The sequence below is a fragment of the Nicotiana tabacum genome, chromosome 4 (assembly GCF_000715075.1).
Source record: "Nicotiana tabacum cultivar K326 chromosome 4, ASM71507v2, whole genome shotgun sequence".
NCBI lineage: Eukaryota > Viridiplantae > Streptophyta > Magnoliopsida > Solanales > Solanaceae > Nicotiana > Nicotiana tabacum.
This window is the reverse complement of record NC_134083.1, coordinates 11,026,004-11,098,092: the sequence shown is the minus strand read 5'-3', so window position 1 is coordinate 11,098,092 and position 72,089 is coordinate 11,026,004. Positions and strand designations below refer to the sequence as shown.

General features: G+C 37.1%; 2 protein-coding genes across 3 annotated transcripts; both read left to right on the top strand.

The window, feature by feature from the left end:
* The first annotated feature begins 32,722 nt into the window (after positions 1 to 32,722).
* On the top strand, positions 32,723 to 34,086 carry LOC107762552 (early nodulin-like protein 5). Its single transcript, XM_016580919.2, has 2 exons — positions 32,723 to 33,036; positions 33,595 to 34,086. The coding sequence occupies exons 1-2, from the start codon at positions 32,856 to 32,858 to the stop codon at positions 33,942 to 33,944; spliced, it is 531 nt and encodes a 176-aa protein (XP_016436405.2). The 5' UTR covers positions 32,723 to 32,855; the 3' UTR covers positions 33,945 to 34,086.
* Positions 34,087 to 39,886: 5,800 nt separating this feature from the next.
* LOC142180184 (uncharacterized) lies at positions 39,887 to 56,492 on the top strand. 2 transcript variants are annotated; one of them, XM_075251126.1, is made up of 10 exons: positions 39,887 to 40,032; positions 40,456 to 40,521; positions 40,762 to 40,884; positions 41,286 to 41,363; positions 41,680 to 41,748; positions 43,430 to 43,579; positions 43,840 to 43,908; positions 44,060 to 44,182; positions 44,351 to 44,431; positions 56,221 to 56,492. In XM_075251126.1, exons 1-10 carry the CDS (start codon positions 39,987 to 39,989, stop codon positions 56,313 to 56,315), a joined length of 900 nt encoding a protein of 299 aa, XP_075107227.1. In that variant the 5' UTR covers positions 39,887 to 39,986; the 3' UTR covers positions 56,316 to 56,492. The 2 variants fall into 2 exon arrangements, with proteins under 2 accessions (XP_075107227.1, XP_075107228.1); XM_075251127.1 differs by lacking the exon at positions 41,680 to 41,748 and having other exon boundaries at positions 56,221 to 56,488.
* The last annotated feature ends 15,597 nt before the right edge of the window (positions 56,493 to 72,089 follow it).

The following is a 72,089-nucleotide window of genomic DNA, read 5'->3' as shown; positions in this document are numbered from 1 at the left end:
ACGGAAGTCCATTCCGGATCCGTCTTCACACAGTTACGACTACCGTCCAAACTCTAAGGCTTAAACTCACAACTAGGGACTAAGTGTCCCAAAACTCCCCGAATTCCATAATCAAACACTCCGGAAAATCCCAAAAGCAGAAACAAATATGGGGAAAGCAGATATTAGGGGATCGGGGCTCAAATTCTCAAAATGACCGGCCGAGTCATTACATCCTCCCCCTCTTAAAACAATCGTTCATCCTCGAACAAATATAAAGACATACTTGAAACTGAGAAAAGATGAGGGTTCTGGATGCGCATATCTTGCTCGGTCTCACAAGTCACCTCCTCGACCGGCTGACCCCTCCACAAGACCTTTACTGAAGCAATATTCTTTCACCTGAGCTTTCTGACATGCCTGTCCAAAATGGATATTGGCTCCTCAACATAAGATAGACATTTGTCCAACTGGACTGAGCTGAAATCCAATACATGAGTCGGATCACCGTGATACTTCCGGAGCATAGACACGTGGAATACCGGGTGAACTCCTGCTAGGCTGGGAGGCAAGGCAAGCTCATAAGCAACCTCCCCAACTCGCCGCAATATCTCAAAAGGACCAATGAACCTCGGGCTCATCTTGCCCTTCTTCCCAAACCTCATGACACCTTTCATATGCGATACCCAAAGCAAGACTCGCTCACCCACCATAAATGCCAAATCACGAACCTTACGGTATGCATAACTCTTCTGTCTGGACTGGGCTGTGCGAAGTCTCTCCTGAATCACCTTCACCTTATCCAGGGCATCCTGGACCAAATCTGTACCCAACAATTGGGCCTCGCCCGGCTCAAACCATCCCACAGGGGCCCGACACTGCCTACCATACAAAGCCTCATACGGTGCCATCTGAATGCTGGACTGATAACTGTTGTTGTAAGAGAACTCTGTAAGTGGCAAGTATTGATCCCATGACCCTCCGAACTCCATCACACAGGCACGGAGCATATCCTCAAGAATCTGAATCGTGCGCTCGCACTTCCCATCCATCTGAGGGTGAAAGGTTGTGCTCAGCTCTACCCTAGTACCCAACTCCTATTGTACGGCTCTCCAAAATCGAGATGTGAACTGTGTACCTCTGTCTGAAATGATGGATACTGGAATACCATGAAGGCGGAAAATCTCTCTGAAGAGTATGTAGTCAACACCGGAATGAAATGGGCTGACTTGGTCAGCCGATCCACGATCACCCAAATAGCATCGAACTTCCTCAAAGTCCGAGGAAGTCCAACCACAAAGTCCATGGTGATCCGCTCCCACTTCCACTCTGGGATCTCTAACCTCTGAAGTAATCCACCCGGTCTCTGATGCTCATATTTAACCTGCTGACAGTTGAGACACTTGGCCACAAACCCAACTATATCCTTTTTCATACTTCTCCACCAATAGTGCTGCCTCAAGTCCTGGTACATCTTCGCGGCACCCGGATGAATAGAGTACCGCGAGCTATGGGCCTCCTCAAGAATCAACTCCCGAAGCCCATCTACATTGGGCACACAGATCCAGCCCTACATCCCCATCACACCGCCATCACCAATAGTCACATCTCTAGCATCACCTCGCCGAACCCTGTCCTGAAGAACTAGAAGATGAGGATCATCATACTGGCACTTCTTGATACGGTCATAAAGAGAAGACTGAGCAACCACACAAGCTAATACCCGGCTAAGTTCTGAAATATCCAATCTCACGAACTAACTAGCTAAGGCCTGAACATCCAAGGCTAGGGGCCTCTCAGCTGCCGGAAGATATGCCAGGCTCCCCAAACTCTCTGCCCGGCGATTCAAGGCGTCGGCCACTACATTGTCCTTCCTCGGGTGGTATAATATAGTGATATCATAGTCTTTAAGTAGCTCCAACCACCTCCTCTGGCGCAAATTAAGGTCCTTCTTCCTGGACAAGTACTGCAAACTCCGGTGATCAGTGTAAATCTCACAGGGAACACCGTACAAATAATGGCACCAGATCTTCAAGGCGTGAACAATAGCTGCTAACTCGAGATCATGAACCGGATAATTCTTCTCATGCACCTTCAACTGTCTAGACGCATAGGCAATCACCCTACTGTCCTGCATCAATACCGCTCTGAGGCCAATCCTCGAGGCATCACAATAGACAGTGTAGGACCCCGAACCTGTAGGCAATACTAATACTAGGGTTGAAGTCAAAGCTGTCTTGAGCTTCTGAAAGCTCTGCTCACACTCCTCGGTCCACCTAAACGGAGCAACCTTCTGGGTCAACCTGGTCATAGGTGCTGCAATGGATGAAAATCCCTCCACAAAGCGATGGTAATATCCCGCCAAACCAAGGAAACTGCGGATCTCTATAGCTGATGATGGTCTAGGCCAACTCTGCACTGCCTCCATGTTCTTCGAATCTACCTTGATCCCATCACAAGACACTATGTGGCCCAAGAATGCCACTGAATCAAGCCAGAATTCACACTTAGAAAATTTTGCATATAACCTCTTCTCCCTCAAGGTCTGAAGCACGGTCCTCAGGTGCTGCTCATGATCATCCCGAGACCGGGAATATACCAGGATGTCGTTAATAAACACAATGATGAAGGAATCAAGATAAGACGGAATACACTGTGCATCAAATGCATAAAGGCTGCTGGTGCACTGGTCAGCCCAAATGACATGACAAGAAACCCATAGTGACCATATCTAATCCTGAAAGCAGTCTTCGAGATATCCGGCTCCCGAATCTTCAACTGATGATAGCCAGAACGCAAGTCAATCTTGGAAAATACCTTGGCACCATGTAACTGGTCAAATAAGTCATCAATACGAGGCAATGGGTACCTGTCCTTCACTGTAACCTTGTTCAACTGCCGATAATCAATACACATATGCATAGAACCATCCTTCTTTTTTACAAATAAGACTGGAGCACCCCAAGGTGACACACTGGGCCGAATGAAGCCCTTATCAAGCAACTCCTGCAATTGCTCCTTCAACTCCTTTAATTCAGGAGGAGCCATACGATATGGAGAAATAGAAATGGGCTGAGTGCCCGACAACAAATCAATGCCAAAATCAATATCTCTGTCGGGCGACATGCCCGGAAGATCAGCTGGAAACACATCTGGGAATTCCCTCACCACTGGAACTAACTCAACTGTAGGGGTATCAATACTGACATCTCTCACATAGGCCAAATACACATCACACCCCTTCTCAACCATTCGCTAAGCCTTAAGAAATGAAATGACCTTGCGGGGAGTATACTTTAAGGTACCTCTCCATTATAATCTCGGCAAACCTGGCATAGCCAGCGTCACGGTCTTAGCGTGATAATCAAGAATAGCATAATGGGGTGACAACCAGTCCATGCCGTAGATAACATCAAAATCTACCATACTGAGAAATAACAAATCGGCTCTGGTCTCAAAACCATCAAACACGACCGATATATGCGGTCCACAACGAGAGAATCTCCCACGGGAGTAGATACATAAATAAGGTAACTCAAAGAATCCCGAGATATCCGCAAATGTGGAGCAAAATAAGAAGACACATATGAGTACGTAAAGCCTTGGTCAAATAATACCGATGCATCCCTATGATAGACAGGGACGATACCTGTGATGACTGAATCTGAAGTAACGGCCTATGATCTGGCTGGAAGGGCATAGTACTTGGCCTGGCCTCCCCCTCTAGGGCGACCTTGACCTCCCCGACCTCCACCTCGAGATGGCCGAGCAGGTGGGGTAGCAGTTGGTGCTGGAAGAATGGCCAGAGGACCCGGTGGAGCACGTGGAGGCTGATAAGTCTGTGGAGGTGCACCCCTCCTGGCTCTGGGGAAATCTCTAACCAGGTGACGAGTGTCACCACACTTAAAACAACCTCTCGGAGGATGCGGCGACTGAGACTGACTCGGACCTGGCCTACTGGACTGGCCGGTAATAGCACCTTGAGTAGGAGGCATACTGGATACTGGCGGTGCATAATAGGGCTCCTGAGGTCCAGGAGGAGCTGGGACACCGCTGGCTGCTAGAAGAGCTAAATAAACAGGGCGACTCACAAAACCCCTAAATAATGACCAGTCTCTCGAGACCTCTTGGCCTCTCTCTCCTCTCTGTCCCGGGCGAACATGCCCTCCACTCTCTTGACAATGCTCACTGCATGCTGATAAGTGATGTCCATCTTCAACTCCCTGGCCATACTGGGCCAAATACTGGGGTGGAGTCCCTCAATGAAGCGACGAACCTTCTCTCTGACTGTAGCAACCAGAGCTGGTGCATGGTGAGCTAACCCACTGAAACAGACTGCATACTCCGACAAAATTCATAAAACCTTGACGCAACTGCTCAAACTCTGCGCGCCAAGCATCCCTGAGGCTCTAAGGAACATACTCACGTAAGAACATCTCTGAGAACTGAGTCTAAGTGAGTGAGGCTGCCGCGTCCGGACTACTCAGCTCATAGGCACGCCACCACTGATATACTGCTCCCCTCAGCTAGAAAGCGGTGAAAGAAACCCCACTCGTCTCCACAATGCCCATAGTGCGGAGAATACGATGACACTCCTTAAGAAAATCCAGAGCATCATCTGAAGCTAGTCCGCTAAAAGTAGGTGGGTGGTACGTCTTGTACCTCTCAAGTCTGAGCTGCTCTACCTCAGAAGCAGCTACCCTGATCTCATGTTGAACCGGAGCCACTGGGGGCATAGGAATATACTCTGGGGCCTAATCAACCTAAACCCTCTACTCAGGGGTGCGGGCTGCGGGAGTCTGTGCCCTTTCCCCGGCCTGAGATGTAGCGGGAGCTATCGAAAATAGTCCAGCCTGAGCCAGAGTGCTGAACATGCTCAAGAACTGAGCTAAAGTCTCCTAGAGGGCTGGAGTAGCAATAGGACTCTCCGACGCTGGCCCTCCAGCTGGAACTGCTGGGGGCTCCTCTAACGCAGCTCTCACAGGTGCTCGGGCTGCACCGAGTGGTCGTCCTCTACCCCGACCCTGGCCTCTGGCGGCTCTGGCAGGGGGCTCGGGTGCCTGATCATCGGTCCTCCCATTGCGGGTCCTCACCATCTGTGAGAAAGAATAGAATAGAATATTAGAATTTTTTTGGTGTCAATAACTCACACGACAAGGAAATCAAAGAAATATGATTGTTCTTAACAGATACATAGCCTCCCGAAGATAAGTACGGACGTCTCCGCACTGATTCGGGAGACTCTAATAAACCGGATTGCGACTAGCGACTCCTACGGACGTAGTGCTTTGATACCAACTTGTCACGGCCCAAATTATCCCTCCGTAAGGGGTCGTGATGGCACCTAGTCTTTACGACTAGGTAAGCCTAATATTGCGAAAAATATAAAAAAAATACAACATTTTTTAAAGATAAACAGCGTATTATAAATAGCCAAGAGTAGCACCACTCGGCATATGCAAAATAGTTTCCCAAGACCCGGAATATCACTAAGTCACAAGTTGCTATAATCTATGTAGCTCTATACAAAAGTTTGAAGATAATAAGGGAAGTCTCTAGACGAGGGAATAGAAGGGGACTCCGAAGATCTGTGAACGCAAGCAGAAGTACCTTGAAGTCTCCTAGAATTAGTAGCATGCACTAAACCAAAGGCTGATAGCTCGTACCTGGATCTGCACACGAAAACATGTGCAGGAAAGGGCATAAGTACACCAAAATGGTACCCAGTAAGTGCCAAGCCTAACCTCGGTCGAGTAGTGATGAGGTCGGGTCAAGGCCCTACCGAAGTAAAATAAAAATAAATTAAACAGTAAAAGATATAAGTAAAATTTACGGTAACACAGTTAAAGAAATTCTCGAAAATTTAACAGTTAAGGGAGCCCTCGGCCCAAAACAAAGTAAACACAGTGGAAAATCTCTCGGGATACCGTCCCGTAGTTTTAAATGAATATACAGTACAGGAGGATCTCCCGAAATACATCTGTAGTCCCAAAGTAAATATGCAGTGCTGGGGGATCTCCCGAAATACGTCCGTAGTCCCAAAGTAATTATGCAGTGCTGGGGGTTCTCCCAGAATACGTCCGTAGTCCCAAAGTAAATATGCAGTACAGGGGGATCTCCCGAAATACGCTCGTAGTCCCAAAGTAAATATGCAGTGCAAGATGAAATGACAGGTATGACATTGAGTTATATAGTTTATACTGGACACCTATAAGGAAAATAAGGACTTAGCTAAACATGACGCACAGAATGTCAATTAGGCAGTTAAAATACGTAAGCATGCTTTTCTAGTCTAAACTACACAATTAAACTATTAGTACAACTTAATAAGAGAAGTAATTTATGATTTAAAAAGTTTAAACAGGATTTTTGCAATAATATCCCGTGTACGTACTCGTCACCTCACGTACACGGTGCCCATACACCAAATAATATCAAGATATCCTAAAGGGGAAGTCCCCAACACAAGGTTAGGCAAGCTATTTACCTCGAACCGCTCAAATCAACTCGATATCACGTTCTTGCCACGAGTATCCGACTCCAAATGGCCCAAATCTATTCAAAACAGTACAATATCATCAATACGCGCTAATGGGATGAATCCCACAAGAAAAACTATAAACATTAGGCCAAAACCCGAAATTGGCTCAAACCCGGCTCCCGGGCCCACGTCTCAAAACCCGACAAAATTCACGAAACTAGAAACCTCATTCACTCACGAGTCTAACCATATCAAATTTACTAAAATCCGACACTAAATGGTCCTCCAATCCACAATTCAAACCTCCAAATCTCTAGCCTCCAACTTCCAATTTTTCACCTTAAATACACATTAACTAGGTGAAAAAATACATGGCAAGGCAAGATTATTGACTAAAAATAAGCACAAGGAACTTACCTCAAGAAATGCCTCGAAAATGCTCTCAAAAATCGCCCTAACTCGAGTTTGCAAAGCCAAAAATGATAAAAATCGCGAAGCCCTTCGGTTTTAATCACTGCCCAGATATTTCCGCACCTGCAGAACCTGGGCTCGTACCTACGGGTGCGCTTGTGCGGAAAACGTGCGCAACTGCACAACTCACTTGCCCCCTCTGCCATCACACCTGCGACGAAAGGACCGCACTTGCGCGCTCGTGCCTGCGGACATCCCTTCCGCTTTTACGCATCTTGAGCATTTGCGGGCATCGCAGATGCGGAACTTCCTCGCACCTGCGACCCCAGGCCAACTCTCGACTTCTCGCATCTGCGCTTCAATCTCCGCATGTGCGGCTCGCTCTCCTAATCCCAAAATCACTCAACGAAGCTAACGGAGTCGATGGAAGTCCATTCCGGATCCGTCTTCACATAATTCCGACTACCGTCCAAACTCTAAGGCTTAAACTCACAACTAGAGACTAAGTGTCCCAAAACTCCCCAAATTCTATAACCAAACACTTCGGCAAATCCTAAAAGCAGAAACAAATATGGGGAAAGCAGATATTAGGGGATCGGGGCTCAAATTCTCAAAACGACCGGTCGGGTCGTTACATGGAGGCCCGACCCGTTGATATAATCGCTATGATTTGGCTGAGGCCGATACACCAGATGGTGTCGTTACAGGTACGATCCCGATTTGTTATAAAAGAATATTTTTCCTTAATTTGATTCGGATCTGAATATTGAGGTGAGTCCTCCTATTATGCTCCGCTTATGGGTGAGCTTCATAATTTTGTGACCCTCTTATATGTTTATCCCTGTTGGGAGATTTGAAGATGTGAGCCCGTATCTGTCATTTTTATTTTTGGGCACCATTGAGGGCTATAAGTCCAAAAGTAATTTTTATTATTCATTACAGTGGGTTTGATGTGTTTCGAAATAATTGATTCCAATTTTATGAATTATATGCCCTACCAGTATGAGGGTTCATTATGCGTTATGAAAAATGTTTAAGAAATTTATTGAAAAGAAGAAAGAAAGGAAATTGAAATTTCAGTTGGCACAATTTGCAAAATACTTGTGATTCTGAGTTGAGAACGAGATCCTCGCATTTTTATATGATGTGAAATATTAAAATCGGGCTACAAGCCACAGTGGAAGTTATATAAGGACCAGGTCCTTGTGGTGAAATATTTATGAGTTTAAATTCTCCCTTTGTGAAGTTTAATTTGTACTATAGTACTAATGGGGAGTTATGCCTGATAGGCTTATGTGATAATTCTTTTACGTGTTTCTGCACCATAATTGTGATGTAATTATTGAGTTTTAACCTACGAGGTGAGTGCCCAGGTGGCGTTAAATGTGACTCGTTAAGTCGGGTAAATAGTTATGAGGTTTTCATGCCTCACATTTTACTGTCAGTGTTGTGAAAATTTGAAACGAGGTTTTGGTTAATATAAAGTTAATTGGCGATGTTGTAATCGATTATGAACAACTATTAAGACCAGAGATGTGGTGATGGGCATACATATGATGTGTTTCATGTACTGATATCATTATGATAATGTAGTGCTTGTAATGCTGAGATTAGTGTTATTGATATATACATTGTGGTGCTTTGTGGGGCTGTGAATGTGTTGTTAAGAGTTATTTTAGTGTTGCTCTGGCAGGTGGATAGGCCCAATTACAGGGGAGACTCTGCCGAATTTTCTGAAAAATTTGGGAGTTAGTAAAATTTGAGGGATTGAGACGTGTGAAAGAAGAGATAAGTTATGTTATGTGTTTGAGGGCGGACTCTACTACTCATTCAAGGGAGAATGATCCTAACTGGGGGGGGGGGGGAATGTAACAACCCAGAAAAATTTCGAAGTACTTCAACACTATCAAAAAAATTGATGTGTGCGTAGGCACGAGTTGCTATAGCCAGTTGGGACTAATACCGTGCGTTGATGTGAAAATTAGGCATTTTGAAAATGTTTGGAGTGTAAGAAATTGGTTTTAAAATTTATAAGTATGGATAAAAGAAATAATCTCAATTGAGATAGTGTTATCGGATCCATGTTAAATTTCGGAACGTAGAATCACTCACGAGTATGTTCGTAAGAATACACTCAGTAATTTAATGTCCTCAGAAAGATTCTTGGCACGTTCGAGGATGAACGTATGTTTAAGAGGTGGAGAATGTAACGACCCGACTTATCATTTTAAGAACTAATGCCCCATTATGTGACTTAAGGTCTCGAGCAGCTTCGTAATATGTATTATGACCCGCGGGTGTGGTCGAGTTTGATTTTCGGAAGATTCGGAAATAAATTGAAAGAACAATTCTTATTTAGAAGCTTAAATGGAAAGAGTTGAACGGAGAGTTGACTTTTGAGCAAACGACCCCGGATTGGAATTTGGATGATGTCAATAGCTTCGTATGGTAATTTCGGACTTAGGAGTATGTCCGGATTTGGATTTGAAAGTCCGTAGGGCAATTCGACACATTTTGGCGAAAGTTGGAAAATAGACGATTTTCGAAAAGTTCGATCGAAGGTTGAATTTTTGATAACGAGGTCGGAATCCGATTATGGAAATTGGAATAGGTCTGTTATGTCATTTATGACTTGTGTGCAAAATTTGAGGTCAATCGGACTTGATTCGATAAGTTTCGGCATCAAATGTAGAAGTTGGAAATTTCATAATACACTAAAGTTTCAAGTGAGTTCGCACAAGACCTAACTTCAAATGAGTATAAATCTCATTATACAAAGTTCTATATGGTGTATTACCTATAAAATGAAAGATCCTTGAGTCTAGTTTCTAATGCATCAAACCGTTTATCATTTGGACATTCCTACAAGAAGTTATGACCAAATTACCAAAGGCTAGAAATATTCGATTTTGCGACCAATTCTGCGATCGCAGAATAGTTATGCGATCGTGAAACTGCTTCTGCGACCGCAAACTGGTCACATAATGGACCAAACAGCCCAGTTCTTGGCACAAAATTTTGCGATCATTGTGCGGCCCGCATACCCATTCTGCGGTCTATTATGCAACTGCAGACCTGCTTTCGGAGGGTTAATCTTTCTATTTTCATAACCCGACCCCATTTTAATAAATAGCCTTTGGGGCTTATTTTGAGGTGTTTTCTGAGGGTTTTAGAGAGAGAGGCAAGAGCATTTTAGAGAGAGAAGGAGGGAACCTAGCATTCTAATCATCCAATCTTTAAAAATCAAGGAAGTTAATCACAAAATCTTCATCTAAGAGGTAAGATTCAACCCCTAGTCTTCAAATTTCGAGTTTGGATAAAAGATTGATGATTTGGAGTATGATTCTTGGGTGTAAGAGTATTATATATATGCTTGTACCAATAAAGTTTGTGGGAAGATTTTTGAGATCTAATAAGTAAAGATTGGATTGTGGAATAAAAGAAATCTTATAGAAGAACCTTGTAACCAAATTTGCACACCTAGTGTTTGATAAAATGCTCAAATGAGCTGAAACCATAAAAATCTTCCTGATTATGGTTCACTTTTGTTATGTTTCTAAATATATTGAAGTTGCTAGGATTTTCGGAACCTTGTAGTAATGTAAGGAAGGCTCAAGAAAGATTGGAGCCGTCCGGAGGTCAATTCACGTGAGAAAGCTATTTTGGAATATCGGCCTAAGTTCAAAAAGGTAAGTATCTTGTCTAACCTTGAGTGGGGGAATTATCCCTTAGGCATCGAGTCTTATGTGCCATTTGTGAAATGTGAAAAGCCATGTACATAAGGTGACGAGTATGTACTCGGGCTTATATGTGAAATATTTACTGAGTTAAAGTCTTGAGCATATTGTGTAGTAAATTGGATAATTGTTGGCATTTATTTAATCATCTATTTGCCATACCTCAATTCGCATTTATTGAATTTGTTTTTATATGACGATTTGATGTGAAGGTTACTTGTATATTTATGTGAATTCCGTGAGTTTGATGGTTTGATATTTTTTGGAATTTAATTTCATTATGGATTTTTTCTCTACAAATAATAAATTAAATGAGCTTAAGAAAAGGTGTTTATATAATTATTGAGAATTTGGATTAATGAAGGCGTTGCCCTATGCTGAGTAATTTCTATCTCTGTTGATTGTTTTTGAGGTCTTATATACATTGTGTGGAGCCTTCGGCTATTTGTTGTGAAATTAATTGATTTGTTATATCTTTGGAATTGGTTGTGGCCATTGGGCAAATTGTGTTATGAATTGATTTTGGTATGTTGTCGTGATAATATTCTGTATAAATTGTTGAGTTATTATTTTGAGAATATAAGGGTGGCATTTCACTGTTGATATTATGTGGGTATAAGGGTGGCATTTCACTGTTGTTATGTGTGTTGGGATATTGTCAGGGTGGAGCAATAAGGGTGGCTATAGGAGAGATAAGAGTGGCTATTTTCATGGATGATATATGATGATGTGGAGTGATGTATTGATGATTTTATTTGATGTTGTGATTTTCCTTGTATTTATTTTTAGACCTTGTGCAATTTATCTTGTTATTGGTAAGTTGATAATAGTCTGATTTATGTTGAAATTGGGAGCATGTGGCTATTGCTAGGTGGTTGTGATAAAGAAATGTGGGCACGAGGTGCCGTGAGTAAATAATGATGATATTGGCTCATGAATTATCCGTGCAGTTGAGATATGAAACGTGGGCACGAATTGCCGGGAAAAATATGATGGCTTTATTATTGGCACATGAACTGTCCGTGCAGATATGATCTAAAAAATGGGCACGAGGTGTAGGAAAAATATAATGATTTAATTATGGGCACGAAGTGCCGTGAAAATATAAAAGTGGGATGAGACCCGTATTTTTATGATTATGAAATGAGGTGTCACATGGTGACTTTTAATTGAAAGAATTATATTCAAAATATTTATTTGGAAGAATTTTTATTCAAAAAGTAGTATTTGAAGGAATTGTATGTGAACGATATTTATTTGAGAAATTTATATTTGAAAAGGTTTTATCGAAAGAATTATATTTGAAAGATATTTATTTGAGAAAATTATATTTGAAAGAGAGTTATATAGAAGAATTATATGTGAAAGATATTTATTTGAAGAACTTGATTTAGTTGAGTGTACTTGTATTTATTATTTGTTGAGCAATATTAATAGTGTTCTTGTTGCCATATCGGGCATATCACTGGTTGATTTGTGTTGCCCTTATTGTTATTTATTTCTTATTATTTTGTATACTATATTGCACAGGTTATTAGACTAGTGAGTGTCTTGACTGTACCTCATCTCTACTCCATTGAGGTTAGTCTTGATACTTACTGGGTACCGACTGTGGTGTACTCATACTATACTTCTGCATATTTTTGTGCAGAGCCAGGTATTGGGGATATTGGACATGAACAGAGTTAGAGTGGGATCGCAAGAATTCAAGGTAGAGCTGCTTGGTCGTCGCAGTTCCTTGGAGTCTTTCTCTTTTATTGTACTGTTATTTATTATTCAAACAATATTGAGTATTCGATCCTCGAGATCATTTCATGTATTCAGTTAGAGTTCGTGACTCAATATTACCAGTCTTGGGAGGTTGTTATATTTGTAATTATTTCCGCTGTTGGTAAAACAAAATGGCTTGAATTGTTATAAAATCAGCTTACCTAGTCTTACAGACTAAGTGCCATCACGACGCCTGTGGCGGGATTTTGAGTTGTGACATTTCGTTGTTCAAGAGTTAATTTGACTAACCTCTGATGTTTTAAATTTAAAACTTAGATATTCAAAAACTATACGAGAAATACTGTGAAGCTGCAATTTTTTCATGTCAATATGATAAAAAAATATTTAAAAATTTTGGTCAAAATTTATATAATTTGAATCTCGAAATACTAAAAGGTATTATATAAACTGAATCTGAAGGAGTAATTAATTCAAAGTCTTAATTACTTGTTCTCAATATTAAAAAAATAATTTTATTTTTTCCAGGGGTTTAGTACTTTTACAATAATATAAAAATATAATAATTTTTGAACTTCTTCCATACTCGAATAATATTTTCTTTTTATTATTTTTTGTATAATATTTAAAATCTACGTGTATCCTATCTTGATGAATAAAATATTATATTAAACATTATATTTGATATATAAACTAAAAGCTTAAACTCTTGAAATTGAAGAATATTGATTATGCTTCCTTTTTAGTTTCAGCAAAAATATATAGCCTTTAAAATTTTTAGAATTTTTCTGGAAAAAAAAACTTCAGTGTTTATTTTTGATTTAGTGGTTTTTCTTTTTTCGTTTACCTTTTTTTTTTGGAGTATTCATTTTTAACTTTGTTTGCTCTAAGTTTTTCTGTCTAGCATCATTCTCATCTTTGTCTATTCATATTATCTCATGGGTAAGATGATTGAAACAATAGCCATTTTTAATTATTGAAAAACAACTTGCATGATTGATATGTACCTCGAATCGTTGAGATTGCAGTCTCTACAATATTAGTTTCCTATTTTTGAGTTAGTTGTGTTGCTAAAATTAATCGTTATATTTCTTTAATGAAGACCAAAGAATCTTATCCCTAAAAGGAGTCCTTAGTGGTTAAAAAAGGAGTCTAAGTGTCAAAAGTTTTTTTGCTTAAACTTTTCCAAACATTTTTTTCTGTTAATAGATTTGTTATGTTACATCATTAATTAATGAAGGATTTGTGCAAGGTATTTAATATTAAGACTTTGTGTACATATCTCAAATAAGGAAGGATTTAATGTATTAATTTAGTTTATTTAAAACTCCTAAATATTAGGGAGAAAACTTAAAATGATAATTTTGTCTAATATAAAATTTATTTTTAAGTGGCAAAAAAGACGAACAACATTTCGTTAAGGGCCTTTGTGCTTTTAATATAGTATATAGATTATATCGTATTGATTTAATAAATTTCAATTGTCATCTTATTTGTCAATATGATATACACAATAATAAAATCTCTATTAAATCAAAGGGACTTATATAGTCATTGAATAACTTTTTTGTTCCATATTTTCTTTATTCTATTATCCAATGTTTAGTATTTTTGCATTATTAATAGAAATTTTTATTAACAAATTACTTTGTTTAAAATTTTTGTCTGCTCGCTTTCTTTTTGTAATATAAGAGAAGATATATATTTTATTAATGTTGAAATATTTTTTATTTTAAATTTTGTTCTGTTGTTGTCAATAATATTATCTGAATTATAATTAATAAAATCTCTATTAAATTAAAGGGACTTATATAGTTAATTAGTTATTTTTTGTTATGTATTTTTCCTTATTATATTATTTAATATTTAATATAATTGCATTGTTAGTAGAAATGTTTATTAGCATATTACTTTGTTTAATGTTTTTGTCTACTACCTTGTTTTTTGTAATATAACAGAAGATATATATTTTATTACTCTTGAAATATTTTTTTATTTTAAATTTTATTCTAATGTTCTCAATAATATTGTCTGAATTTTAATGAATAAAATATCTATTAAATTAAAGAGACTTGTATAGTCATTGAATAACTTTTTTATTCTATATTTTTCTTTATTATACTTATCCAAATATTTAGGTTTTTTATATTGTTAATAAAAATTTTTATTAGCATATTACTTTGTTTAATATTTTTTTCTACTACTTTCGTTTTGTAATATAATAGAAGATATATATTTTATTACTCTTGAAATATTTTTTATTTTAGATTTTATCCTATTGTTCTCAATAATATTATCTGAATTTTAATGAATAAAATATCTATTAGATTAAAAAGAGTTGTATAGTCATTGAGTAGCTTTTTCGTTCTGTATTTTCTTTATTATATTATCCAATATTTAGTATTATTGCATTGCATATAGAAACTTTTATTAGCATATTACTTCGTTTAATATTTTTTTCTACTACTTTTTTTTTATAATAAAATAGAAGATATATATTTTATTACTCTTGATTTTTTTTAAAAAAAATTTTATCCTATTTTTCTCAATAAAATTATCTGAATTTTAATGAATAAAATTTTGATTGAATTAAAGAGACTTATATAGGCATCGAATAACTTTTTTGTTTTGTATTTGTTTTATTATATTATCCAATATTTAGTATTATTGCATTGTTAATAGAAACTTTTATTAGCATATTACTTTATATAAATATTTGTATGCTACTTTATTTTTATAACATAATAGAAGATATATATTTATATATTTTATACTATTATTCTCAATAATATTTTCTGAATAAATAAACTTTATACTTTTGAAAAGAAAAACGAAAATTATTAAAAAAACAAAGAAATTTTGAATTGGTAGTTTTTTATTTTTTGTAATTTTAGTTTTTTATTTTAAAATAATTTAAAAACTCCAACTTTAAACTACTCACCAATTTGAACGGATAATATTTTTTAACTTTTGTTTTTTATTATAAAATATTTTATTTTATTATTTTAAAGATATTTAAATTCAAAAACAATGACTAATAACTAGTTATTAACTAAATAACTAATTATTAACTACTTATGCCATGTGGCTTTTTTCTAGGCTGCCACTTGGCTTAAGGAGAGGACTTTTTCGCTACTTTTAATAATATATAGATAATATATAGATTATTTACTAAGTTCGATTTTAATTATCACTTTAGCTCTTTTTAACGCTAATTAAGAAAATAACAAAATACAAGGTATAGTTTACTAAGTTACCCTTATTAAATGCCTTTTGAGAATTGATTAATATTACGGGTATAGTTTATAATAAATTAATAAATTTAGCCTTAAATTTCTGAAATGGTAATCATTTTTTAGATAATTTTTTTGAGATGAAGTGATTGTTAATTTGGAACCCGAGGGAGTATTACGTTTGGGTTCTTTATGGGGCAGTTCCGTCTTCTCATTTTCCCCTATGTTCGGTGAGAATTTATCATATGCCGCACATAACTCACAAGGTTATGTGAGACTCTTTTCTTTTGACAAATAACCTTTTGTGGGTTCTGCTCACATTCGCGAAACATCATCTCTATTTCTAATATTTTCCCTAATTCTTTTCAAATTCAACTAGTACTTGAAAAAAGAAAAAGTTGGGCTAGAATATTTATTCATCGTAACGTGCATTTTCTGCTAATATGACCGAAAGGTAAAATAAAAACGTTCTTGTTAATAATTGACTACATTTTCTTCCACCAATAATTGACTGCAACTGTAGCCAAACTTGGATTCGAAAAGTTCTGTCTGCCTAATTTTTTACCAACTAGTTTTAGGGTACGCGTTTTGCGCGTGTACCTGTCACGACCCAATTTCACTTTTAGTTCGTGATGGCGCCCAACATTACAGCTAGGCAACCCAACAATAAATTAAATATATAATAATTATTTTCAGAATGATTTTCTAAGTAATTTTATTCTTTTACTAGCAACATTAACGAGAATAGAAAAGATACCGATTAATGTAAATTCAAGAAAAAGATACCAATTTTCAAATTCTACTAATGTGTGTGCCAAGACCTAGTGTCACAGGTGTATGAGCATCTAGTAGATTATACAAAACTCCAAATACTGTCTGAAATAAAATAGACAAAATGTAAATACAAGAAAAGACACTGTTAGTTGCAGAACGGCTTAGAAAGGCAGCTCACCACTACGCATCTGGATACCGTGAGTGTAAGATGATAGGTCATCCACTAGTACTTGCCTCGGGTCCTGCACAAAAAGTGTAGCAAGTGTAGTATGAGTACGTAAACAACGTCTACCCAATAAGTATCAAGCCTAATCTCGAAGTGGTAGAGACGAGATGGTCGACTTTGACACTCACTAAGGGTCAACAATAATAAATAGAATAAAATAGAATTTATTTAAATCAGCACGATTCACATAGTTAACAATAATTGTATTAAATCAACAGAAATAATTAAATTCTTTCAATTTCAACAACTTCCAAACTATTAATTAAATTCACAAGTTGCAAATAAAAAATATTGAGACATTGTGTATTTATTATTATTATTAGGCACGATTTCTGCCGAGGTCGTACGACCCGTTCCAGAGTGTCGTGTACACTGCCGAGGGACGTGCAGCGTGATCCATAGATGCATTTATCCTGCCGCGGCGTTCGGCCCGCTCCATAAGAATGGAGGACATTTTCTTATGTACCTCCAGAAGGAGAGTATATTTATAATAAGATAAATTCGGGAGGAATGAACAATGTCTTTTAACAATTAATTAATTTAAAAATAAAATTAAGCATATGAGATTTTTATCTTTTAATATTTTTATCTAACAATTCACAATATATATATATATATATATATATATATATATATATATATATATATATATATATATGTGTGTGTGTGTGTGTGTGTGTGATAGGTCGGCATGATACTTCTGAAGCATAGATACATGAAAAACCGGATGAACTCCTGATAGACTGGGAGGCAAAGCAAGCTCTTAAGCAACCTCCCCAACTTGTCTCAACACCTCAAATGGGGCTATAAACCTTGGGCTCAATTTCCCCTTTTCCCCAAATCTCATGATTCCCTTCTTCGGTGAAACCTTCAAGAGAACTTTTTCACCCATCATAAAGGATAAATCACGTGCTTTCTGATCTACGTAACTCTTCTGTCTGGACTGCGCTGTACGAAGTCGCTCCTGAATCAACTTTACCTTTTTCAAGGCATCTTTCACCAAATCAGTACCATATAATTTAGCCGTACTGGGCTCAAACCATCGGTTGGGCGAACGACATCGCCGACCATATAAAGCCTCAAATGGAGCCATCTCAATGCTGGATTGGTAACTGTTATTATAAGCAAACTCGGCCAAAGGCAAGAAACGATCCCACTGACCTACAAAGTCAATCACACATGCCTTGAGCATATCCTCCAAAATCTGAATTGTCCGCTCTAATTGCCCGTCGGTCTGCAGATGGAGGGCTGTGCTGAGCTCTATGCGAGTCCCTAATTCACTATGTACTGCTCTCCAGAAATGTGAAGTAAACTGAGGGCCTCTATCTGATATGATAGAAATTGGCACACCGTGTAACCGAACTTTCTCCTGAATATAAATATGGGCCAACATCTCTGAAGTATACGTAGTCACAACTGGAATGAAATGTGCCGACTTGGTCAACCTGTCAACAATAACCCAAACTGCATCAAACTTCCACAAGGTCTGCGACAACCTAACTACAAAGTCTATAGTGATGCGTTTCCATTTCCACTCTGGTATAGTCATCTGCTGAAGTAGGCTACCTAGCCTCTGGTGCTCATATTTAACTTGCTAGCAATTCAGACACCTAGCTACATACTCAACTATGTCCTTTTTCATTCGCCTCCACCAATAATGCTGCCTCAAATCACGATACATCTTCGTAGCACCTGGATGAATAGAATACCGAGAACTGTGTGCTTCCTCTAGGATCTTTTTCTTCAGTACATCCACATTAGGAATACATAGACGATCCTGGAGTCGCAGAACACCATCCGCGCCAATAGTAACTTCCTTGGCACCACCCCGTAGTACTGTTTCTCGAAGAACCATTAAGTGTGGATCATCATACTGGCTAGTCTTGATCTTCTCAAATAGTGAATACTGAGCTATAAAACATGCAAGAACTCGGTTGGGCTCTGAAATATCCAGCCGCACAAGTCTGTTGGCCAAGGACTGAATATATAAAGCCAATGGCCTCTCCTTTGCTGAAATGAAAGCCAAACTACCCATACTCTCCGCCTTTCTACTCAAGGCGTCTGCAACCACATTTGCTTTGCCCAGATGATACAAGATAGTAATATCATAATCTTTTAGTAACTCAAGCCATCTGTGCTGTCTCAAATTCAGGTCCCTCTACTTGAACAAATGCTACAATTGCAATGATCAGTGTAAACATCACAAGACATCCCATAAAGATAATACCTCCAAATCTTTAGAGCGTGAACAATCGCAGCTAACTCCAAATCATGTACTGGATAATTCTTCTCATGGGGGTTCAATTGATGTGAAGCATATGCAATAACTCGCCCTTCCTGTATCAATACACAACCCAAGCCAACGCGTGAAGCATCGCAAAACACTGTATACATCCTCGAACCATAAGGCAACACTAACACTGGTTCTGTAGTCAATGCTGTCTTGAGCTTCTGAAAGCTCGCCTCACAATCATCGGGCCATTGGAACGGAGCACCCTTCTAGGTTAATTTAGTCAAAGGCGCTGCAATAGATGAAAGCCCTTCCACGAACCGACGATAATAACCTGCTAAACCCAGAAAACTCCTGATCTCAGTCGCCGAAGTGGGACGATGCCAGTTCTGAACTGCCTCATTCTTTTTGGGATCAATCTTAATACCCTCGCCCGATAAAATATGCCCCAAAAATGCTACAGACTCTAGCCAGAAACTCACATTTGAAAAACTTAGCATATAGTTTTTGTTCCCGCAATGTCTGAAGCACTACTCTCATATCCTGCTCATGTTCCTCCTTACTGCGCGGTAGATCAAAATGTCATTAATGAAGACAATGACAAACGAATCAATATATGGCCTGAATACCCTGTTCATCAGATCCATAAATGCTGCTGGGGCGTTAGTTAAACCGAAGGACATCACCAGAAACTCATAATGGCCATATCTAGTCCGGAAAGCAGTCTTCGAAACATCCGAATCTCGAATCTTCAACTGATGGTACCTCGACCTCAAGTTGATCTTGGAAAATACCCCAGCACCCTACAACTGGTCAAATATATCATCAATACGCGGAAACGGGTACTTGTTCTTAATAGTGACTTTGTTCAATTATCGATAATTGATACACATCCGCATAGTACCATCCTTCTTCTTCACAAATAATACCGGTGCACCCCAAGGCGATACACTCGGTCTGACGAACCCTTTGGCTAGTAACTTCTCAAGCTGTTCTTTCAATTTTTTCAGTTCTTTCGGAGCCATGCGATACGGTGGGATAGATATAGGCTGGGTATCTGGAGCCAAGTCAATACAGAAATCAATATCGTGATCAAGTGGCATGCCTGGAAGATCTGAAGGAAATACATCGGAGAACTCCCGAACTACAGGCACTGAATTAATAGTCGGAGTCTCTACGGTAGTATCCCGAACATAAGCTAGATAAGCTAAACAACCCTTCTCAACCATATGTTGAGCCTTCATAAAAGAAATAACTGAATTAAATGAACTAACATACCAACCCTTCCACTCTAACCTAGGAAATTCTGGAATAGCCAAGGTAACAGTTTTGGCATGGCAATCTATAATAACATGATATGGAGATAACCAGTCCATGCCCAGGATAATTTCAAAATCGGTCATCTCAAGCAATAGGAGATCTGCTCTAGTTTCATAATCACAGAATGTAATAATACAGGACCGGTAGATCCGGTTCACAACAACAGAATCGCCCACAGGAGTGGACACATAAACATGAGTACTCAAGGACTCATGAGAAACACCTAGGAATGAAGCAAATAGAGATGAAACATATGAATACGTAGATCTTGGATCAAATAATACTGAGGCATCTTTACCGCAGACAGAAATAATACCTGTAATCATGGCATCTGAGGCCTCTGCATCTGGTCTGGCTGGGAAAGCATAGAACCAAGCTGGAGCGCCAACTGTCTGGCCTCCACCTCTAGGACGACCCCTACCCACCTGTCCTCCACCTCTTGGTGAGCAACTGGTCCGGTAATCATAGGCTTCTGACCTTGTTGCACTAGTTTACCCTGAAGCCTGGGGCAAAATCTCCGCATGTGACTGAGATCCCTGCACTGGTAACAACTCTTAGGTGCAATGGGCTGCTGAATAAGAATCTGGCCCTGGTGACCTAAATACCCACTAGAAGAACCCTGAATAGTCGGTGAAGAATAAGAACTTTCTGGCATAGCACTGAAATAAGGTCGCACTGGAGGACCCCGAAGAGGTGGTGGTGCTGGATATGGGGGCCTGTTGGACTTCCCTCTCACAAACTGACCTCTTCCCCCAAACGGAGCACCTTTAAACTCTCCAGAATACCTAAATCACTTATCTCTCATAACCGGCTCTCGGCTACGCTGACGCACACCCTCAATCCTCCGGGCTATCTCCATGACTAGCTCATAAGAAGTACCCATCTCAACCTCTCGAGCCACAGTGGCCTGAATGACAGTATGTAAACCCGCAATAAACCTTCGCACTCTCTCCACCTCAGTAGGTAGTATCATAAGTGCATGGCGAGATAACTTAGAGAACCTCAGCTTGTAATCGGTCACTAACATTTGACCCTGCTGGAGCTGCTCAAACTGAAACCGCAATTCTTCCCTCTGGGAGGGTGGAATATACTTGTCCAGGAAGATACGGGTGAACCTGTCCTAAGTCATGGAAGGAGAATCTATTGGTCTGCCAAGAATATAAGACTTCCACAATTTACAGGCTCTACCCTCTAGCTGAAAAGTAGCAAAGTCTACCCCATGAGACTCCAATATCCTCATGTTGTGCAGTCTGTCCCTGAACCGATCAATAAAGTCCCGGGGATCCTCATATCGCTCACCCCCAAAGACAGGAGGATGTAGTCTAGTTCATCTGTCCAATAGTTTCTGTGGATCAGCTGTTGCAGCTGGCCTGGGCTCAGGTATAGCTGCTACCACTGGCTGGGCTCCACCCATAGGTAGTGCACCCTAGGTCTGATATACAACAGTTGCATGCCCATGAGCCTGTGCGGTCGGAGTCTGTGCTCCCCCGCCCGCCTGAGATATGGCTGGGTCTGTTGAAAATAAATTGGCCTGGGTCATAGTGTCCATGAACCGCAGCATACGACCTATGACATCCTGGAATCCCGGTGCAGAAGTGAAATCCATCGGAGCTGGTACTGCCACAGGCACCTTACCATGTTCCTCAATAATGGTATTCTCTGCTGGACCCACTGGCGGCATAATTGGAATAGTCCTCGGACGTCCTCATCCCCTACCACGGGCTGGAGCCCTCCCTCGGCCTCGGCCTCAGCCTCTAATAACTGGGGGAGTAGCTCTTCCCTGGTCTGGAGCCTCGTTAGAGCGCGTTCTCACCATATGTTAGAGAATAAGAGAAGGATATTTAGTGCTACATCAATTGCACGATAGAATATGAAGAAAAGTGGTTTCCTAACAACCTATAGCCACTCGAAGATAAGTACAGACCTCTCCGTACTTGTAATGACCCGATCGATCGTTTTGAGAATTTAAGTCCCGTCCGGCGGCATAAGGCCTTGAGCAACTACATATTATGTGTATTGACTTGCGTACGTGGTTGATTTCAGTTACCGGATGATCTGGACTGATTTGGGACACTTATTCTTTAAAACGGAAGCTTAAGTCTTAGGATTTTGACCGTAGTCGGAACTATGTGTAGACGACTCCGGAATGGAGTTTCGTCGGTTTCGTTAGCTCCGTTGGGTATTTTGGACATATGAGCACGTCCGGACTATGAATCTGAGGTCTATAGTTGATTTAGGCTTGAAATGACAAAAGTCGAATTTTTAGAGATTTGGACCGGAAGTGGACTTTTTGATATCGGGATCGGAATGCGATTCCAAAAGTTGGAAGAGCTCCGTTATATTATTTGGGTCTTGCCTGCAAAATTTGATGTTATTCCGAGTTGATTTGATAGGTTTTGGCACGGGTTTTATAAGTGGGAAGATTTGAAAATTTATAAGTTTGATTCATGGTGCGATTCGTAGTTTTGACATTGTTTGATATGATCTGAGACCTCAAGCGAGTCCGTATTAGGGTATGGAACTTGTTTGTGTGCTTGGACGAGGTCCCAGGAGCCTCGGGTGTGTTTCGGATGAGTTTCAGAGGTTTTTCATGGTTTAGTGCATGTCTGGTCCTGGTGTTTTCGCACCTGCGACGCTTGGAGCGCAGGTGCGGCTCCGCTTCTACGTGAGCCTGGGAGCTTGCTCGCTTCTGTGGAAGCTTGCACGCAGGTGCGAAGGTCGCTTCTGCGGTTCCTCGATTGCATCTGCGAAGAAGCTCGCTTCTGCATTCCCCCCTTTCGCTTCTGCGGTGCCGCTGAAAATCCGCAGATGCGGTTCCAGGCCTGGCCATATGAGTTCGCAGATGCAAACTCTTTCTCGCAAATGCGAGTGCGCAGGTGCGCCTCCTAGTCCGCAGATGCGGAAATCCTGGCAGAATCATTTAAGTCGAGGGTTTGGCCATTTTCTTCATATTTTGAGTTTTAGACTTCGGTTTTGGTAGCTTCCTTATGGGTTTTTCAAGAAAATCGATTGGGTAAGTGTTCTTCAACTAGAATTTATTTATTTCCATGATTCTATCTTTATTTTTATCATTTAATTTGTGTTTGAGTTGAGGAAATAGGTAGTTTTTGAAGAAAATTTTCATAATGAAAAATCACGATTTGAGGAACGAAATGGTATCGGAATTTGATGATCTTAGTATGGTTAGACTCGTGAGTGAATGGATGTTCTTATTTTGTGACTTTATCCGATTTCGAGACGTGGGCCCGGGTCGACTTTTTAGTGCGGATTTCGGAATTTTTGTTAAAATATTAATTTCACTAATTAGATGAGTCTATTATGGTTGTATTCACGATATGAAATTTGCGTTTGGCTAGATTTGGGCCATTCGGAGTCTGATAATCGAGGAAAGGGCATTCTTACTGACTGATTGAGCTTGGTTTGAGGTAAGTATCTTGCCTAACCTTGTGTGGGGGAGTTCCCCTTAAGATTTGAGTCTTCTATGTTGATTGTAGTCCGTGTACACGAGGTGGCGAGTGCGTGCACAAACATATTTGTGGAAAGTTGGCCTTTTAGGGTTCTTAGGTCCTTGTATTCATTGAATATGCAGTTGTTCTTGTTATGATTATATATCTTAATTACTAGATTCACATCTACTTGCTTAATTAGAATCAATTGCTTCATGATCCACTATTATTGTTACTTGATTCATATGTGCCTTAATTGAAACTGTTATCTATTTTATAGCCATGCTATCTTTTCATAACTGCTTATCTTTATTTTGAATTAATATTATTTTATCCTATAATTGTTCAGTCTTAATTGAGGTTATGATTATTTTTTCGCTGCTTATCCTTAATTGAATTGTTAAATATCCTTCGTAATTTCCTCAACCTTAAAAGAAGTTTAGATATCTTATATCTTAGTCGACTTATTTTATTTGGAATTATTTGATGCGTTTTAGCTTCCCTGTTGTTGAAGTGTATATTGTGGGATCGTTGCTACACATTGGTTTTTCCTTTGTTGAGTTGTTCTCTTTACGCCTAGAATTCTTTATTGTGGTTATTCCTTGTGAATTGGTTCTACTGTTTCTTTGTGAATTAAAGTTCTTGAGTTGATTTACTTGTCGTACTTTGTATTATTGTCATTGTTGTTGTGGTACTTGTTGTGGTACTTGTTGTGGTGAAGCATGAGGTTTCTGCCGTGCGGTTGTTATTATTGTGATGCACGAGGTTTCTGTCGTGCAGTTATTATTATGGGGTTGCACGAGGTTTCTGCCGTGCTATTGTTACCATTGATATTTGCACATGCGGCGTGACAAAGCAGGATATGTATATATATATATGTGGGTTGCGCATGTGGCGAGACAAGGTGGGAACATTATTATGCACGTGTGGCGAGACAAGGCGGGCATTTATGTTACTACTGCACACATGGCGAGATAAGGTGGGCTGTGTTAGGGATTGATTTGTGATGATTTATGGCTTGGGGGCATTCTTGTTGTTGATATTTACGTAGTGGTATACATACCTGTGTGAGCTTTATCTTGTGAAAGCTGTGAGAAAATATTCTACGTGTTGTCCGTTCTTCTTCTTCCCTATGCTTATTTGATGGTATGGACTATGTTAGGACACTTGCACAAGCATACACGCAGTTAAGCACTCTTATCGAATAAGAGGTGTTCTTGATATTGTTGAGCATAGATTCTCACCCTTGTTTACTTGCCTTCTATGTGAGAATGGCTCTATTGGCACGTGAGTCGTCAGTGCGGTTATGAGGTATTATGAGGGCACACTATGCCAAGTATTAGGGTTCAGGTATTGAGACCCGTGAGATGTGAATTGTCCGAAGTTCGGTACCTCGTGGAGTTGTTGGCTAAAACATGATATAAAAGCGGTTATAGTTGCTGAGATATTACTTGTCCTTGCTGTATTTGTGATTCCGAATTTAGGTTGTGTTCCATTCACTTTGTCTGCATCATTTTCATGATATTCCGCTGATACTTATTGTTTCTTTCTTTAATTTCATTACTGTATTGTGAGCCATATTGCATAGTCTTTATGTAGACATCATACTCCTGTTGTTCATATACTGTACCCATTTAGTTTATTAGACCAGTGAGTGTCTTGACTGTTTCTCGTCACTACTCCACCGAAATTAGTCTTGATACTTATTGGGCACCGTTGTGGTGTACTCATGCTACTCTTCTGCACATATTTTTGTGTAGATCTATGTATTTGTTCGTTAGCTAGCTGTGTGGACTATTGCTGCGGAGACTCAAGGTAAACCTACCGCTGCGTTCGCAGGCTTCTGAGTCATCTTCAAGTTTTCATTTTGCACTGTTTATTCTTATTTCTGGATAGTTGTATTTAGAAGTTTTCTAGCAAACACTTTGTAGAGCTTATGACTTGTACTACCGGTTTTGGAAATTGTAAGAGATTTCTATTTAACTTATCAAATGTTATTTAAATAGTGTTGTTTTAATTAATGGTAGGCTTACCTAGTCCCTAAGACTAGGTGCCATCACGATACCAAACGGAGGAAAAATTGGGTCATGACAGTACCGATCCACAAGACTCTATTAGGTCTGCTCATAACTTGTGAGACCTACGTGAACCTAGTGCTCTGATACCATATTGTTACGGTCCAATTTCACCTTTACGTCGTGATGGCGCCCAACACTATAGCTAGGCAAGCCAACAAATAAATTAAATATATAACAATTATTTTCAGAATAATTTTCTAAGTAATTTAATTTTTTTACTAGCAACATTAAGGAGAATAGAAAAGATACCGATTAATGTAAATTCAAGAAAAAGATACCAATTTCCAAATTCTACTAATATGTGTGCCAAGACCTGGTGTCACAGGTGTATGAGCATCTAATAGATTATACAAAACTCCAAATACTGACTGAAGTAAAATAGATAGAATGTAAATACAAGAGAGACACTAGTAGCCGCAGAACGGCTCAGAAAGGCAGCTCACCACTACGCCTCTAGATAACGTGAGTGTAAGATGATAGGTCCTCCACTAGTACTTGCCTCAGGTCCTGCACAAAAAGTGCAGCAAGTGTAGTATGAGTACGTAAACAACGTGTACCCAATAAGTATCAAGCCTAATCTCGAAGTGGTAGAGACGAGATGGTCGACTTTGACACTCACTAAGGGTTAACAATAATAAATAGAATAAAATAGAATTTATTTAAATCAGCATGATTCACAGGATTAACAATAATTTTATTAAATCAACAAAAATAATTAAATTCTTGCAATTTTAACAACTTCCAAACTATTAATTAAATTCACAAGTTGCAAATTAAAAACATCGAGACATCGTGTATTTATTATTATTATTAGGCACGATTTCTGCCGAGGTCGTACGGCCCGTTCCAAAGTGTCGTGTACACTACCGAGGGACATGCGGCGCGATCCATAGATGCATCTATCCTGCCGAGGCATTTGGCCCGCTCCACAAGAAAGGAGGACATTTTCCTATATACCTCCGGAAGGAGAGTATATTTATAATAAGATAAATTCGGGAGGAATGACTAATTTCTTTTAACAATTTATATATATATATATATATATATATATATATATATATATATATATATATATATATATATATATATATATATATATATATATATATATATATATATATATATATATATATATATATATATATATATATATATATATATATATATATATATATATATATATATATATATATATATATATATATATATATATATATATATATATATATATATATATATATATATATATATATATATATATATATATATATATATATATATATATATATATATATATATATATATATATATATATATATATATATATATATATATATATATCAACAATTATTACTTTAATCACCTATGGAGTAATATCACAAGATTAGACAAGAGACTTACCTTGTCTCAAAGTCCACTTTCCGATTACCACGTCGTGTTAAATTCTCAATTTGATGCCGAAAAATCCGAAACTATCCAAATGTTATACAAAATAATTAATACATGTTCAATAATTCGAATTCTCGGATGAAAACGTTACCCAAAATCTCAAGAACTCAAATATATAATTTATATCCAATTCCATAACCATTTTCGTGGTTAAAATCTCATTTTTATACAAATATGGGTTTTTCCTCTAATCCGTGATTTTCAAGATTTTCAAGTTATAATCTACCCATAATCTATGTATTTAACTCAAAGTGTGTAGAATTAACTTACCTTCAAGTTGCTAGTTGAAATCCCCTCTCAAAAAGCTCCAAAATCGCCCAAGGATGGAAGAAATGAGGTTAAAAATGGTGGAATCTCATTTTAAAGACATTTTGTCTGGAACAGTAGGCTCCTTCTTCGCGAACGCGGTCAGGGCTTCGCAATCGCGAAGGCCAATTTCTTCAGCCTCAAAATTACCCTTCGTGAACGCGAAGGCTCCTGGCTTGCCTTCTTCGCGAACGCGTAAGGAAATTGCATCCGGTCCCAGTCCTCTTTCGTGAACGCGTCGCCTACCTCGCGAACGCAAAGGGCAAAAACCTAAGGCTTCGCGAATGCGAAGGGCAATTGCCTAGTTCTATTTTCCTTCAATGCGAACGTGAGGTAACTCACGCGTTCGCGAAGAAGGAAACTAGAACTGGAATTTTCTGGTTTTTCCGACTTAGCTCCGGATGGTTCAAAACACACCCGAGCCCCTCGGGACCCCGTCCAAAGGCATCAACAAGTCTCAAATCATAATACGGACTTACTCGAACTCTCGAAACGCGTAAAACAATAACAAATTCAAGAATCACACCCCAAAACCAAATTGGATCAAACTATGAACTTCAAGTTTCTAACTTCCTTCTAACGCGCCGAATCATATTTATACTATTCGGGATCACACCAAATTTTACGTGCAAGTCTTAAATAACATAACAGAACTATGAAACTTTTCGGAACTGGATTCCAACCCCGATATCAAAATGTCAACTCCCCGGTCAAACTTCCAAAGTTAAATTCTTGTTTTAGCCAAGCCTAATTTAACTACGAACTTTCAAATAAAATTCCGAACACGCTCCTAAGTTCAAAATCACCATACGGAGCTATTGGAACCGTCAAATTCCGATTCCGGGGTCATTTTCTCAAAATATTGACCAAAGTCAAACCTAGCATTTTAAGGCCAACTTACGGAACCAAGTGTTCCGATTTCAACCTGAACACTTTCAAATCCCGGACCAACTACCCCCGCAAATCATAAATCATTAAAAGCACATATGGAAAGTTTTATTTTAGGGAACGAGGTTCTAAAAATAAAAATAATCGGTTGGGTCATTACAGTACCTATATCGATGAATGCTAAATTTTTAAAAAGTTATATAAACATTACTTCCTCTATTTTAATTTACATAACATATTTTCTTATTAAAATAAGAAAAAAGGATAGATAGATTCATGTGCATTTTTTAGCTGTAGACAAAAATAATATATACATAATAATTAATATTAAACAAAGATCTAATGTTATTTGTTTTTAGTCATTTTATATTTAAAAATATATAGCTTTCGACTTGCGACTTTGAATAATTTTGATACATGGTTTGAACTTTGTGAGTTATTGCGACTTTGAATAATTTTGATACATGATTTTAACTTTGTGAGTTATAATTTTTCTTTTCTGTTTTTTTCTTTTAGTTCAAATACCAATAAAATTTAGTGCCTTTAACTTTTAGAAAATACAATTCTACCAACCATAACATAATTAGTTTTGCAAGTAAACTTCATGAGTTACTTGATTAGTGCAAGTGTGCAACTTCAGTACAGTAATGGTAATCGTTCATTGTCATTTACCAATTTATGTGATTTTTTATATTGATCAATTATTTGTTTGGTTGGAGTTAAGTTCTTTTTCTTTAAATAAAAATTTCATATAACTAATAAGTTTACCATTTTTCTACCTATTTAAAGGCTCTTTATTACTAATAGATATTTTCTTTGTCTCAAATTATTTGTGTATTTCTCTTTTACACACACCTAAAGAAAACATTAATTAGAAGGCTATTTAATTTAATAAATTTTTGACTATTTAATCTTTATTTATGTCTTAAGTATAACATCTTTTCATTGAACATTTACTTTATTTATATGTAAATCTCCATCTTCAAGAACAATTACTACTAAGGATAAAATAAAAATATAATTAATTTTGTCTTAAACTTCTAAAATGATAAATACTTTAAAACATCTATTTTTATAAATCACGATAAATAACTTGAGATGGAGGGAGTATAAATTAATTCCTTTATATTAGTTGTATATTGGCTTATTTTCACTCTAATTCATCATCTAGCTTTATTTTTAGAATAATCAATAGTACTTGAAAAATAAAAAAGAAGAATCAATAATAGTAGTCCTTTTCTTCAAATTTAAAAGTAATAGTAGCTCTTCAATTTTTGCCTTTAATGTCTTGAATCCAAATTTAATGCTTAGTGGTGAGATATTAAAGCTTTGAAATTTGAATTCCTTAAACGTATTTCAACGTCAAAATTAGTTCGTTTATTTAGTCCTAAATATTAGGATTTTGAATTATAAAAGGAAAAATTTAGTTTATTTTAATGTCTTAAATATTGGGATTTCTTACTATAATAACTAAAACTATAGTTGATTTTAAAATCCTAAATATTAAGAAACTAATTATTTTATTCATTGTGAATTTATTTTTAAAAGATAAAAAAGGCGAACAATATTTTGCTAAGAGCATTCGTGCCTTAAATATAGTTAGATAGATAGATATAGATATATAAATTTATAATCCTTGTAAAAACTAACTTGAGTTACAAACGTAAACGATTTTGGTATGTTGATTGAGCAGGATATTTTTATAAGATTTATAAATTCTTGTGAAAGTTAACTTCAGTTACAAACGTAAAGAATTTTGTTATGTCGATGCGTAGAATACTTTTATTAGATTTATAAATCCTTGTGGAATTTAATGTATTTTCTAAACCTAAAAGAAGTTGAAATTGATCGAAAGTTTGACCTAAAATATTTAGGCCTTTGCATTTAATTCAATATTTACTAATAATAGAATAGTGATGTCTATCAAATTGAAAATGTGTTATGCCTATTGAAGATCCAAATTCACGCCAAAAATTACTCATGAAAAAGATCAATTTGAAGGATCTTTTTCCTCAACGGAAAGTAAAGAATCCCAAACATTAAAGGAATTGAAGTGCTAAAATTTTTGCCTAAAATGTTTGGAAAGAATTACCGTTCAATTTGTGATTATATTTCTTTTAAAAATATCATACATTACATGGTTCAAACAAGGAAAGATTTAATACACAAAATTTAGTTGAATTTAAAGTCCTAAATATTAGGAAAATAATTAAATGACTATTTCTAAATATAAAAAAATAATCAAATGACTATTTTGTCCAGTGTGAATTATACTTTTAAAGGGGTTAAAAAAGACGAACGGCATTTCGTTAAGGGTTTTCGTGCTTTTAATATAATATTAGTTACTATGTACGTGCGTTGCACGTAGATTTTTAGTCAATTATTTTCACATCACAAAATGCTACGACAGGTTTCTCATCTATCGGTTGTTTTAGAATTTCACAATCTTTTTTTAGCTAGCTCACCCCACATGGTTACAGTTTTATGATCATACTTAAATTTTACAATTGAAATATGTATTAGTTGCAAGAAATAAGTAAACATTTTATCGGTTGTAGTTACTTAATATAAATATTAAATTTCTTAACTAACTTTTACTTACGTATCATCAGTACTATTATTTCGAGCCTCTTTTTTTCTCCCACCATTGATGGTCCCTTTGCTTTTATCAGAATGCAAATTATGTCTGTGAAAAGTATAAAGAGAAATCAAGTTACAAAGTAACTATTAAAGGAATTAATGTGAAATACTTACATACATTAAAATAAAAGTATTCAATGTATTGTCAAAAGATAGCGAGAAGAAAATTACCAAATAATATTCCGATGGTGAATTTTGTTGTCCCTTCTAAAGATAGAAAATTATTCGAAAATTTTGTGGTCGAAAAGTGGTTGGTGCATTTCGTAACTGTAGTATAATTGCTAAAAGATATTTTCAACTCCTTGTGCATAGATAGATAGGTAGAATTAGCAACCTTCACGCGACCATTTATAATATTTTACTAAAAAGTACTGCCTGAATCTTTGTCCACTATACATTAATAAAAAATAATTTTAGATTAAATAAAAATAATACGAATAAGTAATAAATTATATCAAAATAAATATACAAAAGAAGCCTGCCTCTTCGTCAACAAATGTTAAATGCCAACGGAAACCCTCTCCTTTGTCGTTCTTATATTTTATTATTGGTCCTCTTCAAATAACCAATATCTTAATTACCCATTCAACATCATAAGATTTAAGGTTATTTATTGGGACACATTTTTTTTCAAATTTGATTCCATTAAGGTGCGCGAAATACCTGTAATATATAAGTAAAAGCTGCAAAATATTATATAATAGCTGAAAATTAATATTGTTACACTAACATTAGTTGAAATAACACAAACCATTAATCTCTAAAGATATACAATTTAAACATAATACTACGTCAATGTAAAAGACTTTGATATCTAAAACTAAAAACTATGCCAAAAAACAAAGAAATACGACACAAAAAACAATTACAATAAAAGCTAAAATGTCATTGTTTTTCTCTCTAATTCATATACACGATCCTAAAGCATTACTCAATTACGAAAAATGAGAACTTACTCAATTACGAAAAACGGGAACAATAGAGAGAACTAATAATAGAAAATTGCTTCGTCCTACACCAAAACATTAAGCATTGAACTTACTCAATTACGAAAAACGAGAACAATAGAGAGAACTAATCATACCTTTGGAGAAAATTGCTTCGTTTTACACCAAAACTTATAGAGAGCAATGAATAATATGGAACAATGACATCTTTTATAGGAATAACTGGCTTATTCTTTTCGTATATGGATTCGTGCAATTAAGCTGAATTTTATGGGAGAAGATTAAATAAGAAAAAATATTGTTGTCAAAAAAGGAAAAGGCTTGCAAAAAAAAGTTGGCGGTGAGGAGAAACTAAATCGGCCATATATTGTCCAACAAAAAATAGGATAGCAAGAAGAAGTATGCCGTAGAGAAAAAGAATTTGACCCAAAGTCGGCTATGTAGCATTGATGTATGCGTAGTTTAAATGAAAATAAAAATCAGCCTCAGGTAATTTATAATTATATCCTTAAATTATACAAATAATTAAGGTTATAAAAGTCGATCAATATTTCAAGGTTATTTTAGTCGTTCAACATTTAATATAAATTATTCGTGCTTTTATAATAAATATAGATAGATAAATATAAATATAAATATAAATATAGATATAGATAAATATAGATAACCTAGCTAGATAATGATCACGTGAAAAAAATATTTTCACAACCTTGGATTTAAGTTTGAAAAACAGTAATACCGAGTCAAACGAAGAACTACTCCTCAACTGATGCCACAATACATGCACCTCAAAATTCTCCACAACTCTTTGCTAAGAACACTCCCCCACAAACTCAAAAACTTAACCAACGTCGAAACAACTCTTCCTTTTTAAACAATCAATCATATCACTATTGTTATCTTTCTTTCTTAGCAAATCATTTCACTACTCACAACAAAGCATACAACTAAGGGCTCCCTTCTTTCTAGTCCAAAAAAAATCATGACTTCCTCTAAAGGTTTTCTCTACTTGGTCTTCGTCTTTTCACTTCATTTCTTCACTGCTCTTTCTACTGAATTCACTGTTGGTGGTGACAAAGGATGGGTTGTACCTCAAGCAAAAGATGATCAAGTATACAACGAGTGGGCTGCGAAGAATAGGTTCAAGGTTAATGACACCTTAAGTAAGTACATCTTCATCTTACCGCTATTATTAAACTTTAATATGCTTACCCAAAAAAGAGACATCCAACATTTTTACTTAGTAGATACAGTGACAATCGTACCCTCCTTTTTTTTTTTTTTTTGGTGGAAATAGTTTCAGAGTTATAAATATATTTTGAAATTTTCGTACTGCCTGTACCAACATTCTGCTGTCAATAGTCGCAGTTTTTTGATAGATTCCATTATCGATCTATTTTTTTTTTGTTTGAATGAGACTAGGTTCAAGACTTAGTAACTACTAGCGAAGATAGATTCTCATATCAATATGAAGCGGTGTCATTTGACTCCTAGTCCGATGGTCAACTTGATTGTACAATGTTACTCCGTACAAACTATATTTGTTAAAATAATTTCAAAGTACATATAATTTTTTTTAAAGGAAATTTTCATAGTGGGTGCACGGACACAGTCCTTTCAATATATTTACACTGTCAATATATATAATATAATCAAAATGTCATTGTCCATATGGAGACATTAATTATCCATTACTTCTGTGGGTTTCTATATATGTGTAGGGTTTGAGTACAATAAGGACTCGGTGTTGGTGGTGACTGAAGCAGAGTACGAGAAGTGCAAGTCAGCACATCCAATCTTCTTCTCCAACAATGGAACATCCATCTACAAACTGGACCGACCCGGCTTGTTCTACTTCATCAGCGGGGTATCAGGACACTGCGACAAGGGTATGAAAATGATTGTCAAAGTATTAGAAAAACCAGAAACCCCACCTCAGGTTTCTAATCAGACTACTGGTGGAACATCATCACCTACTAAAAGTGGTGCAACTCAGTTGTCTAACGTTGTTGCTTCTCCAAGTTATGTTATGGTGTTTCTGGTTTCATTCTTCGGAACTATTTTTATTTAGTTTATAAATCCTGAAGATTACCATTTGTTTTAAAATTAGGTTATGTAGTGTGATGCAAGGGCGACACTAGTTAAGTTTTTTAATAGATTACCATCGACTCTTGGAACTATTGCCACTTTGATGTTTCGGATAATTATTTTGCTTGGATTGGAATTTTTATATAACATCACCATTTCTATAGTCTTATGTGATAGCTGCAACTAATTATGAGAGCATCAATACGAGAATCTCGAGCTAGTTGAAATTAGCATGTATATTTACAATACTATGACTAGTTAAGTTTTGCAAAGTATTGTGCTGAATATTTTTGGTCGGCCAAAGTGATATCGTGAATGTCCACTTCTTCATAAAGGAAAACTAATTTAAGTTATACTCCTATATGCTAAAAAAATGTAAAGATTTTTTTAATAAAATATACCGGTATATTTTGACAAGTTTATACAATCAGGTCATTTAAAAAGCAATTGCGGATAACTTTACTTAATAACATTGACCGATAATATTTTATAAATGATAAGTAATTTGTCATATTAGGTTAAATCGCATTGATATGGTATAAACAGCTTATTACATTTTCCATGCATGTAATGTAAATTCATAAAAAATAGACCCATTACTTTTTAAATGACATGATGGTGTAATTTTCTTTTTTGGTAATCCAACAAATTTCAAGAAAATACGACTCATATCTCTCTGCCATCCTCTTTTGAACCAAAACAAAAACTTATCTTTTTGTTTATGACCTTATCCTCTTCTTTCTCTCCCCCTCTTTTAATCCCTAAAATCCCAAGAAGAATAGTTCTTTTTTTTGATTTCCCACCCGATATTTGGTACCCGCATTGAAACTCGACTATATCTGAATTCGCGCAGCGTAGGATAGACCATTACAAGCACTCCATGCAAATTCTACCCTTGCCCAAATTAAAAACCAATCGGAAGAGAAAACCAAAAAATTACAAAGCCAAAATTGTGATTCAAAATTCAGTTGCAGATCCAATTTTCTCTAAATTTAAAAGAATCCTTAACATTCCCTACATTTAATCCTAAGCAAATTGACTACAATTTCAAATAATTAAATTTTCTTTAAAATCTCTAATATATTCACCGTATACGTATGTACTAATTAATATACCATTAATTAATGGAATATTAACATACTAGTATAATATATGAAATTGATTAACAACAACAACAACAACCCAGTATAATTTCACTAGTGGGGTCTGAGGATGGTAGTGTGTACGCAGACCTTACCTCTACCATGAGGTAGAGAGGCTGTTTCCAATAGACCCTCGGCATCCTTCCCTCCAAGAACTCCCCACCTTGCTCTTGGGGTGACTCGAACTCATAACCTCTTGGTTGGAAGTGGAGGGTGCTTACCATCAGAGCAACCCACCTTGTCAAAAAGATCACGAATAAATAATTCAAATATATTATATTTACAAAATATATATATAATATAGTTCTTTACATATAATAATTGTATATAAAATATACTATAAACATATTGTATGCGGGTGAAATCGAACTCATAGTACATCCCGGCCTACGACAAAATAGGCCAGGCTCGAGACATGGCGGCAAGGGACCGAAATCGAACCAAAGTCCCACTGGGCCAGAACCCGGGGGCATGACGCCTGCCCTCGAGAATATCGAGGCCATGATCCCAGAATCGATCCTAGCCTCGAACGACTTCGAAGAACATTATCAGACAATCCAGCATAGCCAACAAAAATCCAAAATATCCGTGACCGGCCGAATATCATGGCGGGGATCTCGACACATATCGATAAGGAACCGGCAATCAGTGAATCGGAAGATTTTTTACCTTTTATAGAGTTGTACCTAAAGTAGGACTGCCATACTATATAAAGGGGGTCTGATAATTCATGAACGGTATTGTAACACACACTTAAAAGTAATATATTATTATTTTTTCTATCTTTAGCTCTTGTTCTTTTTCATCTGTACCGGTCGTGGTGAGCCCTGCTCGAGAGTGGCTATTTCACTAAGGCTAAAACTATCCAACTCGTGTGGTTTGAATTTATTTTATCTTTATTTATTCAATAGTAACTTAATTTATCGCTTTGTATCAAGTTAATCCGCGTATCCTTAAAACCACTTACAAATTTAATTGTTATCCGATTTTGAGGGTAAACACATATAATATTGGAAGATTAACAATATGTGGGATTATTTAGAATTTAAGAGATTATGTTTTGATTGGCATAATCCCTATTTTCAAGTTCCAAAATGAGATATTTTAGGATATCAAAAGTTGTATTCAATTTAATTTAAAACTTAAAAAATTGTAATAAATTGTATGTAATGTGATTTTTAAAAGTTCTTATAAATAACTCTTTAAATTTTGTATTCTTGGGCCAAGAAATTTGCTAGTTTAGTTTCTTGTGGTGCACTACCAAAGCCCATATAATTAATAGGGCATAACATGAAAGTTAGCTTCGAATATAGAAAGGAAAAGGAAGGAAGGAAGCCCCTTTGTGTCACTTATGATTAAATCACCACCGTACCATGTCGATCTTGACAAGGGCTTTCCTTTTATATTGCGTGTGAAAATTACATACTTTTAGTTTCAGAATTAACCAAAACCTAGGTTAGGTTTTTTTTGTTGATGGTTGAGTTCCCACGCCATGGCTGATGAGCTTTGCCGCATGTCTCAAATAGTTGAAGAAATGGTTAAAAAGCCAAAAGTTTCTCCTACTAATTATTCCGAGGATCCAACGTTGCGATTGCCGGATCCTCTTCTCCGTTCGATATTTTCCTACCTTAGATGTCGAGACCTAGTTAATGTCAGCCTTGTTTCCAAGAATTGGCATAGTAATACACCTTCATACTTTGCTTTCGACTTTGAAGAGTCCCTTTTCTTCGAAAAAACTCGTACAGCCCTCTCCCTTGCAGAATTACATAACAAGTTCATGGACTGGATCCGTTCTTCTCTTGAGACTTGTAAAAGTAAGTTAATCAAGGCTGAGAAAAGGGTATTGCGCGTTCACTTTAGTTATCATGAGAATATATACGATCTAATGACATTGATGGACGAAAATAATTTTCATGAGGTATATTTGAGATTTGGATCTTTGTACGACTCATTGCCTTATATTTTTCATTCAACACACCTTACTGTTCTTCATCTAACTCATTGCACCATTAATGAAATAATTTTCCATGGTGAAGAAAAATTTGTTTCTTGGCAAGAGTTGAAATTGGATGGCGTTGCGTTATCTGGAGAAACACTATCCAAGTTTATTAGTAAATGCCCTAATATTAGAGAATTGAGTTTGGAGGGATGCAAGGATATAAGCTTTATAGTATTACCTAAATTATACCGTTACTTATAATAGAATTATCAACATTGAAGTTATTGCCCCGAATTTACAAGTCTTTCATTTTGTTGATCGGAGTGTTAGCAAATTTGCAGTTAAAATGGATATTCGTGCTTGTAGAATGTTGCAGGAATTTCACTTGGATTGTTTGAAATTTCCTACTGGTCTTGACCATGAAAAATTCTGTTCAGATTTTCCTCATCTTGAAACTTTGTTGCTTGGTCCTTGTGAGACAAAGAAGCCTGTCAAAATTTCAAGTCCATCTCTCAGAAACTTGAGGTTATGGTTCACACGGCTGTATATTTATTCAAGAAAAAGTGTAGTTTTGGCTCCCAATTTATGTTCTTTCGAATATACGGGTAGGACATTTAAACTATCTTTAGCTCCAAGTGATACCTCAAAGCTTTTAGAGACCAGTTGTATTGAATTGATTCCTCAAATAAAGAAGATCAATAGAGCTTAGTTCCTCAGATTGAGAAGTCAACTTAAAAAATTTAGCAACTGTATTACATTGGCCTTAAGATTTGGTGAAGAGGTACGTGGACACCTATTAAATCTTCTAATTAATCAGCTTTATTTCGCCTCTTTATTTTCATCATATATTTATATATACTGATGAGTCATATTTTTATAATGCATGAATGAGGAAGACAAGTTTTTCTGATTTGGGCAAACATGGAGATCTATGGAGCAATCTAAGTGAACGAGCTCCAACTCAGCCGCTACATCATATCAAACATTTGAAGCTAGACTTGACGCAGCTCAAATTTCCACAGGAAAACCACGAAAATATGATGAAATATATAATTGATAGCTTATTTTGGATGGCTCATCCATTGACATTGACTCTATCATTACCGACAACTAGTTTTAATGCTCTTGCATATGTAATGCCCTAATGAAGCATATCTATTTTCATTTCAATTCCTTATTAGACCATTTACAAAAGAAACTATCATTTCTGTATTTAAAAACAATTACATTTTTGAACATTTTTTATTTTGTTTTTTATGAGATACGTTTACGGCGACACAAATGTTATGAAATGTCTAATTTTAGTCCTTTTATCATTTTGCTAATTGTTTTGAACAGGGACTCTGCAAGATATTGTTCCGCAGAACGGACGGCAATTGTTGTGCAGATACTACTCAGGACAAGTGCTGGCGCCATTTCCTAAATCAAGTAGTGCTTATGGAAAAATGTGATACTGATGAAAAGAACAAGATGAAGAAGCTCATTTTCGTACTTACTTGGCAATTCATTAGTTAGGTCACTTTCTTTTTTCGGATTGGTGGAATGTCGTAGCTTTCAATCGAAAAAACTTTTTAGGAACGAGGCCCCTCCCTCTTATGTTGTAAAAGGCCGCTCCTGAATCCACAAGTACTGGCTTGATGCTGAAATTGTGTTTATTTTTATTTTTTATTTAATTTTTGCTAGATGAGTTTTGGTCCGCGCTTAGCATGGTGAAAGCTGGAATAATTGCTTATTGTGAGCTTTATGATTATCACTATTTCTGTCCTCTTATCTTCAAATTGCTTTCAGTAATGAACTTCTCTATTGCATTCAAGTACAGAGATATACTTCATTCTTAATATGAGATAGTCTTTATATTTAATCAGTTATTCCCAAAATATGAGAGCCATTAGATATTTATATCTGTTTTGCGTTTTCCATTTTGGTAGATATTTGCTACTACTCCTTGGAATAAGTTTGATTTCATAAGTTCTTTAACAATTAGATTCGATAAAATGAGATGATGACACATAAAATGAATTCAAGGCTAATTTCAAAACTAACTCACGCGCTAACGTCTGAAATACGAAAAGAATTAAAAAGTTTTAAGTTTGAGACGCTCAATTTAATTGGAAGAACATTCTCTTTTAAACTTACTGTTCTTCTATTAACTTTACGTGTTTCCCTGTGGAAAAAGAAAGGGCAAACCTTAATTGTTCCTCGTGTTTGACAAATATCAAAGGGTATATTTTGGAGGCAGTGACAATATGAATGAGAAAACAACAAAACGGTGAAGAAAGTAAAGTAAAATTAAGAAAAGTAACTTAGTATCATAAACTGAAAATTTAAGAGGAATATAAATTATGGGACAAATTTCATATCATAGAAAAAAATCCCTTATATCTGAAAAAACAAAAAGAAAAAAAATTAAGGTGGAGAAAATACAAGAATGTAGCTTTCAAATGGGGCAATAAACTAGGCGAGGTTCTCAAAGCCTCAGTGGTCAATCCAATACAACTACAACCTCATGCGGATTATTGGGCCGCTAAATTTTGGTATAAATGTTGGAATTGCTGGTAGAAATAGAAGAAAGTTTGCTGATCAATTTCTGATAGATAGCCTAATTAAAAAGAATGAGAAATTACACTATGGGTTTTACTCTCAATATCGTACTCCTCGGCATTTTCATCTTTATATCCATCTTAAATATTGCAACTACTGCTAATGAGTTTGTAGTTATAGATGATATTATTTTGTTTTACTTTATTACATATATATATATATATATATATATATATATATATATATATTGACTAATGATATTAAGCTTGTGAGATAATTGTTAATATTTTAATGAATAGATGGAGTATGTGAAAATGTGGACTGTGTAAAAGGAAAATGTGTAGAGGGAGGAAGTTTTTTGGGACTGGGATTCGACTGCGTTTGCGATCCTGGTTGGAAGAAAATGGAATTTGGCCCTATTAGTTTTCCAGCATGCACTGTTCCCAACTGTGAGTCTCTTTGCATTTTGATTTAGTCTTTGTTTGACCAAACTTGCAAAATATGTTGTATTTTTGTCACAAGTGTTATGAAACTATAATAGTTTGGATACAAACAACATTCATATGGTTAGGTCATTTAGTTTTCTAAATAAAAACTATTGATAAGAATATTTTTACCTTATCGTTGATTTCTCTTTCCAAGTCAATAAGAGATCATAGTTTTGCAAATAAAAATTATTGATAAGAATATTTTTGCCTTCTACTACTACTTTTGTTTATGGGCCGAGTTTACAGTTTCTCATAGCAGAAATACTGTTACTAATACTCTTAAAAAACACTTTTTATTTTCGGCCAAATACCTAAATCTCCCAAAAAAATACTAGGTGTTTTTATTATCTCAATTACTTGACAATGTGGAGCTGTGACTTGTAGGTACGCTCGATTTCGGTTGTGGAAGTCAGGCACCCTTGCCACCTCCGTCAGCTAATTTTTCAGACCGTAATTTACGTTGTCCCTATCAATTTACATCGTTTCTCTATTATTTCCCCTTAATTAATTGGTACTCATATCATATTAGTAGTACTTTGTAAAATCTGTGCTAATGATAAAGTTAGTAATTTTGTATATTTGCATTTGTTTTTTCGTCAAAAATAGTAACTTCTTATATGAACACTTGAAGGCGAATAACACAAAGTAATCCGTATTTTTGTTTGTTTTTATTTTTATTTTTTGTCACAGCGTGCAGTTTAGTATGGTGTGGTAATGGAAAATGTCAAGTTAACGGAACGGGACATTACTGCCAATGTAATAAAGGTTCCACCCAATACTTAAATATGTCTACGCTACCCTGTCTCGATAAATGTAAGTTTCATTTTCCAACCCAATTCTCTCCCTTTTAAAGAATAAAAATTTGAAAATCTTAAATACCAATTTATTTACCATATGAACAATAATTTTTTCCCCAAATAATTAATTTCAAGAATAAAAAGGCTATGGACTATGGAGATTCAAGCTTTGTGACATAATAATTTATTGTGATTATAGTTTGAAATTGTGATTTCTCAGCCACTGAATTCTTAGAGTACATGATAATTATATCATAATATCAACTCTAAAGAAATGGATGCACCTCTATTCTTTATTGTCAAGTGTCTACCATGTGTTCAACACTACATTTGAAACTAATTTAATTATTTTTTCTTTTTTAACACCTAATATTTGACTATTTGAGTACCTAAAATAAATAGTTCTTAATAGAACAGGCGTTTTCGGACCAGATTGCAAAGGATTGGCGCTGAGTCCCCAGCCAAGCCTTCCACCCCCTCCTTCTCCAGGGCATGGTATGTTAACCTAATGTTCTTTTCTCAATTTTAAGTGATATAAATATATTTATGACATTTATATTCCTGATAATCATGACAAAACACGAATCTTATTTTAATTAGTATTAATTTGTCTTAGAAACATCGGTCGAATTTAAAAGATAGAAGACAGAAAAAAGAAAAGTTTTGATTCAGTGAAACCGAGGCTCCGTACCCAACCTAAAAGCGTATTGAATAGGAAATGCAACAAAATTGTCTTAGAAAATTCCACCTTGATTTATAAGTTTTACTATAATATGCTTATTTAATGATTAATCTTCCAAATACTTAATAGAAACTCTATCAGGAGTCGGGCATGGTCCACACCAAAGCCCTCAATTATCCCATTTCTCTTCCCTAAATGGTAAGTCAGACAAGAACTCCTTTTCATACGAATTCATAACTTTTAGTCTAAACTTTAATTTATTTGTGTAAAATCTAATAGAATTGTTGAAATGATTAAATTATAAATCCAAAACTCACACAAGGTGATAAGTTTAGTGTTTCAAACCCTCCCAGTTCTGACTCATAATAGTAAAATTCTCAATCCGACTATATTTATACTAACTTTAGGGAAGTATTGTAATGCCCAAAACTTCTGTTTTGTTGTGTCACAAAGATTGAAAATGAAAGAAAGACAAAGAAGGGCAAAAGAAAGAGGATCCATTTTATTCTTGTTTAATATTCCTCCTGGCAAATTTCGCCTCCTATTAGGTACGTAGTTTAAAGCTTCACGATGAATTTAAATACTACATCAGCCTTACTATTTGAAAGTCAAATAGAAATTTCATTCATTACAAAATTTTAAAATATTCACAAATACTTTAAGTATGAAATCTTTTGTTGTATTATATATATATACACACACACTCCAGTTTCTAAATTCTAGAAGTTATTTTGTAATAATTGAGTGACTGATGTCCAACTTCACACAGCATTTGAACTTTGTGTATAATTTAATTCAATCTTTCTTTTTCATACTAAGAGGATAGAAATTTTTAAATAAAAATATTGGTTCTTAAAAAGGCTTGGATCTCATTGGACACTAGTACATGTACTACACGGGCGTTTACTCGATCTAACTTTTTCCTTTTTTAAAAAAACAAAAAAAACTACCAATTATGTCCATTTATAAGTAGCAAAATTAGTCAATTCATAAAATATTATTAATATTAGTCAAATATTACTGATGTTAGCCAATTAGCTATTTGTAATAAAATAAGGTTAAAGTTTTGATTTCTTTTGGGTGGGTGTTGTTATAATAGATTTGGTACATGTTAAGGAGCTTGAATCTCATTTTTTGGGATGATTTGGTGAAGTTTTGAGGTTGTTTGAATTAAAAATTCGAAATAAAAACCGAACATGAAAAAAATGATATGTGTGTCATACTGTGTATTATTTGTGTATCAATTATGTATCACATGTATATCCATGTATACCTGTGTGTGAGATACATGCGTGATACATGTTTGATACATGTGTCGCAGAAGACTTTTTTGAACTCGATTTAATTACGAATTTTGATACAAAACCAGTCTAAATCACCTCCAATCTTCCTCAAATTTTGTATATTGACTTATCTATATATTTTCAATGAATTTCAACTATACCCATTGAAAAAGTTCCTTTTTTGCTTAGATTTTTGGCAATATTGTATTTTATTTTTTTGTATTCCATCACCTTATTTGCTCTCTCATCCATAAAATTTCCTTTCCGTCTTGCATCTAATGTTGCTAATCACGTTTAAAAATATGGAAGGAGATTTATGCATGTGATTCTTTGAGAGAAAGAACCTTATTTATTTGATTTTTTAATTTTTATATGTGCTTGGCTAGTTTTGATAAGTTTATGACTAATGACTAGAGGTTGGTAAGTTGAGACTTATTTGGGAAGTTTTTGTAATTTTTTCCTTTTTTTAATATATTAACGAACTACGACTATGAAGTCCGATCTAATTTTGATAAGACTATTGAGATTTAAACTTGTACTCTATATGCAATTGAACCTATAATCTTTTTATTATTTGATGAATATATTATATACAGATGGAGCATGTGAACATGTGGACTGTGGAAAAGGGAAGTGCGTAGAGGGAGGAGGTTTTCTGGGACTGGGATTCCAATGCGTTTGTGATCCTGGTTGGACACAAATACAATTTGGCCCTCTTACTTTTCCTACATGCAATGTTCCCAACTGTGAGCCTCTTTCCATTTAGTATACCTTAATGTTGTTCTAATCAGGCGGAGTCAAAATTCTTAGTTTATGTATTTTTTGGATCACAATTCTTTTTGTTTGCTGGGTTCTAACTAGATTATAAATACATATCCAATAAGTTTTTAACCAACATACAGATTCCGAGTCAAAACTATTGTGTTCAACCAAACCTATAACTATAACGATAACTCCGTCCCTGATTCCAATATCAGTTAATGATGGGGTTGCTATGAATTTGTAGGTACACTCAATCTAGGTTGTGGGACTCCCTCGCTACCTTCGGCTCCAGCACCCTTTAACATTTCTGACCGTAATTTCCTTTAATCTTCCTATTAACTCTTGGCGTTTTCTTAAATTTTTCCCCATAATAGTCGTATCTCTGTTTGAGGAACTAATCTCAAATTAATGAACACTAAAGATGAATAAAACAAAGTAAATCAATTTTTTGTTTTCTCTCACAGCTTGCAGTTTAGTATGGTGTGCTAATGGTAAATGTGAAATTAACGGAACGCAACACTACTGCCAGTGTAATGAAGGCTCCCAAAATTTGTTTGATATGCCTGCGCTACCTTGTCTAAACGAATGTGAGTTCCCCTCTTCCAACACGGGTCGACTATATCACACTTGAAATTTGAACATGTATTTTCCTTATTTCAAGAGAATTCAAATTTGAATTAAGTAAAATTTATTCCTATCTGTATAGTATAACACCCAAAATTTAAGTACTTAATTAATAATCTTAAGTGAAACAGGTGTCTTTGGAGCAGATTGCAAAGGAGTGGAGCTGGGTGGTCACCAGCCGAACCTTCCATCCTCTCCGCCTCCTAGGGATGGTAAGTTCACTTAATTTTCTTTCTTAATCTTAGATGATGTATGTTTACAACATTTATATTCGTAATTAGTGACAACCCTAATAAATTATCAGAGAGAACCAGTACTTAAGTTGGAAATAAAACCTATTATTCTTCTTTTTGTTTGTTCAGGAGAATTAAGTTTTTTTGGGGGATTCTATGATGTTTTTAAACGTGAACTAATTCTCAAGTCCCTTTTCAATATGCGCCTTTACTTGGTCAAGTTTAATTTTTTCATATTTATATATTAACGAATCAATATTAGTAGGTGTATACGGTCAAAATAGTTTCCGTCCTTCGTATGTTTGATCGAATTCGAATGGTAAACGATCGAAGTGAGAGCTCGAGACGAGTTCCGAGGATAGTACAAACAAGCCTCGAGCTCCAAATCGAACCGCAAGGCAAAGAGAAGGTTGTTGGAGATGCACAGACCGATTGACACTCATCCCGAATGTTGAACTTGAACTCAAGGCCGAGGGCTCGACCCAATACGGAGCTCGAGCCAGTATCGAGCTCGCAGACAGGAGACATTGCAACCGCACTAAGGGAGAGAATCTTGGCAGGAATCGACGAAGAGATAATTCATCACGGGTTCTCCACTATATATTTTTTATTATAAATAAAATAAGATCCCTCTACTATAAAAGGGGGAATCCTTGTAAGCTCAAGCAGGTTCACACATTGTAAGAAAAGAATACTTCTATTTATTGAAGAATAAATCTCTTAAGCCTGTTTTACTGAGCATACTCACTCTTCTAGTTCAACAATTTATATCCCATTTCTATAGCCAAGAATCTAAATATTGCAACTTCTACGTATGACTTATGTCAAGCTATATCACATATCCTTATACTACTTATAAATTCAACTATATCCGACCATGGCGCTAAGGATAACAGTGGCCGTTTGATACAAATCCGCAATACGCACCAGTTTACAACTCCGGATCAACAATGGTAAACCCTCGATTCATGGCTTTACCTATCGACTACGAAACCGGCCTTCAGGATGAAACCAACAAGTTGATACCCAGGCCCGGAAGACCACTTATCGATGTCACTGAAGCTCTAATCGAAGTACCTCAAATCCACTAGATGTCAATTCACAAGTGGCTCTTGAGGCGAACTAACGTTCCAAACCAGAAAAAAAATTCAGAGCAGTACTCGATCTGTGGCTCAAGACGCCCATAACATAGAGGAGATTAGAGTAAGCTTACGGATGATATTCGAGATGTTACAAGCCCAGCAAAAGTGATAGCTCAGTTGCAGAGCCAAACTTAGGTACAAAGCAAGTCGGAGCCCAATCCGCTTCGGAAAATCACCCACATAACGAAGCCAGCCATAATGAAGTCAAACGAGCAAGAATCAGGGACTACTCCGAAAATTACTAAATTGCTTGAGGAACTCACAAAATGAGTCGAAGCCAACGATAACAAAGTAGAAACATATAATTCCAGGGTCGATCAGATCCCGGGAGCTTTACCAATGATAAAAGGGCTAGATTCGAAGAAATTCATCCAAAAGCCTTTTTCCCTCGAGTGCAGCCCCAAAACCAATCCCCAAAAAATTCTGTATGCTCGAAATTCCCAAATATAACAGTACGACCGATCCAAACGAACATGTCACCTCTTACACGTGTGCCATCAAGGGTAATGATTTGGAAGACGACGAGATCGAATCCGTGTTATTGAAAAAAATCGGAGAGACTCTCTCGAAGGGAGCGATGATTTGGTATCATAATTTGCCCCCAAATTCCATCGATTCTTTTGCCATGTTAGCGGATTCGTTTGTAAAGGCACATGCTGGTGCCATAAAGGTTGCAACAAGGAAATTGGACCTCTTCAAAGTAAAGCAAAGCGGTAATGAAATGCTGAGGGAGTTCGTGTCCCGATTTCAAATGGAACGCATGAAATTGCCACCGGTCACAGATGACTAGGCCGTCCAAGCTTTCACCCAAGGGTTGAACGAGCAAAGTTTAATAACATCACGTCAGCTGAAGCAAAATTTGATCAAGTATCCAATAATAACTTGGGCGGATGTACACAACTGATATCAGTCAAAAATCAGGGTCGAAGACGACCAGTTGGGAGCTCCTTCCGGATCCATGCACCAGAACAGGGCAGCTATTAAAAACCAGAGGGATATCGACAGAGAACGAAGGTCGAACAGAGACCGATATCAACCGTACGTCGCATATCGAATGAACAACGACTCAGTGCACAATTCTGCTTGGAACAATCGAAGGAATAATCAAGGACAAAATTCTCGGGGACTTCTAAGAAAGAGCGGCTTCGATAAATATGGCGATCCTATAGAGGTACCTCGGCTATCGGAGTACAATTTCTGCGTCGACGCATCGGGCATTGTATCGGCAATCAGAAGAATCAAAGATACGAGGTGGCCCAGACCCATGCAAACCGACCCTTCCCAAAGAAACCCGAATTCGATTGCAAGTATCATGGAACGCATGGCCATAGGATCGAGGATTGCAGACAATTAAGAGAAGAGGTAGCCCGCCTATTCGATGAGGGCCTCCTTCGAGAGTTCCTCAGTGACCGAGCCAAGAATCACTTCAGAGAAAGGGACGCCAGCAAAAAGGATAAACAAGAGGAACCTCTGCATATCATTCATATGATCATCGGTGGGGTCGATACTCCACAGGGACCCGTGCTCAAGTACGGCAAGGTACCGGCCACAGGGGAAAAACGAACTTGAGGTTATGTACCTGAGGACACTTTATCATTCGGAATTGAAGAAGCCGAGGGCATCTCTCAACCTCACAACGACGCTCTAGTAATTTCTATCCTATTAAATACGGCTCAAGTTAAACGTGTTTTAGTGGATCCAGGTAGCTCTGCGAATATCATCTGATCTTGGGTAGTGGAGCAGCTCGGTTTGTAGAATCAAGTCGTGCCCGCAGCTCGGGTCTTGAACGGTTTCAATATGGCAAGTGAAACAACTAAATGGAGATTAATCTACTAGTGAATGTAGCTGGAACCATCAAAAATACCAAATTCCGCGTAATCGAAAGGGATATGAGGTACAATGCCCTACTCGGAAGACCTTGGATCCACAATATGAAGGCAGTGCCTTCGACCCTGCACCAAGTAATGAAATTTCCTACGCCGGACGGCGTGAAAACAATATACGGGGAGCAACATGCTGCGAAGGAAATATTTGCGATTGATGAGGTAACACCGATACCAATGTTATCGGTCTCGGAAAGATCGAGCACTAAAGATAGACGAGAAACCAAATAGCAATCACAGCCACCAGTCTCGACTGAACCGGTGGAACAGGAAATAGAGGATGACGAGGAAGAGTTTCTGACACCTCGAGCTTTCATCATCCCCGACGACTCCGACGCCACCAAATCTACGATCGAAGAACTGGACCAGGTTATATTAATCGGATATTTTCCCGAGAGAAAGGTATACATGGGAACGGGATTGACCCCCGAACTCAGAGAAAAACTCATTCAATTTCTTATCGATAACATAGATTGTTTTGCTTGGTCCCATTTAGACATGGCAGGGATCCCATCGTCGATAGCAACACACCAGCTGAGCTTGGACCCTAGGTTCAAACCGATGAAGCAAAAAAGAAGATCTCAGTCCGAGGTAAAACACGCATTTGTAAAGGATGAGATAACTAAACTTCTCAAAATAGGGTCAATTCGGGAAGTAAAATATCCCGAGTGGTTAGCCAACGTAATTGTAGTCCCTAAAAAGGGGAACAAACTTAGAATGTGCGTAAATTATAAAGATCTAAATAAAGCATGCCCCTAAGATTCTTTCCACTGCCTAGCATTGATCGCATGATCGATGCCACAGCCGGCTACGAGATCCTTACTTTTCTCGACGCCTACTCCGGGTACAATCAAATTCGAATGAACACAAAGGACCAGGAAAAGACTTCATTTATCACCAAGTACGGAACCTATTGCTATAATGTAATGCCATTCGGGCTAAAAAAGCAGGAGCTACTTATCAACGCCTAGTGAATAAAATGTTTGAAGAACAAATAGGTAAGCCGATGGAAGTTTACATTGATGACATGCTAGTTAAGTCCCTGCGCGCAGAGGACCATTTGACTAATTTGCAGGAAATGTTCAAGATCTTAAGGAAATACAACATGAAGCTCAACCCCGAGAAATATACTTTCGGGGTTGTTTGGGCAAGTTCCTTGGTTTCATGGTATCGAATCGGGAATCGAGGTCAACCCCGACAAAATTAAGGCCATCGAAGACATCACCGTCGTGGATAGCGTGAAAGTAGTGCAAAGGCTGACCGGGCGGATAGCAGCCTTAGGCCGATTCATTTCGAGGTCATCAGATAGAAGCCACAAATTCTTCTCTCTACTCAAAAGGAAGAACGATTTCGCCTGGACCCCGGAATGCCAACAAGCACTAGAACAATTGAAGTGGTACCTATCGAGCCCACCACTACTTCACACTCCGAGGACAGATGAGAAGATGTACTTATACTTGCCGTTATCGAAAATCACGTTAAGTGGCGTCCTAATTCGAGAAGAGCATGATACACAGTTTCCTGTTTATTATGTAAGTCAGCCCTTTGGGGAAGCAGAGGCTAGATACTTTCACTTAGAAAAATTAGCACTTGCACTAATAAGCGCCTCTAGAAAGTTAAGACCATACTTTCAATGTCACCCCATATGCGTTTTGACCACTTACCCACTTCGCAATATTTTTCACAAGCCCGAAGTATCGGGTCGATTGGCCAAATGGGCCGTCGAACTCAGTGGGTTCGATATCGAATATCAACCCCGTACGACCATCAAGTCCCAAATTTTAGCGGACTTCGTGGCCTATTTCACGCCAAACCTTGTACCCGAAGTTGAAAAGGAACTCTTGTTAAAATCGGGTACGTCGTCGGGGGTTTGGACCCTCTACACATATGGTGCTTCAAATGTGAGGGGGTCCAGGCTTGACATCGTACTGAAACCTCCCACAGGTGGCATTATTAGACAATCCATCAAAACCACTAGGTTAACTAACAATGAGGCCAAGTACGAGGCCATGATTGCAGGTCTTGAGCTAGCTAAAAGCCTGGGAGCAGAAGTCATTGAAGCCAATTATGACTCTTTACTAGTGGTGAACCAAGTAAACAAAACTTTCGAGGTTCGAGAAGATAGGATGCAAAGGTATTTAGACAAATTACAGGTAACTCTGCACCGTTTCAAAGAATGGACCCTACAACATATGCCTCGAGAACAAAACTGTGAGGCCGACGCACTCGCAAATTTATGGTCGTCGGTCGAGGAAGATAAGATCAACTCGGGGACTGTTGTTCAACTCTCGAGATCTCTAATCGAGGATGGACATACCGAAATAAATTCCACGAGCTTAACCTGGGATTAGAGGAATAAGTATATTGAATATTTAAAGAACGAAAAACTCCCATCGAACCCTAAAGAATCGAGGGTTCTACGAACCAAGGCTGCTCGATTCACGCTAGTTGAAGATGGAACATTATATAGAAGGACGTTCGACGGACCACTGGCGGTATGTTTGGGACCAGGAGACACCGATTATGTTTTACGAGAGGTCCATGAAGGCACTTGTGGAAACCACTCCGGCGCTGAACCATTAATTCACAAAATCATCAGAGCAGGGTACTACTGGGATAGCAAGGAGAAGGACACTAAGGAGTTCGTTCGAAAATGTGATAAATGTCAAAGGTTTGCACCGATGATCCATCAACCCCGGGAGCAGCTTCATTCGGTCATTTCTCCATGGCCATTCATGAAATGGGGAATGGATATCGTCGGCCCTCTACCATCGGCTCCAGGTAAAGCAAAATTCATTTTGTTTATAACTGACTATTTCTCTAAATGGTTGAAGCACATGCATTCGAAAAAGTAAGAGAAAAAGAGGTTATAGATTTCATCTGGGACCACATCGTGTGTCGATTTGGTATACCAGCAGAAATAACATGCGACAATGGTAGATAGTTTATCGGCGGTAAAGTGACGAAATTCCTCGAAGTCCATAAAATAAAAAGATTACTGTCTACACCATATCATCCTAGCAGGAACGGACAGGCCGAATCAACGAATAAGGTTATCATCCAAAACATTAAGAAAAGATTGAACGAAGCTAAAGGAAAGTGGAGAGAAATTTTGCCCGAAGTCCTTTGGGCATATCGGACAACATTTAAATCCAGTACATGAGCAACCCCATTTTCCCTAGTGTATGGATCCGAAGCTCTAATTTCGGTCGAAGTCGAGGAACCAAGCGCAAGGTTCCGACATACATCGGAAGAATCGAACTACGATGCTAGCCTCGAATTATTAGATGAAAAATGAGAGGCGGCACTGGTTCGAATGGATACACAAAAACAACGAATAGAAAGGTACTACAACAGAAGAACCAACCTTCGCCATTTCAAGACTGGGGACTTGGTCCTAAGGAAGGTACGTCAATACTCGAGATCCTAATGAAGGGAAGCTCGGCCCAAATTGGGAAGGACCCTATCAGGTCCTCGATATAGTCGGGAAAGGGTCTTATAAACTTGGAGCAATGGATGGAAAACCATTACCAAACAATTGGAACATATCGCTTCTCAAACGATATTACTGTTAAGGTATGATTTTCTCCTCTATCGTCTATATACGTATATTCGACACTAACTCATTGTAGGAATTTGACAAAAATTATCAAGACCTCTAGTTTCAAAGCACGCGTTGTACTCTTTTTTCCTTAAGTTCGGATTTTATCTCAGATGGGTTTTTCCGGCAAGGTTTTTAATGAAACAACAACTATGTGCAACCCGGGGACAAATCAATAGTATCTGAGGCTCCTTCATAATCAACCTCGAATACTGGAGGGCTACCAAGAGAATAAATCAAGTTCGGCACAAGAAAGTCGGTCCATATCAAATTCATGACAAACAAGGTCTCGATAGAGAAAAGTGTAAGGGCCAATTGGTCAAAACGAACCATGCCCACGTAGTTTTGCTCGAACTATGGCACAAGATACAAGCACATGTGTAATGACTTATAAAGGAGAACTTCTTTTTCATATGTCTCACACTTTGAAAAGATTTTCCTGCTTCATGATTCAAACAGGATTAAAGGCCAACCACCATCAAAGGGATATTCGATACAAGCGATCATAAAAAGCCTACGGGCTAAGATATTCTGTGTTCGAGTTCGAAACAATCACTCACTCAATTATTAAAGCCTAAGGGCTATCTTACTTCGAGTTCGAGCAATCACTCACTCGGTCATAAAAAGCCTACGGGCTAAGATATTCTGAGTTCAAGTTCGAAACAATCACTCACTCAATTATTAAAGCCTAAGGGCTATCTTACTTCAAGTTCCAGAAATCACTCACTCAGTCATAAAAAAGCCTACGGGCTAAGATATTCTGAGTTCGTGTTCGAAACAATCACTCACTCAATTATTAGAGCCTAAGGGCTATCTTACTTCGAGTTCAAGCAATCACTCACTCGGTCATAAAAAGCCTACGGGCTAAGATATGCTGAGTTCGAGTTCAAAACAATCACTCACTCAATTATTAAAACCTAAGGGCTATCTTACTTCAAGTTCGAGCAATCACTCACTCAGTCATAAAAAGCCTACGGGCTAAGATATTCTGAGTTCGAGTTCGAAACAATCACTTACTCAATTATTAAAACTTAAGGGTTATTTTACTTCGAGTCCGAGCAATCACTCACTCGATCATAAAAGTCTACGGGCTAATATACTTTGAGTTCGAGCGTTCACTCGACTACTAAGCCTGTGGGCTACTTTTATTTTTTGAGTTCGGGCAAGCGCCCACTCGACCACTAAGCATGTGGACTACTTTTATTTTGAGCTCGAGCGAACACGCACTCGGCCGTAAAGGCTACGAAGGGAGAATTCGATGAAATCACCTAAATCCTCATGAAAACATCCACAAGGCATGAATGAAATCTTCACGAAGCAAGTCAGTAAAAGAAAAAGATATTTGTATAAGATATACAAGGATGGTTTACATAAATAAATGCAACATAGAAGAAGCTAAGGGCTAAGATTTTGGGTTATCATCGAGATCGGTCTCTTCTCCACCGGGCTCCCCCCCATCTTCGGACCCGCTCTTGCTACCATCATCATCATCATCACCATCAGAAGCTAAGGCCTTAGCTTCATCTTCGAATTCTTTAGCCCTTTTTATCTCTTCAGCAAGGTCGAAACCTCGAGCGTGTATATCCTCGAGGGTCTCCCTCCGAAACCGACACTTAGCAAGTTCGGCAACCCAATGTGCTCGAGTGTTGGTAGTATCCGCAGCCTCTCTTGCCTCCATTTGAGCAGCCTCGACATCGGCCTGATACACAGTAATGGACTTGTCCGCCATGACTTTCGACGACTCAACCTCCGCCTTGGCCTCAGCAAGCCGTGTTTCGAGCTCCTCGATCCTCTTGGCCTGAGCCGAACCCTTTTGCTTGACGCTTCGAAGTTGAACATCGGCCGATAATAATTTGGCCAAGATGGTTTCTTTTTCTGTAGCCAGGCGGTCGATAGTATCCTTCCACCAGTCACATTCGGCCTTGATTTGATCGACTTCTTCCCGAAGCAACCCGATCTTTTCAACCTTTTGCTGCAGCTGAGATAACGAAGGGTTAGCTTCCATAGTTGGGTCAAACCAATACTCTAACAGAACGAGGCTCACCTGCTTATCTAGTTCGGCCTCTTCTTCACGAGCCTTAGCCAAATCTGCTTGGAGGTCCTTTATAGCCTCGTCCTTTTGGCTGTAAAGAAGCCGCAAAGCATCTCTCTCCCCCGAGACCCTCTGAAGCTCGTCCTTACACTGGTTGAGGTCGACTCGAAACCTACAAATGGCCTGCATAGTAGGGAAAAAACACAAGTCAAGTTTAGAAAAGAACGAAGAAACCAAGAACAGTAAAATCATTACCCGAGAAATGAAACGTTGGGCCTCTTCTAGGAGAACAGGAGCGTCACTAATGTCGGAGGCATCATCGACTACAGTAAAGCAATCCCGAAAAGGGTCCCCTACACTAGAGCCTCCGCCCATATCGGGGGTCTTCAATTCTCGAGCTTCCGTTAACGCCTCCTCAGAAAAGGTCGCAATAGAAGGAAAATGACCCATTATCATAGTCCCAAGCGAATCGCTCGGGATGCTCTGATAGAGACTCGAGGTATCGGAACTGACCCCGACCGGTATAGCCGTCATCGGCTCAGAAGGTCTGGCGACCTCGGCAGCTTTCGTAGATCGGATCACCAAAGCCAAGGCATCATCTTCTTCTTCTTCTCTCAGTCGCTGGACCGAGTCCGTTGAAAGAGCGATTGCCTTCCTCCTCACCCTTCGAGTTTTGGGCTTGGGGTCCTCTGATCGAGAGACAACCTTTCACTTCTTATGTTTCCCCAGTTCCGGGACGGGGGACTTTATTCCTTCCTCACCACTCGAAGGCTTCAAAACGGCATCCTTGGTTACACCTGCATGAAAGGAAATCGGTAACGAATGGAGCATAAAAAACATTTCGAAGAACACGAGAAATGACCCTTACCGTGATTCTTGGCCTCCCATCTACCTTTTGCCAAATCACGCCAAGCGCATTCGGCATAAGAGGAAGTCGAGGCTAACTTCCGAACTCAATCCTCGAGATCGTGTACCGCTTGTGGCATCCAAGGGGCAGCTATATATCGGAGAAAGATATTAGATAGAATCAGAGAAAGATACAAAAAAGCAACGCCTTATGAAAACCACTTACGGTCGAAATTCCATTCCTCGGGGAACGCATCTTCTCTTCCGGAATGAGGTCACGGGTCCTCACCCGAATATAACGGCCCATCCAACCCCGATCCTTGTCTTCGTCGATGCTCGACATTAAAGCTTTCGATGCCCGATGATGAAGCCTGATTAGTCCTCGAAAGATTTGAGGCCGATACAATCGTATGAGGTGATTTAGGGTTAAATCGAGCCCCCCCGACCTTGTTGGAGAAGAAGCGAAGTAAGGTTACTATGCACCATAGAGAAGGATGATCAATGATCACTGGGTCGACGAGACCCAACGTGAAGGGGTAAGTATAAACACTTAAAAAACCCTCCACATGAGTGATGACGCTCTCTTCGGGAGAGGGAATTTGCAACACAACCTCGGGACCCCAGTTGTAGCCTTTCCTCACAGCCTCGAGATGGCCCTCAGTTATCGAGCACATGTATATCGACACATGCTCACATTGACCTAGAACCAACGAAGGATTTTCAACCTTAAAATCGATCTTCAGAGTATACGGGCTAGGAACATACTCATGGGGAGGCGGCTCCACCGGCGCCTTGTCGCCGGACGGCCGTGAAAAGGAAGCTTTCTCCTTCTGAGGTACGGTTTTTGATGTTTTTGCCATTGATGTAAGAGAAAAAAAAAAGCAAAGGAAGATGAAAGGTTGATGGTGCCAAACGCTGATGAAGGTGGCTTTACAAGCGGCGAAATAGAGGCAGAAAGAGTAAGAAAATTTGGGAGGTTGAAGATGTAAAAGTGGTAAATGATAAATGGAAGAGCTATTTATAGGTTTATACCGTGGCGGTTCAGTATCAGCGATGGCCAGCCACCGTCTGACGTGCATTAAATACCTTGAAAGACTAAATTGACGGGACAGCTATCACATACGTCACGATCGAGCCCAGTGAAAACGTCATCTTACAATCCGATCGGGCCGTCGAAAATCATATCGCTTCTCACCACGTTCTTCCTGAGAAACGAGGGGACTATCTGTATACGGTCGAAATAGATTTCGGCCTCCGTACGTTTGATCGAGTTCGAATGGTAAACGATCGAAGTGAGAGCTCCGAGGATAGTACAAACAAGCCTCGAGCTCCAAGACCGATCGAGGAATCGGCTCGGTATCATTATCAATCTCATGACCAAATCGAACCACAAGGCAAAGAGAAGGTTGTCGGAGATACACAGACCGATTGACACTCACCCCGAATGTTGAACTCGAACTCAAGGCCGAGGGCTCGACCCAATACCGAGCTCGAGCCAGTATCGAGCTCGCAGACAGGAGCCGTTGTAACCGCACTAGAGGAGAGAATCTTGGCAGGAATCGAGGAGGAGATAATTCATCATGGTGCTCCACTATATATTTTTTATTATAAATAAAGCAAGATCCCTCTACTATAAAGGGGAGAATCCTTGTAAGCACAAACAAGTTCACACATTATAAGAAAAGACTACTTCTATTAATTGAAGAATAAATCTCTTAAGCCTGTTTTACTGAGCATACTCGCTCTTCTAGTTCAACAATTTATATCTCATTTCTATAGCCAAGAATTTAAATATTGTCATTTCTACGTACGACTTATGTCAAGTTATATCACATATCCTTAGAATTACTTATAAATTCAACTATATCCGATTTTTCGGATAAACAGCAGCAAACACCAAATTGAAAGTCGAAAGAACGGTGCACTATATAATTTAAACTATGACATCTGCTTCACTCTGTTATCCTGTCAATGACAGAGTCAAGTGTTAGAAAAGGCACCTAACTTTCCTACTCAATAAGTATGTTTTTCGTTGTTTGGTGGTGGGAGGGGAGGGGAGGGGAGGGGAGGGGAGGGGGAAAAATATCTTTCAAATTAAAAATATTTTATTTCGTGATAAAAAGGTATTACCCGAGGAGACTAATTAATTAAGCAATGCGAAATGAGAATGGAAAATGGAAATTTATGCTATGCGAATCTATATTAATAGGCCAATTAAATAAAACGTTTCCTGATAATTAAAGACATTGTTTTCTGGTTGGCAGGATCCAGTGGTGTCCCTAAGGATCCAAACAGCTCGAGGAGTCTTCATGCTTTGACTGTTTTGCCGTTATTTACGATCTTCCCAATTTTAGTGTAGAATGAGCTTATGTAGGTGTGGATGGTGAGAATAATTAAAAGTTGCTGATGGAATTATATTTACTTCTATAACAACTTTGAGAATATGACATGCAATTGTTTTTTCCTCTATTCTTTTAATTACACTAGTATTCGTACCCCGCGATGCGCGATTAATATTAATTAAAAAGAATTATGATCGGGCTTGTTTTAACATATTAAATGGTATTGCTTTAATAAATTTGAATTGTCATTTTATTTGTCAATATAATATACCCAATAATAAAATTTCTATTAAATTAAAGGGACTTATATAGTCATTGAATAACTTTTTTGTTCTATATTTTTCTTTATTCTATTATCCAATGTTTAGTATTTTTACATTGTTAATAGAAATTTTTATTAGCAAATTACTTTGTTTAATATTTTTGTCTGCACGCTTTCTTTTTGTAATATAAGAGAAGATATATATTTTATTAATGTTAAAATATTTTTTATTTTAAATTTTATTCTATTGTTGTCAATAATATTATCTGACTTTAATGAATAAGATCTCTATTAAATTAAAAGAACTTATATAATCAATTAGTTATTTTTTTGTTATGTATTTTTCTTTATTATCTTATCCAATATTTAATATCATTGCATTGTTAGTAAAAAATTTTATTAGCATATTACTTTGTTTAATATTTTTGTCGACTACATTTGTTTTGTAATATAATAGAAGATATATATTTTATTACTCTTGAAATATTTTTTATTTAAAATTTTATTCTAATGTTCTCAATAATATTGTCTGAATTTTAATGAATAAATTCTCTATTAAATTAAAGAGACATGTATAGTCATTGAATAACTTTTGTGTTCTATATTTTTCTTTATTATAATTATCCAATATTTAGTATTTTTACATTGTTAATATAATTTTTATTAGCATATTACTTTATTTAATATTTTTGTCTACTACTTTTTTTTTAATATAATAAAAGATATATATTTTATTACTTTTGAATTATTTTTTATTTTAAATTTTATCCTATTGTTCTCAATAATATTATATTAATTTTAATGAATAAAATATCTATTAAATTAAAAAGAGTTGTATAATTATTGAATAAATTTGTTGTTCTGTATTTTTCTTTATTATATTATCCAATATTTAGTATTATTGCATTATTAATAGAAACTATTATTAGCATATTACTTCGTTTAATATTTTTGTCTGCTACTTTTTTTTTTATAATATAATAGAAGATATACATTTTATTACTCTTGAAATATCTTTTTATTTTAAATTTAATCCTATTGTTCTCAATAATATTATCTGAATTTAAATGAATAAAATCTCTATTAAATTAAAGAGACTAATATAGGCATTGAATAACTTTTTAAATTTGTATTTTTCTTTATTATATTATCCAATATTTAGTATTTTTGCATGGTTAATAGAAACTTTTATTAGCATATTACTTTATTTAAATTTTTGTATGCTACATTCTTTTTATAATATATTAGAATATAAATATTTTTATATTTAAACTTTTAAAAAGAAAAACAATTATTAAAAAAACATATTTTGGATGGGCAGTTTTTTATTCTTTGTACTTTTAGTTTTTTATTTTAAAATAATTTAAAAACTCTAACATGAAAAACTCCAACTTGAATGGATAGTTTTTTTTAATTTTCGTTTTTTATTATAAAATATTTTATTTTATTATTATAGATATTTAAATTCAAAAATAATAACCAATAACTAATTATTAACTACTTATGCCATGTGATTTTTTTCTAGGTTGCCACTTGGTTTAAGGAGATGACTTTTTTCTCTCCTTTTAATAATATATATATAGATACAGATATATCTAGAAGATATATATTTTTATATTTTATATTTTATTCAATTATTCTCAATAATATTTTCTGAATAATTAATTTTTTTATTTTTAAAACAAAAACAAAAATTATTAAGAAACAAAGAAATTTTGAATTGGCAGTTTTTTATTTTTTGTAGATTTAGTTTTTTATTTTAAAATAATTTATAAACTTTTAACTGCTCTCCAATGGGCTGATTATTTTGGTACAGTAATATTACATTCCAATTTAATTTAGAAGAATTAATACATGATATTGACGTTATATTGTTTGACCGTTTAACGTTTTTTAAAGCGTCGCATCAAAAATTTATTGTCCAATACTGTGTACGATATTGTTGCTAACTAAACAAACGATCATGGGCAAAGGAGCAGGGTGATGGTCGGCAGGAACTCGTCTGTAGCACATAATTTGGAGATTGAAAAGGTTGTCGGATTGCAAGATAGTACATGTTCCACAGGACAGAATCCCTTCCAATCAAGTGAATAATCACTAGAAGTAAAACCTGCAGTTGTTGGATTTTTCTACCAATGATGTGGCTCTCTAAATAATGCAAACCAATATCTCTAAATTTCTGCCGAAAGATTACAAAAGAAAATTTAATATTACTACTATTATTACTATAGTTTATTACAAGTTGTTGCCTGAGAAACACAAAAATTCTGAATAGAAAGGATAGAATCCGGCCGTTGTGGTAATGATTAAACTGCGGTATATTTATAAAAAGATTAGAAGAGCGTCCATATCCTCAGCCACATCTCTGCTAACTGCGCACGTTTGGTCGTCAGCATTTTGTCCCCAAGATCTCATTTCATGTGTGTACGATAAACTTTTCGCATGATATGAGATTGATTCAATATTTAAACTTGTCGCTACTACTGGAAAATGGCAGAATTTCGACCATCAAAACGATCAGAAATTGGTCGGAAATTACGAATTTTCAACTACTTTCCGATCAAAATTGGTCGGTCGGAAAACAGTTGGTTGGAAAATAATTTCCGACCGAATCCGTCGGTGATTTCCGACTAAAGTAGTCGGAACGTTCAAAAAGGTCAGACGACCAAATATTTTCAAATTTCCGACCAAAGTGGTCGGAATTTTACCGTCCGAATAGGTCGTAATAATATAAATAAAAAAATTATTTATTTAAAATTAAATAATAAAAATATATAATTTCCGACCGAATCGTCGGAAATTAATAATTAAAAAATAAAATTTATTTAATTTCCGACGGAATCCGTCGAAAACTGTTAAATATTAATTATTATTTTTTTAATTTCCGACCGATTTGGTCGGAAATCTGGATATATTTGGTAAAATTTGGGCAGCTGTCCGACTGTTTCCGTCGAAAATCAGTCGAAATTTTCTGTAAAATTGGGCAGAATTCTGCTCAACTATGAGCTACACTACCTGTCAACCTATTACAATACAATAACGCCAACAATCAATCAACAAATATAACATCTAAACCAACAATACCAACCATTAACACAATCTAAACCAACAATACCAACCATTAACACAATCTAAACCAACAATACCAATCATTAACACAATCTAAACCAACAAATCCATTAAACCTAACAATTTTAGGCATAAAAACATCCAAATAGTAGCTCATATTCAAGTTTAAAAATAAAACATAACGTTGTCTCTCACAATTAAGTTTACCAATCAACCAAAATAGCACACCTAAACTACTACACATCAGATTCAGTTTGTTCATCCTCATCATCAGATAGATCATGCCCATGTTTTCTCATGAATTTCTGCATCTTAACAAATGTTCCGAATTGGGAGTCTAAATGTTGCCTCAAATCACGAATTTCTTTTCTCATATCTTCCATCTGTTCTTGATTTTGAAAAGAAGAAGAATTGACTAAGAGTGGGTTTGAATAACATGTAGGTCCATGTACTCCAAGTCCGTAGACTCTGCCTTTGTTTACTCAACCCGCTGCCGCTGTCCACAATGAAGCCATATCATCAGGTATTGGTTGAGTTGAAGGAGGTTGAGTTTGTTGCCATTCTTTCACCCTTTTATGATAATCTTCCTGAAAAGAAAACATAACTATTATGTAAACAAACTAATATTAATAAATCATAAATAATTATGAAGTTAGTATTTTACATATGTGTCTGACGTACGCGTCTCCACCCAGTGTTCTCTTGTACCATCCTTCTTCTTTTTCTTATGTGTATCCTCGAATAGCTCAGTGTGACTCATATCTCGCCCTCTTTCCTTTTTCCTCATAACAAAAAAATATGAGTTAGACATTACAATCGTAAAATTTTATATGTAAAACTAAGAAAAATTTTATAAGTAATTACCAATCTTAGTTTATGGGCCACAAAACTAATCGAACCTCTTGTGTGCAACGAGCCACCTTTACTGGAGGCATGGTTTGCCTTTGCTTGTTCACTCTTCTTCTTCCATTATGCGGTATTCCATTTCTCAAGAAGTTTATCCCAAACATCTTCTCTTAACCACCCAGGCATTTTACCAGCATTCCGAGTAGCGAACAGAGTATCTTTAATCTGCTTAGCAGTCTTCTTGTCGAAAATATTATTTATTTCATTTTGATGCTAAGGATGCCTTGTACACTTTGTCTGCAATATAAAAAAGTAACATTATATGAAGATAATAATTATTAAATAAATGTAATCAATTTTTACCCTAAATTGATCCCATATTTGCTCTCTGATATTGTACGGTATCTGTCTCCAAGAATTCCACGGCTCATGATAAAATGGCTTCATAGAATCCACAATTAAAATATGTAGATTGAAAGGATGGCAAAAACCTGCATTAAAGTTAACATATATATAATTAATAAACATCTTAAAGTTTCAAAAGTTTTAATTATAAATAAATATTCCTTAATGTTAACATATCTAAAAGTACATTCAAAACTTAAAAAATAGTATAAGAACCTTCTTACCCATCCTCGTAGGGGACGATTATCAATCGATTATAACTATCAAATTGTACATCCCCTCCAAGATTCTGCCTGCGTCTACGAGATGGTGCAGAAGCAACACTAGATGTAGCTGGGCGAGAGCCTCCAATATCCAACCTAGATATGCTGGGAATGGATGATGATGATGGACTGGAAGATGATGGAGCAACAAAAGACGAACAATCATGCTGACTACCATGAAAGCTCGGGGATGCAGCAGCTGGTGAGCCACCATGCTGACTACCATGAAAGCTCGGGGGTGCAGCAGCTGGTGAGCCAGTATGCTGACTACCATAAAATCTCGAGGGTGCAGCAGCTGGTGAGCCACCATACTGACTACCATGAAAGCCCGATGAAGATGATGGTATAAAAGGTGTGGGTACAAAGTTAAAAATAGTGTTACTTTGACTTTCTTGGCAGGAATAAAATAATAATAAACTGAATTATTAGATGGAGGGGGGGGATAGTGAACATGGTAGATAGAAATGAAGTCGACTGAGGAGAATGAGGAAGAGGATGGCGAGGAAGAGGAGGACTCATATTTGGCATACTTAAGGTAGTTGGAACAAATTATTTTTTCTTCTTAGATTTCATCTTTTCCTTCCCCTTAGATGCCATATCTGTAATATAATCTTAATAAACTACAAAACAAAAAATACAACAAGTGATATTAAATATAAAATAATTATTTTACAAATTAAACGACTAAAGAAATAAATAAATAACCTAACAAGTCATAAAAATATAAAATAATTTTGCAACATAATAGATAATTAAAGGAATAACATAAAATGCTTAACATGTCATAAAATAACATACAACAATTCTTCAAATATATTAAATGATTGAAGGAAGAACAACATAAAAAAGAATAAAAAGTCAATCCTCATCGCTATCTTCATAGTAATCATCTAAGTCTTCATCATCGCCTGTTTCACTTTTATCTAGTAATTCTTCCTCATCACTTGTTTCATGTTCAATACCTTTATCTTCGTCCTCATTTGGTCCAAGGATAGAAGTATCAAATTCTTCATATATCCCTTCATTATGCTGCAATTCATCTACTAATTCACCATCCACTATTGATTCAACTTTTGAAATGACATTCTGGTACGCTACATCTAATGCATCTTCGACTTCCACTTTACTCACGGGCTTTGTTTTCAAAACTACCCGCCATGCAGACTAATTCTTGCTCAAAGGATAATGAGCATAATACAGTTATTTCACTTTTTGTGCAATGATAAAGGGATCATAAAGTCTATACTGCCCCGTGCATTTAATTTCAACTATTTTGTACTGAGCGTTCACCTTTATACCTCTATTCGGTGTTGGATCATACTATTTACATCGAAAGAGTATCAACTTTTTCTTCTGCCAACCTACAGTATACTCCAATTCCAAAATCTCTTGAAGCACACCATAATGATCAATATCTCCATCACCTTTCACCCACACCCCACTATTGTTGGTTTTCTTTCCATTAGACCATTCTTCTATATGAAACGTGTACCTATTGACCAAGTATTTAGACATCATTCTGACTCTAGGGTCAGGTCCCCAAGCTATATCACGTAAAAATGGGTCATTAATGCCATTAGCTGGATCATGAACCTATATATATAATTAAATATAATTTAGAATTTTAAAAATACATATAATTAATTTACATATAATAAAAATCATGTTAAATAATAAGTAATATTTACAAATTCTTTAAACTACTCTGAAAACTTGGGATAAACAACATATTGCCGATATGTACCCACAAAGTAGCTGCCATTATAACTTTTATTAGTTAAATTAGTGGTAGATCTAATATAAAAGTCTGTAATATATACGAATATATACTTACCTATAATAAGGTTGGACCTCGGGGCAATTCAACAATACATGTGTTGTATCTGACTTTAGCTCCATCTCAGACAACCTTGGCTTTGGACTATTTTTTGGACCTCCTTTACCTGATTGATTAAAAATGAAAAAGGGTGGTGCCAAAGGATCGATTTTGCCTCCATCGTCATGTCGATTCGGTCTATTTCTCAAACATGGCATATCATGTTCAAAATAGTATGAACAGAAATAAGATGTTTCTTTAGCCATATATGCCTCGCATATCGAACCCTCAATTCTTGATCTATTTTTTATGGTCCGTTTACATTTGCCAATAGTCATGTATAGTGTTATTTTTAGAAGAAACAATCTTTAAAGCAAATACAAAAGGTAAATAATTAAATGTCATTACCTCTCGAAGGGATACATCCATCTAAATTGAACTGGCCCTCCAAGTCGTGCCTCTTGTGCAAGGTGAATTGGAAGATGTTCCATTACATCAAAAAAACCAAAAGAAAAAATTTTTGCCAGCTTATTTAAAGTAAAGATAATGTTACTCTCCATATAAATTAGGTTGTCCACCCTCAATGTGCTAGAACACAAATCCTTGAAAAAGCAACTTATCTCTGTAATCAGTTTCCATATTCGATCAGGCAATGTATTGAAAGCAATAGGCATCAACGCTTCCATAAAAATATGACAATCGTGGCTTTTTATTGACGCCAACTTCCCTTCTTTCATGTCAACACACCTGGATAAATTTGATGCGTACCCATCAGGCTTCCTCAAATTGAAAACCTAACTACAAATCTCTCTTCTCTCATCCAAGGTGAACGTGCAACTACCTTTGGGCTTCTGAATCTTGTTGTTAAAGTATGTTAGATACAACTCACTTCGCCTACAATATTCCTTTAAGTCCATCCTGGCCTTCAAGTTATCTTTGATATTGTTAGTAACATCCATAACAGTGTTAAACAAGTTGTCAAAAAAATTCTTCTCGATATGCATGACGTCCAGATTATGCCGAAGAAGATTGTGCTTCCAATAAGGTAATTCCCAAAATATGCTCCGTTTAGTCCAGTTACGTATGACACCATAACCTGGTATCTTAGATGGTGGAGACTCTGTTACTTTAGGCAGATCCCTTACTCTGTTCCCAATTTTTTCTGAACACAAGCAGGCCAGTGGCTCCTCAAAATCAGTTCGGTTCTTCATAAATGCACTTGTATTTCGCCTAAATTCATGATTCATTGGCAAGAATCTACGGTGGCAGTCGAATCATGTATTTTTACCTTCATGTTTCAAAGTAAATGCTTTTGTGCCTTCCATACAACAAGGGCAAGCTAACTTTCCAGCAGTCGACCACCCGGACAATATTCCATAAGCAGAAAAATTATTTATAGTCCACATTAAAGCAGCATGCAATCTGAAGTTTTGTTTAGTTGATATATCATATGTTTCTACACCTTGATGCCATAATAATTGTAACTCATCAATCAAAGGCTGCAGGTATACATCAATCAACTTTTCGGATTGCGTGGACCTGGAACAATACAAGTTAGGAACAGATATGGACTTGTCATACACAACTCGGGTGGAAGATTATACGGGGTAACAAACACTGGCCAACATAAATATGGTGCAACAAAGACAGAAAGACTACAGATAATACTACTAAAAATCAGAAAGACTATTAAGACTAAATAATGAATTGACTCCAATTGATACAAACGAGAGCTGCAAACTTGATACAAACAGCCTACTTAAAAATGCATGAGTTTACAATCGCGCAAACTTCATATTTTTACATATGCAGTACTCTAACATTGAATATTTTGAAATTCAACATATTCATAATAAATTCAAAGTTAGATTTAGGACTTCTTAACATATTCTTGTTTAACCCAAAATTTCAACAATACCTAATTCAACATATTCTTCTCTCTTTTTATTTTATATTAAGTATCATTAAAAAATTAAAATTTCTAAAATTTCAATCATACCTACTTCTTAGAATGTTCATATATAGAAAATTAATACAAATTTAACAATGAAAACAAGATATATATGTCAAGGAAATACTTACCTCGACGAAAAAAATGCCGGAGAAGTCCACTGAGGAGCTGTTGCCGCCGCCACCGCCGCTGCCGCCAAACACTGCTGCAAAATGGATAAAAAAAATTAATAAATTAAGGGAAAAGGGGAGGAGGAAGGAGAGGGAGAAGGGAGGAGGAAACGAGAGAGAGAGAGAGAGAGAGAGAGAGAGAGAGAGAGAGAGAGAGAGAGAGAGAGAGAGAGAGAGAGCAAACATACATTGTTAATTCTGTTCTTGGGGACGGGGGAGAAGGACGTGAGGGAGAGAGGAGGAGGATGAGAGAAGAAGGAGGAAGAAAAGAGAGGTTCTGTTTCTTGGGGACGGGGTGGAATAGGTTTTTAAAAAAATAATTCCGACTGATTCGGTCGGAATTGTCATTTTAATTTTTTTTTAAAAAGTACCGACCAAATCGGTCGGAAATGAAGTCAAATGAGTCAAACTAAATTTTTCGCCAAAAGTTGCGACCGATTTGGTCGGAAATGTGGTCGAAAGAATTTTAAAAATATATAAGAGATATTGTTTGAAAATTCCAACGGATTCCGTCGGAAATTTCCGACAAAAATTTTCAGTCGAAAATTCTTGATTTTCTAGTAGTGAGCGGGTTTAGTTTTTAAATATTTTACGGTTAAAGTAATATATATATATATATATATATATATATATATATATATATATATATATATATATATATATATATTTTTTCAATGAAAGTAGTCATCTATTAATTCATCAAGGCATGATATATATGTCCAAAGGAAAGTACAACATAAGTTGCAATGTAGCTTGAGAACATTGTATACGGGTGAAACCGAATCTAATGAGCACCCCGATTTTTCGGAGAGGCAAATGGAATGAGGATGTGACTGTAAGGAATCGGAATCAAAGCCAAGAGCCTCTTGTATCAAGGCCCGATCAAAATACCTGCCCTCGGAGCCATCGAGACCACGTGCCCCGGGTCCGATTCGAGTCCCAAGACCTCGGAGAGCATTACCAAATGACCGCACATGATTAACAAAGGGCCGTGATATCCGTGCCCAACCGCATACCAAGGCAATATACTTACCCGTATCGACAAAAATCAGTGATTAGCGAAAAAGAAGATTTTTACCTTTCTTAGAATTGTACCTAGTGTAAAACTCCCCTACTACATAAAGGGGAAGCTAATTATTCATTACACACACTGTAACTCACATACCAATGCAATATACTTCTGTTCTCCCTAAGCTATTAAAAGTTCTTATTTTCGTTCATAAATACTTCATAAGTGCAAGCTCGAAACCGAAGGCAGGTTCTTAGTTAAGCCTTTAACCGAGCTCGGATTCACTATCATCATTGGTTTGGCTATTTACTATATTTTTTATTTGCTTTATCTAACGCCATTAATCACTTAAATTGAATTAGTCCACATATCCTTAAAACTACGTATAAATTCAATTATTATCCATTTTTAAGGGAAAACAGTTGTGCGCCCACTGTGGGGCTAAGGATAATAGTGGTAATTTGATACAAATTTCTATAACGCACTCTATTTTACGTTTGTTCTTTGAGATTTTAATTTCTGGTCAACTTAAGATTTTCAAACTCTCAATATGCTCACGTGATCGTTGATATTGAGTCTGGCCACCATGGAGAAAACAACAATATAATGCCCAGCAATGAGGTGCCCCCTGTTGACCCCAATGGAGTCCCGATTGTGGACCCAATATATTCCAACTCACATGTGGCCATCGATGCAAACTTGCTGACCGACCCCGAGAATAGTGTTCGCGAAGGAGTCCATCAATAGCCCGGGGTACGTACGGCAGTGAAGGCGATGGGATCAATCTACGGGTGATCTTCAAAATGTAACAAGCTCAATAGGCGGTGATAGCCCAGCTGCAGAACCAAAGCCGTGCTCCCAGAAGAGTTGAGCCCGAACCATCTCGGGAAAACACCTGAAGAAATGAACAAACCACGGAAAGGCCGGGTGAAGTTAAATCCGGGACCAACCACGAAATAATAAAGATGCTTGAGGAATTGACAAAGCGGGTGGAATCGGGGAAAAACAATAGAAGCCAACGACAAAAAAGTGGAGACCTATAACTCCAAAATTGATCAAATCCCAGGAGCACCGCCGATATTGAAAGGCCTGGATTCCAAGAAATTTGTCCAAAAGCCATTCCCTCCTAGCGCGGCACAGAAACCAATCTCGAAGAAGTCCCGTATGCCAGAAATTCCAAAGTATAACGGAACCACGAATCCAAATGAACATGTGACCTCCTACACGTGTGCCATCAAGGGAAACGACTTAGTAGATGACGAAATCGAGTCGATTTAGCTGAAAACGTTCATAGAAACCCTGTCAAAAGGAGCAATGATATGGTATCACAACTTACCCCCTAATTCCATTGATTCGTTTGCTATGCTTGCAGATGTCTTCGTAAAAGCTCACGCTGGTGCCATCAAGGTCGAGACCAGAAAGTCGGACCTTTTCAAAGTGAAACAAAGAGATAACGAAATGCTCAGGGAATTCGTGTCGAGGTTTCAAATTGAGCGAATGGACCCGCCTCCGGTTGCGGACGATTGGGCCGTTCAGGCGTTTACTCAAGAACTCAACCCCTAAAGCTCCTTGGCTTCACAACAGCTGAAATAGAATTTGATAGAGTACTCGACGGTAACTTGGGCTGGCGTCCGTAACAGGTACCAATCAAAAATCATAGTCGAGGATGATCAGCTCGGGCCCCCTTCCGGGTCCATTTATCCCATCAGAACTAATGACATGGAGGCACTGAGATTATCGAAATACAACTTCAGTGTCGATGCTGCCAGCATCGTATCTGCCATCGGGCGTATTAAAGATACCAAGTGGCCTCGGCCATTGCAGTCCGATCCTACCCAAAGGGACCCCAACCTGATGTGTAAGTATCATGGCACTCATGGCCATAGGACCGAAGACTACCAACAACTAAGAGAAGAAGTGGCCCGGTTATTCAATAACGGACACCTCCGGGAATTTCTGAGTGATCGAGCCAAAAATCACTTCAGGAATAGGGACTCCAACAAACGGACCGAGTAAGAGGAACCTCAGCACGTCATTAACATGATCATTGGTTGAGTCGACTTTCCCCAGGGGCCAATGCTTAAGCGCACTAAGGTGTCCATTACAAGGGAAAAACGAACTCGAGATTACATACCAGAGGGGACTATCTCTTTCAATGATGAGGACGCTGAAGGCATCGTGCAACCGCATAATAATGCATTGGTAATATCTTTACTCATAAATAAATCTAGATTTAAGCGTGTGTTAGTTGATCCAGGTAGCTCAGCCAATATCATCAGATCGAGGATCGTAGAGCAGCTGGATCTACAAGACTATCACGACCCAATTTTCCCTCCGTTGGGTATCGTGATGGCACCTAGTCTTAGGGAGTAGGTAAGCTTAACATTTATTGAATAACAACAATAATAAATAACATCTAACAAATTTTGAAATAGAATTCTCTATAAAATTTACAATTCCCAAAACCGGTAGTACAAGTCATAAGCTCTACAGAGTTTACTACAACTTCTAAATACAACTGTTCAGAAATAAGTAAAGACAGTATAAGAACAAAATAGGACGGTGACTCCGAAGCCTGCGAACGCTGCAACAGGTTTACCTTGAGTCTCCACAACAGCAATCTGTGCTGCTAGCTAATGATCAACCGGCTACGTAATACCTGGATCTGCACAAAAATGTGCAGAAGTGTAGTATGAGTACACCATAGCGGTACCCAGCAAGTATCAAGACTAACCTCAGTGGAGTAGTGACGAGGAACAGTCAAGACACCTACTGGACTATATATGTAACACCCCAAAAATTTTTGAAGTACTTAAGTGTAAAGCCCGGTAAAGTTTACAAAGAAAATAATGTTTCATGATCTTAAGGAAGTCTATTGGTGGAATGATATGAAGAGGAATGTGGCAGACTTTGTGGCAAGATGTCCGAATTGTCAGCAAGTGAAGGTCGAACACTAAAGGCCTGGTGGGTTGGCACAAAACATAGAAATTCTAATGTGGAAGTAGGAAATGATTAATATGGACTTTGTGGTAGGATTATCGTGCACTTCGCGCAAGTTTGACTCAATTTGGGTGAATGTGGATCGGCTCACGAAGTCATCACACTTTTTGCCGGTTAAGTCTAGCGACACAGCGGAGCAGTATGCTCAGCTGTATATCAAAGAAATAGTCAGGTTGCATGGCACCCCAGTTTCCATCATTTCTGATCGGGGGACACAATTCACTGCTAATTTTTGGAAGAAATTTCAGCAAGGTTTGGGTACTCAGGTGAATCTTAGTACAACCTTTCACCCGCAAACTAACGAGCAGGCAGAGCGGACTATTCAGACGCTTGAGGATATGTTGCATGCTTGCGTTCTAGATTTCAAAGGTAGTTGGGATGATCATTTACCACTCATAGAATTTACCTACATCAACCTTTTTATATCAATCATCGCATTTCATAATACTTTCACATCTTTTCATTTCATTGGCACTAGTGGCCATAATTATAAGATCATTCTTGGCACGTTGGCCATATTCAGTATTTCATGCTCACATTATCAATTTCAAATATCATCCTCATCATCAACAACAAACACAATTCAAATCAAAGTGTGTAGTACACATGTGAGCAATTTAGAGTCTAATGCACATAGAGATATTTCACAAAATTTGGCATAATAGCCTTCATTTGAACCTGACTTAAAGTCGAAACATTATTAATGCACAACCCATATTTTAACACATCCTCAATTGGTAACATAACATGAATAGAGCATTTGGGATGCTTGTTGAACATATATCTTTCAACCCAATCTTACTCAAAATAGCCAATTTCATAATGAATCACTCGGGACTTACATAATTTACATGAATATCGTGGGATTCAATTCTAAGAGAAGAGTATATCCAACATACCTCACTTGAGCTTCCTTACACTCAATGTTCCGAAATTCTTAACAACTTCAATCTATTGTAGAAATATAACAAATTGAATCAAAATTAGGAAGGTGATCATGGTTCGAGCTTATTTGAGCATTTTATCAAACACTAAGTATGCATTAAGGTTCTAAGGTCCCTTTTATGGAGAATTCCATCACCCCACAACCCAATCTTTACCATTTTTAGCTCAACATTCTTCCTACACCCTTTGATAACATATGCATGTAAAATAAACAACTCTCATGCCCAAAGATTATCTTGCTAATTACCCATTTTCAGAAAATTTCAAAATTAGGGTTTAGGGTGTAGAATCTTACCTCTAGGATGAAGACCTAGTGAGCTTCCCTTCTTAATCTTCCAAAACTTGAGCAAGAATTGAAGAAAAATTATTGAAGAATACTTTCTCACTCTAGGGCACTATCTCTCACTCTAAAATATCAGATTATGTCTCAAAAATGGCCCAAAGAGTGTATTTAACGAAATAGGGTCGAGTTTTAAAAACCCAAAAATGGAGCTCCGGAACAAGGTATGCGATCGCATAACCGATATGCGGACCGCATATCGGTTGAATAATTGGTTACAAAATAGTCAAAAGAACTGTCTGTGTATGCGGTCACTATGCGGTCCGCATAACTATTATGCGGTTGCATAATGCACCGCATAACAGTTATGCGGTCGCATAGTCGACCACATAGTTGCTTCCAACTGACCCAATTAACTGCCTCACTCTGCGGCCATTATGCGGTCCGCATAGTGGTTCTGCAGTCGCATAAAGGACCGTAGAAATGCACTTTTCTGCCAAAAAGTTTTCTTTACTTTCCGGTACATTGTTCAACCCAAAAAGTCCAAGCCACGGTGAGCAAGCTCGCCACGAAGAATTTCTACAATCCTCAAACACATAAGCCTAGTCCGGCACCATGAAACATTATTTTCTTTGCAAACTTTACCGGGCTTTACACTTAAGTACTTCAAAAATTTTTGGGGTGTTACATTCCCCCCCCCGCTTAGGATCATTCGTCCTCGAATGAGGGTAAAACTCCGTCATTAGCATCTTATGCAACTCAGTTTATTTCATACCACCTTCGAGCAACCCCAAATTTGACTAACTCCCAAAATCTCCAAAACTTTTGCCAGAGTTTCCCTTGTAACTAGGCCTATCCACCTGTCAGAGAGCCCCAGAAACACATCCTAACAACATATACGTATTCCAACGACGTAACATAATACAAAACAACACCAAATGTTGTCTCATAAGCAATATATATCTAGAAAGGAACACACTTAATGCCAATTGTTCACATGATATAAAATTCATAAAAAGTAAGTCTTATAATTTTCTTTCCAAGATCATAATTTTAAATATATGGTCATTCAAACAAATAAGGATACTTTTTCTTCATTTCTTCCTCGGCCTCCCAAGTAGCCTCTTCAACCTGTTGGTTTCGCCACAACACTTTCACGGAAGCAATTTCTTTATTTCTCAATTTTCGGACTTGCCGATCAATAATAGAAACCAGAATCTCTTCGCAAGTCAATTTCTCATTTACCTCAATGGTCTCAACCGGAACAATGAGTGTCGGATTTCCAACTACTTTCTTCAACATAGACACATGAAACACCGGGTGTACTAATGACATCTCAGGTGGTAGCTCAACCCTATACGCCACCTCACCGATCCTCTGAATGATTTTGTACGGTCCGACATACCTCGAACTCAATTTCCCTTTCTTACCAAATCACATTACCCCTTTCATGGGGGAAACTTTCAAGAATACCCAATCATCTTCTTTGAACTCCAAATCCCTATGAAGAACGTCCGAATAGGATTTCTGACGACTCTGAGCAGTCTTCAACTGCTCCTTAATGATTTTAACTTTTTTCATGGCCTGATGCACGAGGTCTGGCCCTATCAACTCTGCTTCCCCAATTTTAAATTGTGGTTTGATGTTAATTAAGGCTTTCATTGATATTATGATAATCTTATTTGTTTTATTTGTCATTCTATTGAGAGGGTGTTTAGTTATACATACTAGTGCTATTCGACAGTACTAACGTCCCTTTTGCCGGGGGCGCTGCA

Bases quoted from the DNA above. Each gene is read 5' to 3' on its own strand.
- LOC107762552 (XM_016580919.2), top strand. From the start codon at position 32,856: ATGACTTCCTCTAAAGGTTTTCTCTACTTGGTCTTCGTCTTTTCACTT. The intron at 33,037-33,594 runs GTAAGTACATCT...ATATATGTGTAG, and splicing joins CAAGGTTAATGACACCTTAA to GGTTTGAGTACAATAAGGAC.
- LOC142180184 (XM_075251126.1), top strand. From the start codon at position 39,987: ATGGAATTTGGCCCTATTAGTTTTCCAGCATGCACTGTTCCCAACT. The intron at 40,033-40,455 runs GTGAGTCTCTTT...TGTGACTTGTAG, and splicing joins AGCATGCACTGTTCCCAACT to GTACGCTCGATTTCGGTTGT. The intron at 43,909-44,059 runs GTAATTTCCTTT...TTTCTCTCACAG, and splicing joins ACCCTTTAACATTTCTGACC to CTTGCAGTTTAGTATGGTGT.